Source organism: Medicago sativa, chromosome 3 (genome assembly GCF_051527215.1).
Source record: "Medicago sativa cultivar Bolivia chromosome 3, Bolivia_mono, whole genome shotgun sequence".
Classification (NCBI taxonomy): domain Eukaryota; kingdom Viridiplantae; phylum Streptophyta; class Magnoliopsida; order Fabales; family Fabaceae; genus Medicago; species Medicago sativa.
In genome coordinates this window covers 77,059,809-77,131,897 of record NC_140751.1, presented here as the reverse complement: position 1 = coordinate 77,131,897, position 72,089 = coordinate 77,059,809, and the positions used below count along the sequence as shown (strand labels likewise).

The window sequence follows — 72,089 nt, the reverse complement described above, 5'->3', positions numbered from 1 at the left end:
ATAAAAATTTATATTAAATTTATTATATTGTTGGTATCATTGAAAAAAAAAACTAAACATAGTTTATTATAATACTCACATACATTTGTACATATATTTTTAATCAAAATCAAAATTTCATAAAAAACAACATTCATAACTCAATAAAAAGAGTGGAAAGATAGACATGCAAGAAACATGAAAAGGAATTTTTTTTAATAGAAGAAACATAAAAATAGTTAAATTTGTGTGCTTTCCTTAATTTTCCCGCCAAATCAAACACACCGTATCACTCATTTTTAAATAAAGCGTTTTGGTTAGAAACACCTTAAACGTATGAGTATTGGTTAAGAAATAAAGACATTTGAGTCAAAAGAATAAAAATAAAAAAATAAATTTCCATTATAAATAAGAAGAAAAAAAGTTAATTTCCCAATTAAACAATTTACCTTCTTTGGTTCTTTTTATTGAAAAAATAAACAATAATTCATCAATATCAGTGAAAAATAAACAATACAAATTTCAATAAACAATGCCAAGAAAATCTTTAAAAAAAAATGCCAAGAAAAATCTAAAAAAAAAAAAAAATAATCCTCACATAAGGATGATATTTCTATATTCTTGATTATAGTTATTTTTTGTCATTAAATCACTTCAAGAACCAAGGATATGCATATCATGAAATGCATTAGCATTTTGACTCGATTCTCTGTCAAATCTATAGCATGGAATTGGTTCAGTAGTGATATTGGATAATGACTTTGACCGCAACAAAATTTTAACATGCTGGTGACAATGAGATCACTCCTTCCTTCACACTTTGTATATTTTTTATATATCTTAAATCAGGTTAAAACTGAGGATTTCTACCTCATAAGCAGATCCTAGTTTGAAAGTTAACACTTCAAAGGTTTGCAAATTATCATTCCTTTTGAACGCACCAACCTTTGATGTATGTCCCTCCTGTGATGAAATTTTTTATGCAACATTTGAAGCACAACTCCTAAAATACTCCTAAAATCTTTATCTAGAATGACCTCATCAATATTTATAAATTTACGTGTATTTACCTTATGTTTTTTCCTTCTATATCTTCACGATTATTTTACTTCTGAAATTTCGATTGAGGTGCATCATTCAATTGATTTCGTCTATTATGTCATTTGACCAACATACATGGACCAAAATATGAGTAATCTTTTTATTATTATTTTGAATGAGATATATGAAATTTTAATTAATATTCTACAGAATTTCAATAGTATTATTATACGAGGAATGCTAGCGACACTCACTTTTTAACACTCTTTCTGACATTCACTGATTTATTGGATGAAATCAATGTATGTCCCACCATTTTGTGAGAGTTCAATTTTCAAAGTGTAGAGCCACAATGATTTAAACCAATAAGAGGGTGAGTATTTGAAAGGGTGTTCAAAAGAGAATATTGTTAGCATTCATCTTATTATATATAACTCCGCGGGCAATGTCGGAAAAATCCGCTAGTAAGTTATTATAAGTTAGGTAAGCCTAAGTCACGTGTATTATACTAACTATATCAAACATATCATTCTATAAGGAAAATGTAAATGGAGTACTCTTGTCTTGAGTGATTTTAATTGATATGTGAATAACTTGCTCATTTTTTTAAAAGGAAGTCTAAAATTTAGCCATGTGTTATAACTAGCTTTGGTTCTCTACTTCTATAGCTTTGTGAATTGCTAAAATTGCAACGTGTCGAGACATAAAATTTAAGGAGGATGACACGAGGAAACCAAACTATGACTTTTGTTGTTTTGTTTATAGGAAACATGCATGATTCAGCATTCTTTTGAAATAAAATAAAAATATTGTATTAGTACTTATACTAAGTAGAACAAAACAATGCCAATGAGCCTAAGTTGGTAACAATCTTTTTTTATCATGGCAGCACGCAGATTTTTCTCCTTGGTTTGTCGTTCTCAATCTTTCCCTAGGCCTTCTCTTGGCTTTGCTTCTCTGCTTCATACATTAGGTGACAGAAAATTATCACTAATCACCTATGTTTAATCCATTATTAGAAAAAATTAACAAGCCTCATTAATGTTAACCTTTTTTTTATGAAGGAAGACACACTCAAAGGAGTAGAAACATAAGCAGGTTGAGCACTGCTGCTGAAGTTGATGAATTAATCACACCATCTGTGGAAATAAGATACACAAAGAATCTCATTAATGGGAAATTTGTGGATGCTGCATCAGGTTCATATGATTTAATAGTATACTAATACCTAGTGTAGTGTATAGTTGTGACAAGTTGTAAAATATAACGGGGTACAATTTATGATTGGTGAATAGGAAAAACTTTTCCTGCTTATGACCCAAGAACTGGGGAAGTGATTGCTCATGTTGCTGAAGGTGATCAAGAAGATATCAATCGTGCAGTATCTGCCGCTAGAAAGGCTTTTGATGAAGGACCATGGCCAAAGATGACCCCTTATGTATGAATTTCCTCTGCCTTCTAATTTTACCCTACTTCTACACTACACATTTATTTAACTATGGTTTAAAATTTTCGTAGTTACTAGAAATATCCTGTTTCCCAACAAATGGGAAAATAAATTGAGAGAAATATCTATTATTTGAAAGAGTTTAAGTTACATACCTCATTAATTGATATGACAACGTATCATTGGATACATGTGTAAACTGCAGTGTAAATAAATTAAACTCCATTTAGAATTCATAGAAGAATTTAATTCATTGTAGATAAAGATTTTTTTACACTGGCAATTGATCATTAATCATCACTCTCTTCATCGTCAATATTATTTATATTTATGTTGATGTGCTACGAGCCTATGACTGGTTTCTTTTGTTTGTTAATATATTTGAATATTAAAAAAATGGTTATAATTATATTGTACATTTAATTATATAATTTTTTTTATTAACGTATCCCAGCCGTATCGTATCTTGATTTTTGAAATTTTCCCGTATCGGCGTATCGGTGCAGTATCGTATCCGTATCATATCTCGTATCCGGGCTTCACAGATCATAACCATTAGATCATTAGTCATCTCTGACTTTAATAATAATTGCTTCTTAAGTCACAAATATGTAGTGATCATAACTAAGCTAACAAATCTTGACTAACGAGTGGATCCTCTCCGGTGGAGATCCCTCCTGTTTTCTCCGGTGCCTAACAATCCAGCTTTAGTAACACTCTCTCTCCCTTTTTATTATTACAAACACATCCTCTCACCTATTTAATGGAGGGCTTAGATTACACATGAGAGAAAAGAACCGGAGACAATCTCCTCCCTAAAATTAATACTAACCAACTTGTAAGTTATAACTACCTATAACAAACTCCAACTAATTCCAACAAATCTCTAACTATATCTAAAAGAAGCAAATATTTATACTAAATTTACTTACTATTATGGTCTTTTTAAACTGAAGTGATGTTACAGCTGAAACTGTGGTTTGTGACAAAAAAATGTAAACCATAACACATCCTTGACATATATTGAGTTTAATGACTTCTAAACCAATCTAGTAAGATACAATTGGATGTATGTGTAGAACTTTTTTCAACTATTAGTGCATAGTCATTAAACTCATATTTTAACCAACTAGATCGATGTCTCTTAAGTCTTGCTCCTGCAGGAAAGATCACGGATCCTATTGCGTGTTGCTGATTTGGTTGAGAAACACAGCGATGAACTTGCAGCACTGGAAACATGGAATAACGGCAAGCTTTATGAGCAAGCTGCAAACATTGAAGTACCTATGTTTGTACGTTTGCTCCGCTACTATGCTGGTGAGACAGAACAGTGAAACCAATAAGATGTTCATTTCTTTCTTCATTTATATACTACTGATTTTTGGTGATATTCGACCTCCTATTAATTCAGGTTGGGCAGATAAAATACATGGTCTCACAGTTCCAGCTGATGGGAATTATCATGTACAAGTATTGCATGAACCAATTGGAGTTGCAGGACAAATCATACCTTGGAACTTTCCTCTATTGTTGTTTGCTTGGAAAGTTGGTCCTGCATTAGCATGTGGTAATACTGTTGTAGTAAAGACTGCTGAACAAACACCTTTAACTGGTTTATTTGCAGCACAGCTATTTCAAGAGGTAGTCATAATTGAATGTATATAGCTCCAAATTGAAGAACACTAATTAAGATTCTGCATTGGATTGCACATTGTTGTCTATCTAAAATGCTTGTTTTGTGTCAGGCTGGTCTTCCACCAGGGGTTCTAAATGTTGTGTCTGGTTTTGGTCCAACTGCTGGTTCTGCTCTTGCCAGTCATATGGATGTTGACAAGGTTAACCCTTTAAACACATATGCATGTTCTATGCAGCACCGACACTTTAAATTGAAGACATGTCTGTGTCCATCCTGGTACTTGTGGCGGACACTGACACTATATCAACACATCATGTTGTTATATTCGGTTATTCCATTATCTCAAATTATTATTACTAGTGTGACGTGTCAGTTTTGCATTCGGTGTACGTGTCAATGTTTCATAGTGCAGGTTCTTTTTTAATACATCGTTAGTTAACTTGTTTAATTAGCCAGCCATCGAAGACGAAAACATAATTTTAGGTCTTTCGACTCATCAGCCTATTTCAATTCACTCCACTTAATTCCATCTTATATCACTAATCTTAACATACCCTTTATAGTATTTTTTTTCTGCTGATGGGCCTTGGGCTTTCTTAAGCTTAGATCGGCCCGTGTTGGTGAAAAGGTCTTTACTTTTTCCCTATACATATGATGGATATTATATATAGGAACAATCCCTTATGCAGCCAACTGTTATTAGGAGTTGATTTTAATTTTCAGCACATAATGTTTGAGAAAAAGTTAAACATGTTGATTAGTAATGTATAAATTCTATTGAAATTGCAGATAGCATTCACTGGATCAACTGACACAGGAAAAATAATATATCAATTGGCTGCAAAAAGCAACCTCAAGCCAGTGACATTAGAGCTTGGAGGAAAATCACCATTTATAGTGTGTGAGGATGCTGATGTTGACAAGGCTGTTGAACTTGCACATTTTGCTTTGTTCTTTAATCAGGTTGATTTTGATTTCAAATAATTCTCTAAGTTGCACATGTGCATAAGATATTTACAAGCTTATGAACAATTAGGGTCAATGTTGTTGTTCTGGGTCGCGTACTTATGTCCATGAACGAATATATGATGAGTTCTTGGAGAAAGCCAAGACCGCTGCTTTGAAACGTGTTGTTGGCGATCCATTCAAGAAAGGTGTCGAACAAGGTCCACAGGTAATTAATAATATGTCTAATAACCAGTGTTTTCGACATAAAACAGTTGAACCTTGGACCAGCCTTTATACCACGGTTTGGTTAGTTTGATGGTTTAATTCTAATTTTGCCTCGAGTTGTTTGACTGGTTTAAAGCAGTTGAACCGTAATTAAGAAATCTCGTCAAATTTGATATCCAAGAACAAAATAATATACTTTTAAGAATAACATGTTAGTATAATTAGTATTATGGTGTAGGCGGGATTGAATCTCTCCCTCCGTCTCTATAATATACGTTTACAAGCTATTGTGTGCGTGCTACTCAAACATGATATCCACATGATTGAACATGACTGATATCATGTGCTTGCCTGTTCTGAGAATCCCAGGTTGATTCACAACAATTTGAGAAAATCCTCAAATACATCAGGTCAGGTGTTGAAAGCAATGCTACTCTAGAATGTGGTGGTGACAGAATTAGCACAAAGGGCTTCTTTGTCCAACCAACAGTCTTCTCAAATGTTCAGGTGATCATGCCAACATTTCTTATACCCTCAAACACAAATAAATGGTGATTTAGTCTTTTGAATTTACAAAATAGTAAATCAGTCCCTTAATTTAAAGATCTTAATCTATTTCGTCTATATATTCACCTTGAATAATATTTTGTAGCATCTAGACAAGCATAAAATCTTTGAAATTGAGGTTCTAAATTTAGGAAAATGATTATGATGACTGAGATTGTTCAATTTTGTAAATTTGACGGACTAAATTTATCAACTATTTTATAATTTAGGAAAATGATTATGATGACTGAGATTGTTCAATTAAGGGACTAAATTGTTATTTTGTAAATTTGACGGACTAAATTTATCAACTATTTTATTTTGAAATGATATGTGACGCAAGTGATTAATCAGGATGACATGTCAATAGCTAAGGATGAGATCTTTGGCCCTGTTCAAACCATATTGAAATTCAAGTATGTATCCCTTTTCACATTTATAAGACTATAGTACTAGTATATTCACAAAAAAAAAAAGGACTAGTACTAGTACTAACAAATCTGTTTGAGCCCAAAAAGACAAATTAAATAATTGAGACTAATCTTATTTGATTTGATGAATCCAATAGGGACACTGATGAAGTCATAAGAAGGGCAAATAATACACGTTATGGTCTTGCTTCAGGAGTGTTCACAAATAATTTGGACACTGCAAATACGTTGATGAGAGGATTGAGGGCAGGAACAGTGTGGATTAATTGCTTTGATTTGTTTGATGCTGCAATTCCATTTGGTGGGTACAAGATGAGTGGGGTAGGAAGGGAGAAAGGTATATATAGTCTTCATAATTACTTGCAAGTTAAGGCTGTGGTTACACCTCTAAAGAATCCAGCATGGTTGTAAATATGAGTTAATTAAGTATATGGTTGGTTTTGATGTGATTGAGAATAAATAACGGGTGTGACATGTATACATGTAATGTGATGTCTACTTCAATAGAGGTAAGATAATGTTAGTTAATTAATAAGTAGGATGATATCATACATAAGATGCGGGTCGTGTTGGAACACATCCTCCACTGGATGTTGTGTTGGTGACTTGTAATTTGTTCAATAAACCTATCTTTTTCTCCACTTTGATTAAATAAATTTGGATTATGTTTGATTATGTTGTGATTAGAGCCGAAAAGCACTCGAATTTTTACTCGTTCTTGAATTCGATTCAATAAGAATTTGTTTAGCTTGAAATTTGTCTCGAGTTAAATATGAATTTTATTTTAACTCGAATTTGTTTCTTTTAAAGTTTATAAACAACTGAGTTCAATTTATTATGTTCTTCTTCTTGGCTTGAATCATATAATCATCATATAATCTGAAGTCATTTTTTTTTTTTTACAAAAATAAACGATATTCATTCATTCAAATTGATAGAGTACATCGATACAATACAAATTCAAATTTGCTAAAAACAAAAAGGATGAATCTGTGAACAAACTCACAACATCCATGTTAATAGAATAAAACGGCAAAGTATCTATGCCTACAAATATGACTAATATGACTATATTTATGTCCGCAGAATACTCATGTCTCTGGATCTGCAACGTTGACGCCGCCAAAGTCATTGTCATTGATCGGATCTGCACTTGCTCAAAGTTAATCTTTCAACCTGAATCAAATAAAACACCGCACTAAGATGGGAAATCAAAAACACACCGCACAAAGACGGGAAATCAAAACAAACAGAGTCGTTCAGAGATGACGAAATCACAAAAACAAACGAAAGAAAACAGAAAATATGTGAAATCACTTATTCAATTAGGATAGCAGGAAAAACAATTTGGAGGGGTGATTTTTGAGTCAAAATTGACCCTAAATCACCCCACTAAAAAGAAGAAGAAGAAGAAAGGGGTGACGGCTAGGGTTTGAGAAGGAGAGAAGAGAGAGGGTTTTTTAATTCATTTTTTTTTATTTTTAAAAAAATATCAAATTTTAGATCTTTGAATTTAAAAAATAAATACATAGTGAAATAAAATCAAAGATATTCCAAGCAAAATTTAGATGATGAACATAAATATAAATTTGTCATTTTATGCATAACTAGTTACAAACACCCCAAAACAAAAATATAAAACCACATATAAACAGTAATCTAGTAAGATTCACGAATGCAAAACCAAACAAATTTCACAACTGTTATTTTTTTTAAGGAAAATTTTACAACTGTTATTAAATTTGTCTTGATTTTGATGATTATTATTTACCATGCGTGTAATAAAATATAAGCAAAAGAATTCAAAAAATTATATTTCCTTTTGAACAAATTTGATGTAAATATACTCAACTTTTATACTTTTCTGACAAAACTCAACTTATTATATTGTTTTGCTTATATTTTGTTATAGAAGTATAATGATTATATTTTGACAAATAAATAATTTTTCTTTTTTTGCTGTCAATAAATAATTTTTCTTTAGAGGCATTGGACAGAAATGTGTGATTGACCGACATCAAGCACAGTGCTTTTTCATTTTGACAAAATAGTATTATTTAACCTTTAGTGCAGTTTGTGTCAAAAAAAACCTTTAGTACAGTCCTTTTTCTTTATTTATTTTTGTGAACTTAACCATAGTGCTTTTATACCGACATATCACTACAGTTTGATTAGTAAAGTAAATATTATCTAGTGATATATGTTAAGGTTTGAATTTCAGATTTTCTCATCTATTCATTTTAAGAATAAATTTCTGTCTTTGTTCAAAAAGAATAAATTTCTGTCTATTAAACTACCTCATAAAAAAAAAAATACCAAACCAATATACGGATTCCTACTACAGGCAAATTGAAAAATAATTTTCAAAATATTAATTTCCTCAAAATAAAATTCAAAATATTAATTATCTTTTTTAAACAGTTTAGTGGTTAGATATTCACCTTTTTAAGGTAAATAAGTGAAGAGATCGGAATTCGAACCGCGGCTCCTGCATATAATATGCAATATTCTTGAAACGGCATCTCACTTGTTTTTTCATTGCAATGTCTTTAGCTCTCTTTGGCAACACATCAGGTTGTGGATAGGCATATCAGGAGTAGATCCACATAATTGTAGGGATCATTTTTATCAATTTATACATTGTACAGGTTATTCAAAGGCACGAAGGTCCTTCCTTCAACTGATATGGCTTCTTTGTGTCTGGCTTGTGTGGAAAGAACGCAACAACAGGTTGTTTAATGATAGTGACACATCTATAGATCAGCTGTTAGAAAAAGCAAAATACCACTCATTATGGTGGCTAAAAGCTCATAATACTGTTTTTGTTCATGGCACTCAAATGTGGTGGTCGGATCCTTTATTTTGTTTGGGGATCGACTGATCCACTTGCTTGTATATATTTTGTTTGAACTGGTGTTTTCCGGGGTGGCTCCTTTAGTACATCTTGTACTAGGAGTGTTTCACCGCCGTTGTTAATATATCTCATTTTGATTTTTTCAAAAAAAAAAAAAAATATGCAATATTCTTAAAGATACATTAATACTTCAATCTCAAGTCCACAACATCATTTTTCTAAGGTATTGTCTACTTTATATCTAGTTCTTACATTATCTTTTATAAAAGGGGTATTGGTTGATACAAAAGTGTGATTTTTATGTACCGAAACAATATTGACGTTGTATGTTTATAAATTTTAATTTGAAAAAAAAAATGTTTATGGCAAATTTGTAACATAATGTCGGACTAAAATTGATAGTTAGCTTTGGAGTTTTCTTTAATTATAGTCTAAATTTAAATTTAAGAAGAAAAAAACTACTATTGTTACATGTAAATTTATCTGAAAAAAGTTTAATTCAAAATGATTAGTTACCGGAATTAATGTTAATTTTTTTTTTCAAATAAACACATTAAATATAGACAGCACTTTCAATCAGAAAACTTTGTAGTAGAAGCAAAACCACCTTATCCAAACATTACCATGAATCAATCTCAAATCATACATTTTTTAATGATAAAATCTCAAATCATATGGCAAAACATAATATTATAATTTGAAAAATTAATCCTGGTTCTTTTTTTACCTCAAAAATGGACTGATGTAACAGTAACATACCTCCCTCCCTTCTGTGTTGATTTAAAATCTCACAGCCGTGCCACTGTCATGGATTCAAATCCATTGAGTACTTCAGTTCCAAATCCAATGTCAATGGATTATTTATTTTATTCATTTATTTTAAAAAAGAAAAAAAATCAGAAAATTGCATAGGATTAAAATTCCTTTGACCATATCATCATCATATAATAATTGAATCATCATCATTCTCATTCTTCTGAACACACTTTTCTAATTCCCCTCTGCTCCAAATTCTTAAATGACTCCAACCCAACGCCGTCCCTTATCCTTCCCAGCAGTCCACCCCTGCAAATCCATCTCTCCTTCAACTCTCCTCACTTCCCTAATCACTCTTTCACAAAACATATGCAGTTTTCAACCAAATACCTTCCCTACTCAAAAGCCAAACGCCAGAGAAACAAAACGCCAAATCCAAATTCTTCTCATATTCTTCCAAGAGCTTCAATCACATAATTCTTTCATCCCGAAACCAATCATTCCTGTCTTCTTGGAACTTCACTTCACACTACAAAAAATTCACTTCTTATTCCAAGACTGTTCAATCCAAGGCGCAGGTCTCTGGTTGCTCGTCAAATACCAATTCGTCGCCACACAGTTTCATCTTCTCATCAGCTCCGTATCAAAATCTCTTGACGCGTTACCCCTCAACCTCATGGATGTATGCGATGAGGTTAAAGAGGTAATTCAATTACTAACCAAACAAGCTAGAAATATCCAGCTAGAATTTGATCATAATGATGAATACACAGCCAAATGCGTCAACTCAATTTTGAATCAATTCGAACAAGGAATTGAACCTGAGGTAGATTCCATCACACAAGTACTTGATTATCTTGGAATCAAAACTTGGTTCGATTGTAACAACGAAATCAAATTCCTCCAAGACGAAGAACGAGAGAAACATCAACATCTAGAGAAAGATGTTCATTTGTTGAGTGGTTTAATAGGTTTTCTGTGCTATTGTCGTGTGGTAATATTCGAAACACTGGATTTTCAACTGCTAAGCCATAACAAAACCGAAATCAGGTGCACAGCAGAGATGTTAAACTACATAACACCGGATGATTACCGTTGTCCAATTTCTCTGGAATTAATGACAGATCCTGTAACTGTTTCAACAGGACAAACATACAACAGAACCTCAATTCAAAAATGGTTTAAAGCAGGAAACATGACATGTCCGAAAACAGGAGAAAGACTCATTTCCACTGAGCTTTTTCCCAACACAGCACTTAAAACACTTATCCAACAATTCTGTTATGATAACAAAATTTCAATTTCAACATCCAAGCTCCACATCAGCAAAACCGTAGCCACCGTTAATCCTGGTAGTCCGGCTGCAGCACATGCGATACAATTCACGTCATGGTCATTAGCTCGGAGACTAGTTTTCGGAACAGAGGAACAGAAAAACAAAGCAGCTTATGAGATTCGTTTACTTGCAAAGTCAAATGTTTTCAACACGGCGTGTTTGGTTGAAATCGGAACTGTGCCACCGTTGATTGATCTTGTTCTAACTTCAACAACGCAAGAGAACGCAATTGCTGCTCTTTTGAAGCTTTCGAAGCATACTAATGGCCGCGAAGTTATCATGGAGAGTAGAGGTTTAAAACCTATTGTTACAGTTCTCAGAAAAGGATTTAGTTTAGAAGCCCGTCGAGTTGCAGCTGGTATAATATTTTACCTCACTTCGGTGAAAGAGTACAGAAAATTAATAGGCGAAAATTCAGAGGCAGTTTCTAGTTTAGTGAAATTGATAAAGGAAGGAACAATTCGAGGAAAAAAGAACGCGGTGCTTGCAATTTTCGGGTTGTTATTGCTTCATAAGAATCATTCTAAGGTGCTTAACTCTGGTGCTGTCCCGGCTATTGTTAAAGTCTTACGTTCTTTGGATAAAGGTTATGTTGTTAATGATTGTTTAGCGGTTTTGGTAGCATTGGCGGAGAATGTGGAAGGTGCTCGTGCTGTATTAGAATGCTCGGGTTTGTCTTTGGTTATCGGGATTTTGCAATCTGCAAATTCGCGTGCGGAGAAGGAGTACTGTGTTTCCATTTTGGTTTCACTATGTGTTCATGTTGGTGGCGAGGTTGTTAGTGTTTTGGCAAAGGATGCTTCGGTGATTATGCCTTCGCTTTATGCGATTCTTACTGATGGCACTCCTCAAGCGGAGAAGAAAGCGCGGAAACTTATTAATGTCTTGCAAGAATTTGATGAGAAGAGGACTTTAGGAATGGTAGGTTCTTCTGTTATGCAGCAAAGATTGCTTCAGTTGAATTAGTTAGTTAAAACCTTCTTCCTTTTTTCTCTGTGAATAAATATAGAATCATACATCCAATGTCTTAGGAGTAATTCTTAGTTTATCTTATATAGAGTAAAAATTACTATTGGATTAGCTCCATGTTTTATTATTCTACGAGCTAATTTCAATTTAATAGCTTTTACTGACTGAAATTTTGGAAGAGATACAAAATTAGTTGAAGAAATCGCACGTTTTCTGAATTAGAGCAATTATCTCTTGAGATTCCATTTGTTTGGCTTTGATGCTAATGTACTTTCTAAATTAAATTTCAAGCGACAAACAATTTCATGGGTGTTGGTTAGGGGTGGCAAAATGGATGGATTAAAAAATGTCTATTAATCTATTACAATCCACTATTTTTTTTTGTTAAAAAAAACCATCAAATACATCCATTAAGTATTATGTTATGTCCATCCAATCCATTATTAGATTTTATTGGTCGGATAATCCATTCGATCCATAAATCAAAGTGTATTATTTTGTTTGAAGAAGTGTACATTATTTATTAAAATGTTTTGTTAGTAAATTCAATCAAAAAAATTAGAGTATTACTTTTCCCACCCTATGCCTTTCCTCGCGCGCCCTATTTTTTTCCAAAATTACCCTCGGAGTTTTCCGGATTTTATAATCCAGAATGATGTTTTTCCAGAATTTTTTTGATTTTAAGCTTTCTATTGCTATGGAATTGGTTATGTACAAGCTACAGATTTTAAAAATAACGGTGCACTTAACATTTATGGAGAGAGGTATATTTTGCAATGTGCTGCAGATTTTAAATATAATATGAATGATATTACTGAGTTGTCTTTCTTAATTTCTTTCTTCCAAAGGCATCATCACTGAATGAAGTTTTCAAATACTTGTTAGGTCATGATTCTAATGCTTTGAAGTGAGTATTGAAACTTTACTTGTCTCATTCATCACAAGAGTTATGAATATGTCAACTTCATACTTTGAGCATTGTTATGTAGAGAAATAAGTACTCCAACACCGGGTTCCAAGGATTTATTCTTCCCAACAAAATATCCCAACCATTTTTTTATGCAATTCAAGGCTTGTTTCTGGAAAAAAGTATTGGTCATACTAGAGAAATCCTCCATATAATCACATTCCGGATTACAAAATCCGAATTGTTTAACGTATTCCGGATTATGTAATCCGGAAACATCATTTTTCACCCTATTTGTTGACTTTCAATGTGAGTTACGGATTTTTCCGGATTTTGTAATCCGGAAAGCTCAAAAAATAGGGCGCGTTACATGATTTTTTCGGATTACATAATCCGAAAACCCCCTAAACACCCTTTTTTCATGGTGCTGATGCAATCCGGATTCTATATTCCGGAATGCACCAGCACCAAATTTTTCATATGTAACAAATCTTCTAAAATTCTATGTGCATCTAAACTCTTAGAACCAGGACAAACTTTAAAAGTAAGAGTCCTTAACGATGTTGAATTTGCAAGTATGAACCGTATCAAACTCATTGCATGCTGAGAAATTCTACATGCTCTAACATGGATATTCACCATCTGCAGATTATTAAGGCAATCACTACTGCATTCTAACTCTTCTGAATGATCCTACACTTGTACGGTAGAAACATCGATGTAACTCTGAAGTGTAAAAATTAAATTGTCAAAATACAACAATAAGAAATAACCTAAGAAGCTTAGGTAATCATGTTTACATGTATAGTAAGTTCAACCAAACCAGGAGCACATTGGAGTGAACTAACAATATACGAAAGTTCTCCTCTATCATTTGCTCCATGATTTTTACACCCAAAATTCAAAATTCCATCATTTATACTTTTTTTCATGGTGCTAATGCAATCCGGATTCTATAATCCGGAATGCACAAGGGCATTTTTGGAAAATTTACAGGGCGCGGGAGAAGACCATAGGGTGGGAAAAGTAATACTCAAAAAATTATATAACCAAGCCCAATACTTCTTTTTTTAGCCCAATAATGTTTTTGACATAAGCCCAAATAATTTAATAATTTAGAAATATTAAATATTATTAATTAAATAATTTTAAATAATATGGTGGACAGTGGTGGTCAACTGGCTACCTCCGGCGTTGATCACGGTGGTTGTCCGGCGATCCAAGGGCAGCGTGTGGTTGTGGTCCGGTCAAAAATCCGGCGGTGGACGGTGGTCCAACGAAGGAGCTCCGGTGTTGACCGGCCAAGCTCCGACGTTAATTATCACCTATAATAATATATTATTTCAATATTAAAAAATTAAACTTTTTTTTGTTTTTTTTCTCTGTCATTTTTTTTATTAAATTAAATATTTTTTTATTTTATCAAATATATAATTATTTAAATAAAAAAGATTAATATTATTTGAAATTATCCATTTGACTTTTTAAAAAAAAAAAGATAATCCAATGGATTTTTAAAATATGGTAGATGGATCAAATTCATCCATAATGTTAAATTGATGGATCTAAACCAATCCATTAACAAATTATTTGTTTGATGGATGGATTTGATGAATTTTACGGTGAATGAATTGGATAGATATGAATTTAATGGATCATATTTTCATCTCTCGTGTTGGTTACTTGGTTCATTTTTTTTTTTTTTTTGAAGAGTGGTTACTTGGTTCATGTCAGGTGTTGGTTCATGTGGGTGTTGTTGTTGCATATTATAATGACTGAAATCTTCTCTTCACTACAACTACGACGTTGTTAAATTTTTTGGGCAACATAATTTATGTTGAAACAAATGAGTATGCTGGTGTGTGAATTAAAAAATTATAGACGTCACATTGGTGCCGAAAGTTTGGGGGTTTTTGCTTGCTAGAGAACTTATCATGGGTTATGCCTATATGCATTTGTATTTTGTACTGTGTTCTATTGCAAGCTTATTATTTCTTTTACTGGCTTTGCTTAATAAAATTTTGCCGTCTCAAAACAAAACAAAAAAAAAGACATAACATACAATACTAGTGTATAAATAGTGGACGTAAGATACTTGGGGTGTGCCTCAATGGGTACCCTCACGCAATCAACACTTCCACTACACACACGTGTGCCGACCCAATGTCACGCTTCTGCATGTATCAGCGTGCGTTCGACGAGCTTATGTATAGTTAAATACCTGTTTATTATACAATGTGATATCTGTTTACCTATATGTCCCGTGTTTGTGACGGATTTTATCCACGAGTACCCGAAAGCACGGTTTTTTTTTCCATCCCAATATATAAGGAAGAAAAAAACATGCATTTTTCTTTGGGGCTTGAGACAACCTTTTCTTCCGGGATACATGAGTTTGTGAAGAACATATTTTTTAAGGTTAGCTGTTCTTAATGCAAGAAAAATGAAAATTAAAAGAACACATGGGATGGGAGGGTATTCTTTACAAATTTTGATCATACTATTTTTTCTACAAATTTGTTATTTTTGAACAAACAAACGTTCAATCTCCCATTGCATTGTGAGAAAAAATTTAACACTAACAATATCATTAGCAAATCATTTTTTCTTATGTTTTTCAAGTACTTAAGCAATCATTTTTCTAATTCTATATCTACATCAATAGACAAGTTTTTTTTTTTTTTACTTTTGCTAAAAGACTCTTCAACAAACTCAATATTTTATATAAAATTGATTACAGTGAAAATAAAAATAAAAAACTATGATTACCATAATAGAAAGATAATAAGACAAATGAAAGAAAGAAAAAAACAAAAAAACAAAACGATTCGCAAAGAGATGCACAATGAGACTTTTTTAAAGTGATGAACCAACACATTAGACACAAAAAGATTAAGAGATATTAAACAGCCCAACAGTTACATGATTGAAATTTAGTTTTAATATTTTTACTTTCAATTCTTTCATATTATCGATATTCTTTTTTGTTATTTCGTTAAATAATTTTAACTTTCTATGTTACGATATTAAGGGTGTGTTTGGTAAAATTAAGCTATAAGCTAGCTTATAGCTGATAAGCTAACTGATAGCTGAAAAGCTAGCTTATAGTTGATGGTTGATAGCTGAAAGCTTATAGCTGAAAAGCTTGCTGATTTAAATTAAAGTGTTTGGTAAAATTAGTTTTTGAAGTTATTAATAAATATAAAATGACTTAAAAGTACATATATGTTTAATATATTATAAATTTAATTTATAAAAACTTTTAACTTTTTTTTTACCCATAAATATTTTAACTAAGAATTTATCTTAATAATTTTAATTTATTACAAAATATTTTTATGGAAAATTATTTCTTTTGATTTATATTGGTAAATATGTTCAAAGAAAAAAATAATGATGTATATCTATATTTTTTTATGGAATAAACAAATATTTAGATATGAATTTAATAGAAAAAAACCGTATAAAAAAATCAAATCTAGAACAATATTGAAACCAACAGGAACAAAAAAAAAAAATCAAATAGAAACCAAAGAAAGGCAAAGTGGCAAACCGTAAAAAATATTAAGCACTACGTGGGAAGTTACGTGGGTAGTTCTTTTAATAAAAAATAAAATTAAAGGTTAAAAATGGAATAAAATGTGAAAAGCTACCAGCTATAAGCTAAAAAGCTACTTGGATTAGCTTCTCAAAAAACGCTATAAGCTAGTGAGAAAAGTTTTTTACCAAACACATCTCATTCTATCAAAACAAGCTTATAAGCTACTCCAACAAGCTATAAGCTAGCTTTTTTATGTTACCAAACACAGCCTAAGTATCTCTCAAATTAGAGCCCTGATACTCCTTATAGATAATTTAATTTTTAACTTAATCTTAAATTGAGAATACAACTGTTAATTTAGAAATTTAAGTGTTTTTTTTTTACAAGAAGAAATTTAAGTGTTATGAACTTCAATTATTATAGAAATAATAAAAACATAATTAATATATCATAATTAACATATTCCGTCAAAGGTGTCCCTCTTGGTTTGGCGTCTCCTTCGCAACAGACTGTGTAGGAATTTTATTTAATTAATTTATTTTAAAGTTATGTATATTAATTATTCTTTGAATAGGTCATACACGTTTTTTTTTCCAATTCCTAATTTAATGGAAATAACCGTTTCATGCTTGACTAAATATCCTTTACTCTCCATTATTTCTATTACTTTCAGTTTCTATTGTCCACCTACACTAGAATGAATACATGTGTATATATTATATCTATATAATATAAATTTACGACCTGTTTCATTGCCCTTTATGGAAATGTTTTTCTTCTATTCTATTCTTGACAAATGTCACCGTATTTCATTGTTTTCAATTTCCTTCAACTAATGACATGTGGCACTCTAATGTTCTTCTATTCTCAAGCATTTGCTAGCAAGATTTTATTAATGGTATAATATGATATATGGATTTTATTAATGTTGTTCCATAATATTAATGGTATTCTCACGGTCCCATTTGATATAATATGATATAATATAATAATATAATTGGTCTAAAAAAATGACATCGCATATTATATAGATTTTATTAATGGTTAAAAAAAACGATTTTATTAATGAATTCTACTTTCATTGTTTTTCTCATAATATAATTGTTAAATCATAATAATCCCCGTGCCAAGTATAGTGACCGTGATCCACCATTTTTTTTAATGAATTCCGTTGAATTATTCAATATTTATTGTAGGAAGGAAAAAAAACGGATACTTTATTTTAGGACATAAAAAAAAATTGGAATTGGAGGTATGTAATTGGAATTAAAAATGTATCATTAAAGAATATCGAAAATATAATTTCAGTTGATTCTATTTAATGGTCTTGCTAAAATAAACGTTGAACCTTCCCTAAAAAAATAAAGTAAGCCTTAAACCAAAAAAAAAAAAATCGGAATTGCTTAATAGCTAAAAAAAATAATATTTCAAGACCTTTTCTCTAAAATCGCAAAAACCGTTAAACAGACTTCACCAATTTTTTTTAATGAATTTCGTTCAATTGTTCAATGTTCATTTTATGAAAGAAAAAAAAATCGGATACTTTATTTTAGGACGAAATTTTTTTGGAATTGGAGGTATTTAATTGGAATTAAAATCATAAATAGGTGATTGGCAAAAAATATCAAAAATATGATTTCAGTTGATTCTATTTAATGTACTTGCTAAAATAAACATTAAACCTTCCCTAAAAAAAATTAGCCTTAAACCAAAAAAAATAAAAATTTGAGATTCAATTTGAGAATAAATTTTAGAAATCAATCATTTCGAATTCAAAAAATACAAACTTTAATCAAATAATTTAATTTTTTTAATAAACAAATAATTTAAATTAAAATATTTGAATGCAGAGATTAAAATGAAACAAATAATGGAATAATTATTTAAATGTTAAAGAGATAAATAATTAATGTATGTCAAATAATAAAAATATGATTTGATAAGAGTGTAACTTTTTAAAATAATTTTAATTAGATTTGGTAATAACCATTAATTTTTTATATAATTTGAATCAAAATGTTCTTTTTTAAGATAATATACTTTTGTTTCTATTTTAAAATGTATATTGTATAGTAATAATACCGTATAATAGTGTTTATTCAGAACAAAACAAAAATAATGTTATACATTAATAATTTTTATTTTTGTAATAATAATAATAATCATGATGTTGGACAAATTATTTTTTTTACAAATGATGTGAAACAATTGGTTTGGTTGTAATTATGTCAAAGATATTTTATTCAAAGTGGCATTAAAACAATTAAACACAATTCGAACCCCAGCCACCACAAAAAAAAAAACACAATATGATTTTATTTTCCTTAATAATAAGGAAAAACCTTCCCCTCAAAAAAAAAAGGAAAGACCATATGTAAGAGATGCATGTAGAAGTCGACCGAAAAAATAGCAAATCGATGAAATAAAATTGATTAAAAAGGGCAGGAAAAAAATAGTAAGACTTATGTTAGAGAATATATGTAACCAAAAATTAAAAACGATCGCGTGTAATTACTCTCATGCCAAATTAGATCCATTTAGTTTACCAAATTACCCTCAGGAAATTACTATAAATTAGACCTATGGCTTCACCAATTTTCACATCACAAATCACAACCTTGCCTCCTTTTCTGTTTGTTTAGTTTTTTCCTTTGTTTTTTCGATGTTCATCTTTTTGTTTGTTTTATTATTTTTTTGATTCAATCGAGTATGATGCTCATTGAGTTCGTTGCCGATATATGTCGTTCACATAAAGAAATTTGAAGTATCAATGATCGAATCATGTGGTTGATTTTCTTAGAATTTTTTTTTGCTTAAATTTGTTGGATTTATTATTTATACCTTAACATAATGTTTGCATCGGGAACAAATTTATTATATTTAGTACTTTTAGATTAATTCAATTGTAGCAAACTCCATTTTTATCATAATTGTTCTATTGCCCTATTATATATTATTATTCGTACCTTAAATGTTTTTTTATATAGACTGCAAGAGTTGCTCAAAAAAAATATAGACTGTACTAATATCAAATATGATATAATCCCGTAAAATAGTGCAATTATTGAAGTGCATTAATGAGAGATGGCTGCAAATAAGTAATACTAAGTAGTAATATAAACCGGTAACAAAAAAAAGTACTCCGTCCCATTTTAAATGACATAATTTAAAAATATATATTGTTTACATAATATAATTTGATCATATTTTGGTACTAATATATAAAGACAAAATATAGTATATAAGATGTTGGATTCGTCTCGATTAATATTTTTAAAATATCAATTTTTCATAATTTTTTTAATAGATTATTAAAGATATTTACGGATGGAGTAATATAGACCGTTTCATTAAGCAAAAGCCTACAAAATATCTTCGTAATTTATTATCACCGAGTAAAACAAATAAAAGGCTTTAATGACATTTTTTATTTTGTTTTGACATATTAATGACGTTGTTATTACTACATTAAAATCAGTACACCTTCACTACCAAAAAGATCAGTACACCTTTCGTCTCATTTTTTTATGAAATTAAAGCAAGGATGTTAAATTTTACTTGACAACATGAGCTATGTTGTTTTCACAATTAACTAATATTAGTCAAATTATTTTCTACATTCATGAAAAAAAAAGTATACATTTGGTTTTTGAACACATTTACAATTTTTTACACATTTAAATAAAAAAATTAAATAGATATGTACATCATGAGTTTTTTTTTTAATAAAGATGTACCTCATGAGTATTTGTTTCCCCTAAAAAAATCATGAGTATTTTTTTTCTTTCTAATTTAATCGTACAAATTGTTGATAATTAATGTATCATTTAATTGTCAATTACTACATCCATGGAATTTTTTTTGTGATTGCTTCATACATGTTGGCTATAAATATTGTGTTTGAAGCTCACACTTTTTACACCATTTTAAGTTATAACTCACAATTTTCATATCACTACTATACAATGTGCTTTTTGGTTTCAACATTCTCACTCAATTTCGAGATTCATACTAAAATTTTGAAAATTTTCTCGAGATCATTCTTTTATTTTATTCATTTTTACTTCTTATTCTATTTTTTTTTCTTCTTAGATCTAATTCTTAAGACTGGATCAATTTCTAATATTTTTTCATAGGTACAACAATTAAACAAACTTCTCTCTGTTTTTCTTTGTCAATTATTCTTGATATGTGTGAACTTTGAAGAAATTGGATTAAACACTTTGATTAGAATGGATGTATTTTATTAGTTTTTTAAGCAATGATTTGTACAACTATTCATCTAATTAGTTTTAGAGATATAATCTGTTTTTGTAAATGATAGATATTTCACATTCCAAATAGTAATTTTTCTATAGATTAATGATTATGTTGTACTTTCAACTTTGATGTGCATCTACGAAAAAATGTTGTAAGAATTGTCATATGTTCATTATGAGTTTTTTCTTAATATTATAATATTGATAAGATCTTATTGTATATTATAGAAATTTGTTATTTGCTTCTTTGTAATTTGTTATTCAACGAAATTAATGAGCACCAAAATACAATTATAGATCTTCTTTTTAAGAGGCATGGAACATCGTGGTTCAAATCGTTCGCCTATGACTTTGTGTGGGACATGAATAGAGACAAACTTTCTAAATCTTTAGAAATGGTTTTAATGAATCAATAAAATTGGCTTGCAGTTTTGATTTTTAAATTTTGAACATTTTAGTAGTTTACATTATTGGTGATTTATTCAATTTTTTTGTTGAATTTTAGATTTTTTTAATGATTTTCAATTTTAGTTTTTTACTAATATTTGACTTTAAAATTGAAAATTGTTCCATCTATAATAGAAATTATCAAGATTGGTTTTTTTTTCCCATACCATTTTGTTTCATCCGATGGTAATAATCTTCATAGAAATGAAAAAAATAATATCATTAAAATAAAACAATATAAAATACTATCCTTCAACAAAAAAATGTTATTGAACCGTTTTTTTTGTCAAAAAGAAGTTATTGAACCGTTTTATGTTGATTTTTTTTTTTTTTATAAGTCAAGAGCAAAATGAGTTTTATGTTCAATTAAAATGGACTATCCATTTATGTCGAACTGTTTTATTCATAATGATATTGATAATCCATTTAGGATATATGGTACACGTTAAATGTCTATTTTTTCTCATGGCCGTGCTATCCATTTAGCAATTAAAATATACCCGTATAACTTTGCATTTTAAGTTAAATCACAATGAGCACAATTCCTTTAAAAAAAATTAAAGCACAATTATTGCATTATTGTTAACCACAACTTTTAAAGCTAATATTTTTTCCAAGGAAACGATTAATGAGTAAATATTTACTATTCAATAGACATTATTATTGATCAAAACTTTTAATGCGGTTGAAGTGTTACATATATTTTCAGACACTGTTAATATTTTAATTTTAATAAATAAAATAGAAGATGGTATATTTTTTTTTAAAAAAAAAAAACGAGATTAATTTATCATCGACAAAAAAACATAGACATTTGTTGTTTGTTATAAGAACCAAATAAACCTCACCCTTTTATATCCTAAACGGATTATCCTATGATTCAAAATATTCACCCTTCAAAGTATTTTTTATAATATAAATCCTAAATTAATCGATATATGTACCATTCTAGGTATATATTTTACATTAATATTTTTTTATTAGTTTAATTTTTTTCCAAGTACCAAAATTTATAAGGAACCATTGTTTTAATGGACATTTAATGTGGAAATATTCACCATTCAATAGGCATTACCATTGTCTTAGACCTTTAATGAGGAAATATTCACCATTCAATAGGCATTACCATTTTATCTGTTGAACAAGTATAAATAAAAATACTTTGATTTTTCTAAAATTCAAATCATTTTTAATCTAAGGTACATGGTTAAAATGATTTTGATATTTATTTTTAAATTTGCTAAGATTTTAAATATTATAGTTATATAATTTTTTTTCATATTAAAAGAAACATATGAAGGAAGACAAATATCTAAGAGAATCATAAGCAATTTAAATGATATTATCAAATTGTATTATTTTCAATAAATATTAATTTTAATGAATACTTTCCTTAACGAGTAATGATGTTTTTCAAATAAGGACATTCTCATTATTGTCAAATTTTAATAATTATAATTATAATAATAAATAAAAAATTCAATTTTTTATAACTATAATTATACATTAATAGATTAAATTATTAAGTATTATTAAAATAAAAAGGGAAAACCAGTCCATTTCATTTTATCACAAGTTGATATAATTTGTTGATTTCACTTTAATGTCCAAGATCTATCTTTTTACGACCAGACCAAACATTTACAAATGTATTACATTAATATATTATTTGTTGATTTTTAAAAAAAATTATGATATTTTATATCATTTTTATGAGTGTGTGTGTGTGTGTGTGTGTCCATGGGCGGATGCACCATATGGTTTGGTGTGACTATAATCACACCAAATTTTTTCTAAAAATACTTACATGTGAAAGATATCTACAAGATAACTATAGAATTGCAAGTTTAGAAAATTGGTCAAACCATTTGTGATTATATATACTTGGTGTTTTATACATGTTGTTGCATCCACGCCTATAGGTGTTCACAGGATGGATCGGTTTTCATTGTAGTCTATTACCCGATGCAATGAAGTTTCGTTAGGTTGGATCAATAAATAATTACATATAACTTTTTAAAAAAAATCTTAAAAATATATATAATTAAATGACATTCTATATTATAAAAACTTCAAGACTTGGACCAGATTCTAATGTTTAAATTTGAACACTTGAATATAATTTAAACACTTTGAATCTCTTCTTCAAAAAAAAAACACTTTGAATCTCTATGACATGGACCGCGTATTAATAGTGTGAACACTAGGTCAGTTCATAGAAGAAACGCGTTGTATAACTCAAGTACAATGTTAAATGAGCAAGGGTAGATACATCTTTGTGAACGAATGTGAGTAAAGAAGTTAGTTCATGAAAGCAGAACCTGTTTTAGAACATGGAATAAAGGCACCCTTACTTGAAAATGTATGAAAATAGTTGACGTTGTGACTATGAGGAAGATTAATTTTATGTGCCAACAAGAAATTAAAGGGGTGACTGAAAAGGTGAAAGAATTAGATAGTTCAAGACTTAAGCATTGGTACACTGGAAAAGTTGGATCAAGAAACGGTGTAGGCGTTATTGTGGATAAATAATGGAAAAAGGATATTGTAGATGTAAAGAGGATAGGAGATTGGATTGTAGCCCACAAATTTGTAGTTGAATAAGACATCTTTAAATATTGTTTGAAAGGATATAAGACAACTTTATTATTATTAGTGTTTATGAACCTTAGGTAGGGTTGGAAGAATATCCTAATATAAAATTTTGGAAGGATTTGAAAGACTTAATTCAAGACATACCACAAGAAGAAAATATTTTTCTAGAAGGGGATCTAAATGGGCATGTAAGGAGTGTTTGATAAGTTTTGAAGACGTGAATGAGGGTATAGCTTCGCGGAGATAAATGCATAGGGTAAATCCATCCTATATTTTTTGTTGTCTTTTAATCTTACTTTATGAAAACAAAAAGGAGTCTTATTACATACAAGAGTGAGATGTCATGTTTTTAGATAGATTTATTTCTTATTAGTAATTCTGTTAGAATGATTTGTTTGAACTTAAAGTTTTACCTACAGAGAGTTTGACTATCCAACATATATTATTGGTTATTGATGCAAGGGTTAAGAGAAGAGAGAAGAGGAGATACCACAATTGGGATACAAGGATCAAATCGTGGCACTTAAAGGATGAAAACACAAAGTGTTTTTCTACAAAATATTTTAAAGGAAGGTTGCGTCAAGCTACATAGAAGCGAAAATGATACGTGGAACAAGATGACGTATGAGATTAGAAAAGTAGCAAAAAAAAAACACCAAGAGAATTAATAGGTTTTGGAACTAACTAGGAGTAAAGAATCTTGGTGGCACTAACATGTTCAAATTACAGTGAGAATTAAAAGGGGATGTTTTAAAGTGTGGTATATGTGTTCAAGTACAAATATTTAGGAAAATTATAAGAGAGTTAAGAAAGGGTCTAAGAAGGCATTGAACGCAGTAAGAACACAAGCTTTTGATGGGTCATACCAAACCTTACACATCAATGAGAGAGAAAAGTTTATATATATATATATATTCTTGCTAAGGGGCAACTAAGAAAAAAAAACATATATGGATCAAGTGAAGTGTATTAAAAAGGAAGATGGTAAATTTATTGTTCAGGAAAGAGATATAAAAGGTAAATAGAAGTAATATTTTCAAAACTTATTTAATAAAGGTTGTGATATATATATATATATATATATATATATATATATATATATATATATATATATATATATATATACTCGAACATGATAGACACCAGAGAGGAGGATATAAACTATAATTACTATCATCAGATTCAAGAACACGAGGTAAAAGAAGTGTTGAAATGGATGAGACAATAAGGTAGTTGAGCTTGAAAATATATCTATTGAAGGGTAAATAAAGTCTTGGAGAAATTTCATCCTCAAACCTAAACCCGCCCCTACTGCCAGAAATTCATATCCATCAATTTTTATCAATCTAATCCATTTGAGGTAGGAAAACACCCAACACCATATTTGATATCAAATTGACCTCTTCGTAAGGTAATTAGTCAATTTCAAACTAGGTTAATGATTACAGTGACTAAAAGTTACAAAATATCTCAAAAGTATGGATAATATTTAGAGACTTGCATGTTACATATTAATATATTTCTACATTCGGTACGGGTTCAAAGTGTGTATCTATATCTTTAAAGACTTGCTAATCATAATAGGAACATGGGCTACGATAGACCTTATAGGAAAAACCATTTTCAAAAGGTGAATTTGACAATAGTAAATATTTATTTTTTTTAAATGTCAATGTAATATATTCTTGGGGTAAATATTATCATGTTGGAGAGATTCAAACAATTGTCCTTTTTCTGATGACAAATGTTAGTAATTAGTTGTTAGATTAATACTTACTCTTTCGTTTGAGTTTGACCCAGTACCTTCAACTCCTTATTCCTTAACTCAAATCATTTGAACTACTCAACCCCCGAAACAATTTATTAGTTAGGATAAAAGTTTTAGTTTAAAAAATATATATATAGTTGTAAACTACATATATATACTTTATATTTGTAAAAGTAAATATCATAATACAACTATATAATATTTTTTACAAAAACTACCAATATTACAAGTTATAGTTTTTGTCAAAAAACTTTATAATTTATATTAAAGTTATTTTAAATTTATATTGATTTATATATCAAATAACTTAAATACTCGCTAACTTTGTGTAAATTAGTTTTCAATTTAAAATAGTATTTTATAAAACATTAATAAATATGTTAATTCCTTGAGTAAAAAAAAAATAAGTACGTTAATTTCCCGTGCTTAGCATGGGTATCACACTAGCTTATCATTGAGAAACATCGATCAGGCCAATGGACTGTGTAATGGTATGAGGCTGACAGTTACACATCTAGGGAAGAGCACGATGGCTGCTACCGTAATAATAGGAAAAAGGGCAGGTACCAGGGTATTCATTCCCAGGAATGGATGAATCTTATTCCGAGTGATCCAGGACTACCCTTCAAATTCAGGCGCAGACAATTTCCATTGACACTTTGTTTTGCAATGACAATAAATAAAAGTCAGGGTCAATCTTTATCTCGAGTGGGAGTTTATCTTCCTAACCCGTGTTCACGGATGGACAACCCTATGTCGCTGTCTCTCGAGTTAATTCTAGAAAAGGTTTGAAGCTGCTCATCTTGGATGAAGATAATAATGTTTGCAAGGAGACCACAAATGTTGTGTATCGTGAAGTTTTTTCAAAAAGTATGATCATTGATTTTGTTTTAGAATTGTTGTTGCTATAATTTAGAAAATTAAAGTTGCGTATTGTTTGGAAGTCGTTTTTTTTAATTTTTTTGTAAGGCGTACTGGTCATTACAGGACATACAATTTCTATATAAGCAGATCCTCCTACCATTGACTTTTAATTGATGCACTTTTCAGGTATAACAATACGCGGAACATTTTTTTTTACATCGTTGTTACCCTAAAATACAATATTTACTAGACATGGCAACAAACCCCCGCCCCCGTCAGACCCGGCCCCAAATTTAACGGAGAAAATCCGATTTAACCGGATGCGGGTGCGGGTGTGGGGGAAATTTGAAGTTTTAGTACGGGGGCGGGGCCGGGTGCGGGGGATGCTTACACCCCGCCCCGCACCCGCTTTTTAAAATTTTGTTTATTAAATTTTATAATCTTATTTCCATAAGCACCAACCTATTTTAATATATTATTATTCTTTAGAAATATATTTATAGTAATTATTTTGCTCTTTTGAAATAAGTTTATTAGATAGAAAATTATTAATATAATTATTGTGTTTTTGTTGCTATGAAAAAATATGCATTTTTTAAATATTTTATAAAAAATAAAGTTTTCGCGGGTGGAGTGGGGGCGGGGCCGGGAGACCCGTCCCCATTGGGGGCGGGGTTGGGTGTTCAATTTTTACCCCCGATATGGTTTGGGGACGGGGCGGGGGCAGGGACGGGGATACTCAAACCCGCCTCCGATCCGCCCCGTTGCCATGTCTAATATTTACATTAGACCATTGGTTTTGTAAAAAATAAAAACAAATAAGAATCGGCGTTTCTGTAGCCCAAACTATATTTATACACACCCGTAAAAAATTTAACGGGTTTATTCACAGACTAGGTGTATACATCTGACACTAACTATTATATAAAAAAATACAAATTTTTTAGTTTTTATGATTAATAAAATACATTATGTCAACAAATAATAATATACAGTACGTTGGTGTATTTTTGCAAAAATATTACATATGCTAAGTTTAACAATTAGTACATCTTATACTACAAATAATTAGTATAAGTATAAATCCAAATACTTTAATCGTTATGTGCAATGTTTAGATATTTCAAAATATATACAAAATTAACAAAATTAAGATGATATTTTTTTCCATATCAAATTTGAATTATAACCACACTTATAACTTTAAGATAACATAATATAAAATCTATACATTTGATCAAAAAAGTTTTTTATTTCCCCGTGCTTGGCACGGGTCACTATACTAGTTATATATAAGTGGGTTTGCAGCACAATGAAAAGGGGAGAGAACGAGTGCATGTGAGAACAAACATATTAGTTGCTTTCTTCTCTTCTTTTCAATTTTGGTCTCTAATAACAAATAACAAATATATACTAAGTTCCCATGAGCATCCAAGAGTAGTTCCTGAGACTTGCTAATTCATGTGCGGTGCTAGCAAGATGTGACTGTTGTATCCTGGGGAGTATTAGCTATGAGACCTATCGCATCGGATAACCTATCCGAGGTGGCGAAATACTCTTAAGCCCAGTGCTTTGAGCACGCCTCAGTCAATAATCGATAAGTTTCTTGTTCTCTAATTTTATATTATTATGAGTCAATTTATTTGTGTAATATTTCTCTTTAATTTATTTGTTAATGATAATTCTATGTTCTAATTTTTCCAACAGACTGCCGACGAAAGATAATTTAGCACGACGTGGTGTTCTTAACGTTAATGATATCATGTGTGGAGCAGCTGGTTGTGACAGTTCCGAAACAACATCACATTTGTTTCTTTGATGCGATACTTTCTATGAGCTTTGGTCCAAAGTTTGGAACTGGTTAGGTATTTATTTCGTTACTCCTGTTGATCTTCGACAACATTTTTTGCAGTTTACTGTGATGGAGGGTATGCCTCGAGTTTCTCATTTATATTGGAGGACAATTTGGTTTGCTACAATTTGGGTAATTTGGAAGGAAAGGAACAACCGTATATTCCAAAATACGGTCTCTACTTCTGTTACTCTTATTGAACAAGTTAAACTAAATTCGTTTCTCTGGATTAAAGCAAAGCAGACATCCTTTTGTTTTAGCTATGCTGATTGGTGGCGACATCCGCTTTTATGTATGGGAATTTTGTTGTAATTTGTTTTCTGCTTTTTGTTGGCGGGTCGGCACTAACAACACTGTGACTTTGTAAATTTTGGCGGTGGTACTCCTTTGCACACCTTGTGCAGGATGTATCATCGTAGTTATATTGAAATCTCATTTTGATTTGTTCAAAAAAAAAATATCATAAATTAAAATAAAATAAATAAATTTAAATATTAGATAAGTTATATACGCAATTCATTATCTCTTATTCGCTTAAATATGACTATTGAAGTCATGCATATCAACAACCAAGGTATTCTCCAACTAAATTCATGATGCCGCCAATATATATCGTGAAACAATTCATCCTCCTTCATTATTCATGTATTAAATATGATTTTTGGAGTCATGAATATCAAATGAGAATTAATAAATATGACTATTGAAGTCATGCATATCAACAACCAAGGTATTCTCCAACTAAATTCATGATGCCGCCAATATATATCGTGAAACAATTCATCCTCCTTCATTATTCATGTACTAAATATGATTTTTGGAGTCATGAATATCAAATGAGAATTAATATTATATATGATAGAAATAAAAATGATTGTAAATTCTAACATCATTAAATTTATGTATCTAATATTTTTTTTAATATTCTAACATCGTTAAATTCTATCAAATAACTATTTTTTTTTGTAATGTTCCACTATTTTTGGGGCTTAAAAGATGAACATCATTGTACGAAAACAAAAATTCATTACAGTGCTAAAACATTTATCACTTTTTTTTGACAAAAAAAAAAGTTTATAACTTAAAAGTTGAAATTCATTTACCACTTTTATCTTAAAAGATGAACATCATAGTACCAAAACAAAAATTGATACCTTTAACAATATAAATTATATTAAAAAAAGTTTGTCCTCTAAATATTTATACATATTATATGTATTGCAAAAAAAAAAACATTATTGTCCCTTCAAGTATGGGGCTTTGGGCACTTGTCTACTCTAATGGTGCTTAGAGATGATTGTGAGGTGTTGCACATTTCAAACATTTAAAACATGTTTTGTTCTTTTAAAATTTTCAATACTCAATTTCTCATAAAACTAAAATAAACTAGAGGAGGGAGAAATTCAAAAGCTTAAACCATAGAGCCTAAATTTCAAAAATTTCAACTTCCAAGAATGGAAACATTTTTTATATAAGTAAGTAATGGTGATACTTCGATTAAACGCGCTTGAGTTTTACTAGTTTCTCTTGTTTTTAGTTTTTGTTGTTTGACCTTTTACCCCATTTATTCCATCCAAAAATGATTGAGTGTGTCTGTTTAATGTTCAGTTGTACTTTATGTAGTATTTTAACAATCTATATTTCACAAATACTCCCTCTGGTCACATTTATAAGCAAAACACTACTTTTTAGATTCATTAAATAACTAATGTATTTAGCCTATATTATATACCAAATACATCGGATATTCAATGAACCTAAAAAATAGTTTTTTGCTTATAAATATGACCGGAGGGAGTACTTTAAAATAGGTTCGAGCATTATTCAATTGTTCATAAATTTCATACTGTCGTATCATTTTTTTTATGAAAATTAAGAAAGTGTATGAGTACCCTATTACGTGATATTGGTGCATAAAATAAAATATGTTATCCTTAGGATTGTAAAATATGAAAAGTTTAATGGTTTTGCATAGCATGACTGCCATTTTTCATTTTTGGCTTCGTCGACTTGTAGGTTAACCAGTGTCAGTTGATGTAAAACCACCGTTTGACTTGTCCTTGTTAGATCTTAGTAACGACATATTGGGAAAGATTCGAGTGACAATCAATGTTTTGGGTGCGTCCCTCAACACAAAGGTGAATTTTCCAACTCATAACAAGGTCGTATAGCTCAGCTGGTAGATCGCTAATTCTTAACGTTGTGACTGCTTGTTAAAAAAAACTATTTATAAATGATTTTATACTAGCATAACAGCAAGTGGTGAATCAATAGTTTATGGAGTAACATCCAATTTACAACGTGACCTTGCAAAAGATTGATGTATACTTTTGAGGTCAATAATTTTATGTTTAAACTTAAAAAGTGTATCATGACTATTTATTTATAGTAAAATAAGTTTATTTATGTTGTTTGTTTCACAGTGATAAATTCTCTAAAATAGTTTGTTTGATTAATGGATCATTAAGTGTGACTTAATCATGAGACAATGTCAATGATAATGACATTACTGTTAAAATATTCACAGTCAAGTTTTACTATAAAACGGGATAACGTTAATGCATAGAGTATATTTAATAGACCGATGGTAATACTACACTAATTATGGATATGAGAATTCAAGTCTTAACATAAGTATAAATATTATGAGTAATATTTATATCAGGCCGACCTGAACCATGATGATACTAGATAGTGTGATATGCAAGTGCCTAAGATATTCTCAAAGTAATAGTGATGCATCACACCCTTCTATCTGAAACCACTGTGATCCATAAAAATAAAGTTGGGTGCATTGTTGTCAATCAAACGTTGTCATTAACAAGATAAATATAAATTCAATTTATAAACACTTTCCAAATCATATTGAGGGACCCGAGTGACTTAGATGAAATTTGTTCCTCGTATATGTAGGAACAATGACAATGGACCCAATATTGAACTGAACAAGGGTGATACGGTCTATATATAAAGTTCAATATAAGCATAGGGAAAATTGATAGTTACACACATGATCTTTATAACATAAAGGTTTGGTCTAACCTCATGGCATTCTCGTCATTTAGATAGAATTGATGTATTGCTAGATATCACTTGATATGTATGCGTTAAATATATGATTTAATATTATTGTCAAGGTTACAAGAACCTACAAGATCATGCACATAAGAACATATAAATGAGAGTTAAATAAATAAGTATGACTTATTTATTATTTGATACTATGATCTTATGATGCACTAGCGTGAAGTAGAGAAACGCAGTACACTTTAAGGTATGATGCATTTAAGTGAAAAATGGTACACCATAAAGTACAATATGTATAAGTGAGATTGTGAAATACCTTAAGATACGATGAATACAAGTGGTTCTATAAATTATGTTATTTTGTTGGCTTAAATGCACTTTTGGCTCCCTATGTTTGCCACCGTAGCAATTTTGGCCCCCTAACAAAAACAATGCAATTTTGACCCCCTAATTTTCTCAACTATGCTTGGAAGCCGCCACGTGTCCCAAAAAAGGGGTCATAATCGCAACTTTTTTGCAAAGATAAGGGGCCAAAAGAGCATATTTCCCTAAACATAGCAAAAATAGGGGGTCAAAATTGCATTTTTTTTTTGTTAGGGGACCAAAATTGCTACAACGACAAACATAGGCGGCCAAAAGTGCATTTAAGCCTATTTTGTTTCTATTTTCTTTTTCTCTCTTTTTATTTTATGTTAGTTTATCTTTAATTATTAAACTCAAGAATTTGGTGTAGTGATAGAAAGAGAGACAATTGATAGGACTCAAAGTTGAGCTTTGTTAATGCTCTTAGAGTTAGGTAAATGTAAATTGTTTTGTAAACGATTTTAAAATCTGTCTTGGACTTGGACATTATCTCCTCACCATAAATTTTTCCCATTAAAAAAAAAAACCTTAGTTGTCAATAAATTTCCCTTTATCTTTTCTTAATTTTTTTGTTGGGTCCTGTTAATCGGTGCCCACGGGCACTGGTTAAGCATAACGTAAAAGGGAATTATTACCATAAAAGGAAACTGCTTTTGACTTTATTATAAATTAATTATACAATTTCAATGCATTAACTACTATATAATTTCCTTTTTCATATCCTTAACCAGTGTCCCGGAGGCACCGGTTAGCATTTCCTTTTTTTTTTTTTTTATATACTAACCCTTCAATTTCTATAGAAAATAAACTTTGATAATTTAAAGTTCTATGAAAAGATAAGCAAAATCTAACCAAAACTTATTTCACCCATAAGTTGAACTCACTAAACAATATAAAGTCCAATTACTTACTTAAAAAGTATTTTATTTGATCTTGTGTAAAAAAAAAGTATTTTATTTGATCATCCACTACAAAAAAATACAATAATCATAGGTTTAAAAATAAAACAGCAAAAGAAAGCCAAAAAACGACGACGTTTAAATGTTCCAAGTTTTTCACGCTCTTCAGAGTACAAATACGAAACCTTTCTTACTTCCTTTACAAGCACACAAGATTCTTCTAATCTCATCGATAGCGAAACCTAACCACTCCAAGGTTTATCGTTCATTCAATTCAACCAATACCGGGTAATTACTTTGCTCCTTCATTGCAATCATTTGTTCTACGAAGTTTTTGAATGTTTAATTTGATTTAAACCCTATTCCCCTTTATCAAAATTAGGGTTTTTCTTTTTCCGAATTTGTGAAATTTATGCGCTGTTGGGTTCGAATTAACTGCAGATTCAGATTTATCCATGGCGACTGAAGCAAAGGCTGTGACCGAGGATGTCAAGATCGATCTATTCGAAGACGATGATGAGTTCGAAGAGTTTGAAATCAATGAAGGTATGAATCAGTAATCCCGTTTCTTCCCTGATGCAATTATCTTTGCTTCTGTTTTAGGTTTACATTTAGTTAAGTGCTCCTAAGAAATTTTCAGTGATGTTATCATCAAATGATTTATAAGTTATATTCATTAGTTTGCTTCCGTGGAAGAAACGAATTAGGATTTCATCGCGTATTGTTGCACATTTGAGCTAGACTTTGTGTGTTTGGCATTCAATTAATTACGGGAGGTTATGAAAATTTAACCTATCTAGTATATAAGTGCTGTTTGGATTTGAGTAACATGAACATTTGTTAGACTGTTTGGGAGAACTTATGGAAACAACTTATAACTTATATGAAAATAGTTTGAATTTATTTTATGCTTTGTTATAAAAATTGCTTATACATAAGCACTTATTTGGTAAGCGCTTGTGCTATAAGCACTTAATTAATTAAGCTGTATGTCCAACCATAACCCAATCATGTAATTTGAAACTTATTTGATACTTCACCTCACCACTTTATTTCGTGTATGAAATAATATGATATTTAAATATACATATCTACTATTAAATCATATATACTTGCAAATGTCTAAACTTTTATATACATTATTGTCCTGATTATATAAATGATGCAGCATTTAGATTTGCTAGATTCACGTTGTACACAGCGTTAATGAAGATGTAAGTTTGCTAATTTTTTGTGCGTGTGTCTCACAGTGCATGCAAACTGTAATTTTATGCCACTACTCTCTTCTCATGGGTGTTAATCCTATTTCTCATTATGCATGAACACTTCTAGGGCGAAAATTATAGGACTTATTTAATTGCTTGAATCTCATTTAGTTTGATTGGCATTTGTATGTTAATTGGCTTCACTGCCTATCCAACTTTTCTTGACGACTTGAAATTAGGAGGTTTTGGATTTCTGCCATTGCACTCACAATCTAATGTTGCTAACTATTTCTTTTTGCGCTTCTTTGTTTTACAACTTGCAGAGTGGGATGACATGGAGGAAGGGAAAGAAGTAACTCAACAATGGGAGGATGATTGGGATGATGATGATGTTAGCGATGATTTCTCTGTTCAGCTGAGAAGGGAGTTGGAGAAGACTACTGATAAGAATTAAACCACCTGCTGGCTATTTTTGTTTGATATGACATGTGTAATGAGTTACAACTTAGGTATCTGAGACTTTGAGCTCGGTGTGTTTTCTTATCTACAAAGAAACTAAACTATGCCTTGTTATGAAGGAAATGTTACTAAAACAGCACACAAGGACATAGTTCATGTGTTCATTCTTAAAAACAGCCGTGTAGAAGTTATTGAGTACTTGTTTTTTACCTGAGTTCTGTGATTCTATATGATTAGTTGGCATCTAGCTTTATGTTTGGCACACAATCTCAATTTTATTCTGTTTCATTTATATTTGGTATTGGGTTGGATTTGCTTTTTCTATGAAGAGTGTGTTGGCATATAATTGTTATATTATTGATGCTTAAGCTTTTAACCTTTGGAGTTTTGAGTTGAGATCTTTTTATAAGCTTTCATATTTAGCTGTCGGAGCTTTGAGTTGAGCTATTAACCTCTAGCCAAAACATACCTTTTTTTTAAGCTGTAGAAAATTAGCATGCAACTTCTGACTGTTATCTAGTCACGTGAGAAGGCTCTTCATTACTTTGTTGATAAATGTCACCAAGCTTACTCAGGTCTTAACTATAGGCATTGATATTCTATAGCTTTATTGGTTTCAGCTTGAAAAAAGGAAGGTGAGATTTTGAGAAATAATCTCCTAATATTATAGACTTCTAACTAATATCTCCATACTGGATGTGACTTTCCTCAATTTCCAATTGATGCTAGATGTCAGGATAGTTTTTTTTAAGTTGTCAATGAATTTCTGTGTTTTGGTTACCCTTCAGATCTTTAAAGACTGTTCTCATCATATCACTAGTCTCTGAAGCTGTCAATGGATTTCTGTGTTTCTTAACGAAATTAGGCTTGTGTTATCCTCAACGGAGAGGTTGCATACCACACTTATAGTTGATAAGTAGAATATGGTCAATAGCAGATTGTTATTAATCAGAGAGTCTTAAGGAGTTCGTTTGATCAAATGCCACTCTCGTATCATAAGATTTCATTGAAAGTCGATCATTTCTCTTTCTCTGCCTATTGTTTTGACTATGTCATGGTTACATGCTAGTTACTTCTCTGCTTATTGTTTTAACTTCTTGACTACGTCATGGTTACGTGTTAGTTGAAATTTTTGAGCGAACATGCACGTGTTACGTAGATAGTAATCTATCTGCCTATTTGCATAATCTTAATTTCCTGAGATATAGATGGTAATCTATCTTGCCTATAGGCATTAGCAGACTCAATTTTCTTTAAACATCACTATTGTTAGCATGTTCTTGTCAAAAAATTCCATGGTATGTTTTATTAGAAGTTAAAATTTGAATCTCAGCCCTCTTTCTCAACCTCTGAATTTCACAGTTCAACCATTCAGGTTTTACCTTATCTACTATATTGACAATTCTTACACATAATCCATTTCATTTTGCTTTCACTCACGTTTTTTTTTTCTGTCCGAAATACCTCTCTTTTTTACATAACTCTCCTCGACCATGGGGTCGTGGGAGAATCATTATGCCATACATATATATGAAAAAGTTGCTAATAGCACCTGATATATGCCGTTAAATATGACAAGAACATTGCTATTTATCTAGAGTTTTTTTTATTTTTTTTATCAAGAATAGATCAAGAAAAGGTTTATGCCAATTAAATTTCATGCTGGCCGGAAATCAACGGAAGTAATGGGGTGTAATTAAGGAAAGGTGTGGAGCGACTTCACAGTCGAAAAGTTTTCGTGAGATCTATTTTCGTTGTATCTAGCAATTCCCATACGATAAACATACAACGGTGGTCTATCAACTAATAGAAGGGATATCGAGAAGTATTAGGATATGTATGCGTGCCAAGTAAAAACCACAACAAAGTGCACAAGATACAGTCACATAGCCACAAACAAGCAAATAGTACACTTGTGTCCATTCACTAGGACGAAAAGACAACGAAACAGTTACTATATTTGTAGTGGTTCATAATGTTTCAGCTGAAAACCTGTCCACAACACCCAACAATTTGAATGGATAAGCATTTCATAGAAACCAACCACAAAGATGTTTGACCCTTTCTACAATTGGCATGAAATTAAATTGATCCTAGCACTGCAATTAGTATTGTAATTCAAAAAATCAAAACTTATATGTGTATGTGTGAAGATATCATTACTTAAGTAATAGAAATATATTCTGATTATCCTGTCAATATAACTCAGATGGTAAAATGTTGCACGAACATTTGATATGTTGGGGGTGAGAGTTTGAACCCGCAATTTTCCACTTCTCAGCATTTAGTGATGTGTGTTTCTCCGCTAGACTCTTTGGAAAGAAAAAAAGAGAAATATTTACTGATCTTACCAAAGGTAATAGAAAAACCCCAAAAAATTACACCTGGAGCTCAAATCCAGCTAATTTTTCAATTCAACATGATAGAACTTTTTGAATTGCCTTGATCTTTATGGCATTTCAATTTGTACAATATCAGAATCAGCACTTCCTTCCCTCATAATTACACGTGAATGAACCCATGTTCTACAAATTGGACAAAAGGGTGTCTTGAGAATCCACAAATCTATACACTGAACATGAAAGCTGTGGCTGCAATTAGGCAACAACCTACAAGCATCACCAACCTTAAAACTCTCCAAACAAACAGCACAATCCACAAGGTTGTTGTTTCCTTTCTCTGGTTGTTCCACATAATCAAAACAAGGAAGGTTCTTCAAGTCACCAATATTGTCACCACCAAACATTCCTTTTGCAGTGCTCCTAGTACTGCTACTCTGGACTTGCATGTCTTCATTATTACTATCCCTTCTAAAAGCCCTTCCAACTATGCAGAAATGAATAGACACCAAAATAGCAATCCCAACAAATAAGATTATCAAAGAAATTACAATCTCCATCACCATAACTTGGCCTAATTTTATATCAGCTGGTAAAAAAAACCAAGTCAAGCTTCAAACATGCAATTTGTTTTTATGATACAATTTGTTTGCTTCAAACATATATGTGTTTAATTATGATACAATTTGTTTGTTTGTTCCTCAATGACAAAAGGACAATATAGAGGCTCAATCACAGATTGTAGCTACGGCAAGCTACCTGGCTGCATTCATTGTCACTTATTTATGTTTAATTATTATTTTTAATTAGAAAATGACCCAGAAAGCTGAAAGCTTGTTTTTATGATTGAGTTGTTACACCAGATATATTATTTTGTTGCTATAATTTTGAATATATAAAATTTAATTTAATTTTGTCTTCAATTTACACACTAAAATTAAAATAATAGTTTTCTTTTTCTGTTGAGAAATTGATTAGCACTAACTGTTTATAGATCCAATTTCAGCTAGTGTTCAAGTCAACTAAAGTCCAAAACAAAACTGAAAAATATATAATAATAGCAATAATAGCAAGGACAAATATAGAGAACTAATATTTCCTCAAAAAAATATACATAAAGAAAACTAAGCTAGTATAATTTAATTAGGACATTACATGTGTTCATAGGGGAGCCAGGGTGACATGGTGGGACGTAGTATATAACAATTTGGTTTGGTACACAGCCTTATGGCCTTAATCATAAGTAGCATTTGGCACTAACCTTATACAGTTATACTAATACTCATTTCAATTCTTATTTTATCAGCAACTAAAATTAAATATTCTACCTATTAAAATAATCAATTTTAATATGGATAAATTTGCTGGAATTAAAACAAAACAACAAGAACGAAAAGCAAAAGTGTGGCATACTTGTATGGATTTTTATTTTTGCAGAAACTAAAAACTAAAATGATGTATTTTCAGGAACCAAAAACATTTAAACCTAAACTATATATTATTAACAGTAAACCTTGACTAATGAAAAGAAGAAAAAAACAACATATGTTGATGTCAAATCTGGGGCTATATATGTTTTGTTTTACATTGCAGTATTAGCTTTTTTTGGGTGTCATGATTTTCACTATGTGGAATACATTCAGAATTCACAAAACTTAGCTACAATTGAATAACTAAGATGCTGTTAAGTATTGTAGATGCTATCACATCTAATAAAGTAGACACTTATTACTATTGTATCCTTGATATCCATTTATATTTGCTGAACTCAACATAACACAATTGGTTTCCACGTTTCACTTTTTGTCTTTGAAGAACTTCAAAAGAAGAAATCCTGTTATTCAACCACAGTGAATCTAGGTTTGTTTGCAAAATGCAATTGTATTATACTAATTTTGCATGTACTTGTTTCTTTTTCGTATATTATTTGATTAATATGCAATCAAAAAAGAATGCTAAGAAGCAAAAACTCTATCCTATTTTCATTGCATCCTCTATACTCATTCAAAGTAAACCATTGCTCCACCACCTTCTTTTGAAAAGAAAAAAAAAAAAACTGCAAGTTTTGAAGCAAACAACACACTGAGACAGAAAGTAGAAGTAAGAGAGTACCTAGCAAATAAGTTTACAGCAGTATCATGAAGATCTTACAAGGTTACAAGGCCAGTCCAGCAAGAGGTAACTAAGAAAATGGATATACATAAGAATTGACATTTTCCCTCTACTGTATAGTTCTCTCATCTTGTTTGTTTTTGTACCAAAGATACAAATATTGATTCCTTAATGGTTTATTTGACTGTGAATCAAGGCCCTCGGCGCTTACCGAAGCAGAGACAACCTTGCTGCTGATCAAAAGGGATCATACCTCCACCTTTGGATGTGTCAATAGCCTCCAGCATGGCAACTACCTCATCCATTTCAGGTCTCTTATCAGGATTCGCATCCCAGCATTTCTTCATTACATTTGCCACGGAACTTGGACAACATCGTGGTATTTCTGGTCTTACATTCTAAAAATTCAATACAAACTAATATATCAATATGGATTCATTTTAGATACAATTGAAACTAATCTATGGAAGAAGATATACCTGGCGAACAACGGCTGAAGTAATCTCAGAGAAACTTAGGTCAGGATAGGGCATGTCACAACAATATATTTCCCATAAGCATATGCCAAAACTATATACATCACATTTCCTGTTATAGGGGTTGCCATTTAGAACCTGTAAACCATCATTCACCCATTTGTCAAATAAGTTAAAAGTCAATTGCTTAGACTTTCTTTTTGATCAAATGGAAGCTTTTTTGTGACCTTTTTCTTTTCATATTGGTACAAAATATTGTGGTAAAGGTTTCAAGGTAAACTGGCCACAAACCTCAGGAGCCATGTAGCCAAGTGTACCAGTCTCCCCGGTCATGTCATTAGGATTCGACGCTTCAATACGTGCAACCCCGAAATCAGCAATTTTAACGGTGCGAGACTTATCCAACAGCATGTTCTCTGTCTTTACATCTCTATGGACAATCTTCTGAGAGTGAAGATAATTCAGTCTGCATATCCAAGTGAATTCTATTTGAGCAATCGAAACATATTACGAGTCGGTCTTTGTTCTCGACAAGTACTAAATCTCTATTACATGGAGGAAAAAAATCAGAATAAAAATACGAATACCCTCTTGCCATATCAAGTGCCAGCTGGATGACAACCTTAAATGCTAACTTCCTCCTCCTATTTTTGATCAAGAATGATTTCAGTGCACCTCCAGGAAGATACTCAACAACCACACAGCAGACATTGTTTGGCATGCTAATTAGACCACTGTCAGTTTGTATCTGTAATTCAGATGATCCCATTGTTGCCCCTATAAACTAAACACGTAGAAAGGAAATCAACAGGAGTCTCGCATTAAGTAGATAAAAGTGTTCAGTGTGTTACTTAAAACTGAAAGCAAGTTGTCATAGTCGACTAGTGAATAACCGTTTCCTGAAAACAAAACTATCACTCGATAATGCAAGTTTTGTATGATCTCACACTTTTGATATGCAATATTGTAATCTACAAGAACAATTGACAACAGAAACAAGAGAGTTGAAGCTAATGAAAGGAAATGTACCTTAGTTACATTAGGATGATTAAGTTTATGCCAAACAATGACTTCTTGCGTGAATGCAGACCTGAGTCCAGCAATTTCAGCTTCTGTCCGGTAACCTTCTTCACCCCAATCCAGCATTTTAACTAGACATTAAGTAAATAAGCCCAAAAAAGTTAAGTGTTATTGTTACATTATATGCACAGTAAAGTGCATTGTAGATTTATAGAATCCTCACAAAATTAAAATCGATCAGCGAAATTGTTTCTTTCATCGGTCTTGGTCTGTGATTCTCTGTCCATATAAATTTTTGTCCCCTTCCACAACCAATCTAACAATAACATGCTACTTGTATTCAGTAACCACACAAGAGCCTATTTGAATTGACTTATTTGAGCATATCTACTAACGTAAACACTTGGAGCCTCTCTTAGAGAGCTTATGGAAACAAGTTGTGACGTGTCCAAAAGCTATTTTCACCTAATTTCAATAATCTCTCTAGGATAACTTATACAAAAACACTTACATAATAAATGCTTATGCTATAAGAGTCTAATTAAGCTGATTAGCCCAACCAGGGCAAACAACACCAACTTGGATAACACATTTTCAGATGCCAAAACATTCCAATCTTCTAATGAGAAGCAGAGGGCACAGTAATTTCCAAAACAGCCCATCATCAAATCATTGTAAAAGTCGATTCTTTTTAAAGAAAATAAAAATACACAGCTCTCTCAATGAATTGAACTGAGAAAAATTTGAAGTAACTATTTGGATAAAATCAACAACGAATTATGATAATTAGATGGATTGACTCAATGATTCTTAAGTGAACCAACAAGATAACATCAACGGGTTAGTTCGAGTTAACCACTAATTTAGTCTTTGACTTTGTAGGACACTCTTAAACACGTCCTCAAATTATGAATATAAGATCTCTGACTCTATTAAACCATTAAGTTGATCCCTACATTTAACCGGTTACTCAATTAGGTCCTGTATTTTAACAACTTATTATCAATCTGGTCTCTGTACTATTTAACCACTTAGCGTCAATTCCTAGTATACTCTCAAAATGATTAATACAAGTAAATTTTGACAGAGTAATAAAACTTTTTAAAATATTCATAATATCATGAAACTATTGTAGAGCGTCTTACAAAGTAGGGGACGAATTTGGCGGTTTAGACGGTTTGAAGAGTGAGTGTAAAAAAATAGAAACATGAAACAAATAAAAAAATGAAATTTTGAAAAGAAACTTATGGAAGTTACCAGCAACATCTTGGCCATCATAGAAACCACGGTGAACAGTACCAAAAGTGCCACGAGCTAAGACACTCTTGATGATGAGGTTAGAGGGGTCAATTTCCCACTCTTCTCTTTGCTCCATGTTATTACCACCAGTAGTAGCAATAGAGTTTGAATGATCATGAGAAGAATCATCATTTACCTTGTTGAAGTGTTTCTCAAGTTGTTCATCTATGGTCTTTAGATCAATTTGATCAGCTCTCACAAACCCATCATTCTTTTCCATCATTTTTCCACACCCTATCTTCTCAGAATGTGATTATTGGTGCAGCTGCAGCATAAATAGAATAGAATAGAGGGGACATTGATTGAGGTAAAATGTAGTATTATGGTAGATAGAGAGAGTGTTTGAGTTGTCGTTTGATGATGTTAAGTTAATGTTCATGTTTCCCTCCCTCCGTAAAATCATCGTTGGGGTCTCCCCAATAATCCAAGTTAGCACGTGGAATTGTCTGTGCAAAACATTTTATGTTTTGAAATTGAAAATAAATAGAAAAATATGAAAAAAAATTGAAAAAAAAAAAATGTTGCTCTCGTTGAGAGTTGAACTCAAGACCTCCCGCTTACTAAACGGGTGCTCTAACCAACTGAGCTACGAGAGCTTGTTGTTAACAGTTGGTATTTAATATATAATATAATTACAAACCTAGTATTAAAAAATGTTTCATGTCATTACGTGCGCACCTGAGCATGGCTTAATAACGCTCTTATTGGCAATTCGGAGATAATAGGCTTAAATATTACATTGGTCCCTGCAAATATGACCCGGTTGAGTTTTGGTTCTTGTAAAATAAAAATTTAGAAATCAGTCCCTGCAAAATTTTCTGTCTTTTAAAAAAGTCCCTGCGCCCCCTGAAGCTGCATGGTGGCACTCCGATGCTGACGTGGCACATGCTGACTGTGCATAATTGCCACGTGGCATCTGACGTGGCATATAAATTAATTAAAAAATGTAAAAATCTGAAAAATTAATTTAAAATCCGAAAAAAATCTGAAAAAATCCGAAAATTATAAAAAAAAAATTAAAATAGAAAAAATCTAAAAAAAAATTCGAAAAATTTAAAATAGAAAAAAATGGAAATCAATAGAAAAATTAATTTTTTACAAATTAAAAAAAATTAGAATTTTTGTTTGAAAATTATAAAAACAAATTCAAAATTAAAATATTTATTTTTTATTTTTTCAGAAATTAATTTTCGTAAATTAAAAAAATTATTTATTTAAATTTAAAAAATCTGAAAATAAATTTAAAAATCATAAAAAATTTACGTAAAAAATCTGAAAATTATAAAAAAAATTCGAAAAATCTAAAAATAAATTTCAAAATCATAAAAAATTTCTGAAAAAATCTGAAAATTATAAAAAAATTCCGAAAAATCTGAAAATAAATTTAAAAATCAGAAAAAATTTATTGCAAAACGAAAAATATTTTTAATTTAAAAAAATAAATGAAAAATTATTTTTTTCAAATATTTGGAAAATATATTTTATTTTTCGATTTTTGTAATCCTGAATTTTTTTCCAGATTTTGGAAAATGTATTTTAAATTTTTTTAAAAAATAAATTAATAGTTTTAAATTTTGAAAGAAAAATCTGAAGATAAATTTCCTATTTTTTTTAAATTTTTTTAAAAAAATCTAATTTCTTGTTCTTTTATGAAAATTCTAATTTTTTTTTTGATAAGCCAAGAGTCCAACGACATAAAAAAGGAATAGAAGACAGTCCAATAGAGTTGTAGTCCAATCGGGTGATACAAAAAAATCAAACAACACTGGTGGATTCTAATTTTAAAAAAAAAATATTTTTTTTCAGAAATATCAGAATATATAATATTCAAAAAAAATATTTGTTTTAAAAACAATTTTCAGAATTTTTAAAATATTTTTTTAAAATTTAATATTCGAAAATTTTTATTTTCAGATTTTTTCAGAAATTTTTTATGATTTTTAAATTTATTTTCAGATTTTTTGGAAATTTTTTATAATTTTCAGATTTTTTCCAGAAATTTTTTATGATTTTTTAATTTATTTTTAGATTTTTCGAATTTTTTTTATAATTTTCAAATTTTAAATTAATTTTTCCGATTTTTTATAATTTTCAGATTTTTTTTCAGATTTTTTACATTTTTAAATTAATTTATATGCCACGTCAGATGCCACGTGGCCAATTATGCACAGTCAGCATGTGCCACGTCAGCATCGGAGTGCCACCATGCAGCTTCAGTGGACCCAGGGGTATTTTTAAAAGACAGAAAATTTTGCAGGGACTGATTTCTGAATTTTTATTTTACAAGGACCAAAACTCAACCGGACCATATTTGCAGGGACCAATGCAATATTTAAGCTCAGATAATAACATTCAACATTTTTCTTCTGGTTTGGGCTCTTGGCTTATTCCTCTTCAATTTGTCTATTCTTTCTTTCATATTATATGTTTTTATGTATCTTATTGAAGATATAATTAGCTAGTCTTTAGGAGTGTTAGTTAGTTAGTAGTTAGTGAATAAGGTATTGTCATTTAATGATTAACTAATTAATGTGTTGTCCCTGCATCCTTTGGATAAAACATGAATATGGTTATGATTTGTATTATGTATGTATTTCGAAACATAATTAAATTACCAACTGATGTAAATTTGAAATGAGAATGTTAGTTTTGTATAAATGTTTTGGGAACTAATATAACAAAATGATAATCAAAAGAAAGTTGGAAATCATTTACAACATGCTATTAAATAATGTCAAATACTTTCTCATTAGTTGTAAGGGTAAACCTAGTTTACATAGACAATTAATGTACATCCCCTCTTCTCTTATCTATTTGTGGTCATCTCTAATTAGCATATACTACTAACAGTTCATATCCAACATTATTGTTCAAAGAACAAAGTTTCAATCTTGAACAAGAAAATGTATTCATTTCGAACAAAGAAAGGGAGTCAAGGGTTACTTTATGATTTGCACAATCATGAACTAATTTTTCTCAAGACATGTAGTTTTTTTTATTGCCAAGACATGTAGTTTTTAACGAAAATGTTTTTCCTATTCATATTCATCTTCTGACAACCCTGTTTATAATATTCTTCTTCCCATTGCATCTAATTTTTCTCAATTAATATTATAGTCTCCACATGTTCAAATTGTTCCTCCTATTGTTAAAACTTCTATTGAACTTACTACTTCTAATGTTAGTATTTCTAGTAACCGTTCTCTTCACATCCATATGTCGAGAATTCATGCATCTACTAGAATTTTTTACATGGGGAACTATCATTTCAACATTGTTCATTTGCATAATTTTGCCACACCTGACAATTCAATTAATAATATCCTTATTCCTTACATCATTTTATGTCCTATGCTAATATTTCTCCTATTCATAACATTTGTTATGTCTCTTTCCTTTCTCCTGAACCATGCATGTACCTATAAGCAAGCTATCTAACATGATTATTTGGAACAAGCTAAGGATGATGAAATTTTGGCTCTTCCGCACAATACTTGAATATTAACTGATTTACCTCCTAATGAAGGTGTAATATATAGGCTTGAAATGGTATGTAAAACTAAAACATTAGGCTTGTGGTAATATAGAAAGGCACAAGGCAAGGCTATAATCGACAAGAAAAAGTAGACTACTTTAAAACTTTGTCCCCTGTTATTATTAAAATGGTCATTTTCCGCTTAGTTTTGGCTCTAGCTGCAGTAAAACAATAATATTTGCGTCAATTAAATGCAAATAATGTTTTTATGCATTGCGGATCTTGTAGAATTCTCCCAAGACTTAAACCCTCTCGACCTAATCGTGTTTGCAAATTAAATAAGTGTATATGCAGTTTGAAACAAACTAGTTGTGATTGAAATCCAAAATTAACTTGAGCCCTCACTTCCTTGGGGAATATTAAGTCTATTTCTGATTATTATTGGTTTGCTGAACATTTTTACCATCATCTCAAAATTCTTTTGATTTACGTAGATGATATAGTGATATTGGTCTTAAAGTGATAAGTTCAAATTGGATTAGACGCAATAAGTAAGTCACGCATGGCTGCATTGTAGCCATCCGATATGAATCAACGGGCATGTTCGATTAAGATGGGTTGCCGTATTTGACATATCCACTGTTATACTAAAAACAGGCTAAAATTGAAACATAAAAAGATATGTGCGTGAGAGAGAATAGTTGAATCGACCTATGTATCACAATTGGATTGCACAAGAAGAGTCCTTAAAGAGTGTGGCCCGTTAAAGAGAGATGGTGGGTCCTTTGTTAGCCTCATTTTCCCCAACCCCTGTCATACCACCAAGAGTAGAGTAGCCTGCAGTCTACACCCCACTCACATATCATAAGACATGTGGAATGGATCATGGCTTTGAACCTTCGATGGTGTCTGTTTCTTTGGTTGCACTTAAAGCTGCTGCAACGTTTGCATGTAGAGTAGTGTATTTTTTTATGTTCTCACTTTAAAGTACGCTACGCACAATCACTCCACCCAGCACATACATACCAAGGCGTGCAGTAACAATCACCACTCTCCCATCCCATCACATCACTTAAACCTTGAGATGCTTCTCTGTTCTCCAACGCATTCCATAATGTCTTGCCTCCATTGGGTAACCTCTCTTTTACAAACATTCCTTACAGATTCCCTTCTCCACTACTTTCTCACCTGAATAATGCTTGCTAGTTGCTATCTTCCCTTCTTTCAATTTTTTATATTAAAAAGGAGCATGTCTAATTTAACACAATCATTTAGATTCTTCAACCGCAAAAGAAATTTAGTAATAATAATAATAATATTATAAAACTATGAGCCATATTATCATGAGTCACGCTTACTCAAAGATTCATACCACTCTAGAACACGACACAAAGATAGAATCACAAATAGAATTCCAAAGCTCAAAGACAAAAACAAAACAAAAAAAATACAACGTGGTAACACATGACAATGTGAAATTTTGTATTCTTAACTAACTGAAAAAACCGAATGAAATATTTCCTTCCTCAACTAGAAGTGGTCCACGTCATATCATTCTCAAAAATCCAATGACACACCTCAATTTTTCCAGGTCCCGACCCTAACGCCAAAAAAGCACCATGTTTAGGACCCCACGATGACGTATCAATGTGACAGATGGCAACACCATGATTAATCTTTGACTTAGAGTCCACGTCAAGAATATCAGCTTCATAAACTCTCACTTTAGGGACAGAGTGACAATAATAGAGTAAATAAGGGTACAAACTCTGATGACATGAAACTGATTTAATCACTTTTCCACCGTCCATTGCTTCGACTTTTCCAATCATCACCGTCCTTTTTGACCCGTTCACATTTTCAGTTGTTTTCACCACCACGTTGGGACCTAATATAGAAACGGAAAAGTCAATCATACCCTCAGCTGATCCAACGCACCGTTTTGTTTCTCCCACACTAGGTTCCCTCTCGCATTCTTTAAGCGCGTTAACTATCACGCGCTCTGTCGCTGAACCATCCCGCGCGTGAAACGCTTCTTTTATCTCACTCAACCTCGAGGATGAAAATGGTAATTTCGATGATAGAGATAAGGGTAAAAACGACCTTGCAGGCATTTTATCTCTAATATCTGGCATAATAATCACATTTCCTTCTTTTAACATCGACTCTCTGAAAAATTTACCTGGTTCTACAAATCTATTTACGATTTTGCCACTGATTGTGCTGAAATTGTTATACGCTGAAAACGACGCGCCGTTTTTGTTGTATACCTTAAACGCGCGTCCCAATCCATAAGATTTGAATCCAAACGCGGTTTTACCCGTAGCTCCTTTTCCATATTCAGTGAAAGTGTCGTTTCCTTCGTTAAACGATTGTCCATAATTCGTAAACGACGCAGCACCGGCTTTCGATTTTGCACCATAGCTTTGAAACGTATCATCACCGACGTTAGCGCGGTTCCGGTAACTAACAAAAGTATCGGAACCGGAAACTGAACCGGTGCCGTAAGCTTTGAAACTACTCTTTGGATTATTACCGTTGAAACTGTACGCTTTGAAAGAATCGTTTGCACCTCCTGTTCCTAATTCACCGTAACCGGTGAATGTTGATTGAAGAATGTTGGAAGTAACTGCATAATTGATGAAATCGCTGTTACCGCTACGAACACGTTTTCCGTAGCTGTTGAATGATTGATATCCAGAATTTGTATCGTTACCGTAGCTTGAGAATGATAATTTGTGATTGTTAGCGGCGGAGTCGTAGGTGGTGAAACCGAGGTTGGGTACATTTACGAGTTTATCGTAGCTTTTGAAGTCTCCGATGCCGGAATTTGAACCGGAACCGTAGTTTGTGAAGTTTGTGTTAGCTACATTGCCGTTTTCTGCGTAGCTGTTGAATTCTCCACCGCGACGAGTTGAGCCTGAGCTGTATTTTTTGAACGAGTCGTTGTTTGTGTTTAAACCGTTGGAGTAGTTTTTGAATGAGTCAACTCCGCCGAGTCGAGCCGAGCCATAGTTTGAGAATTTTTTGTTTGAGTAGACGGCGAAGTTTGAGTCTGATTTGTTGGTTTTTGTGGATTGGTAAAGTGTGTTTGGGTGGTCGAAGGAGCAGAATAAGTATGGTGTGGAGCAGAGGGTATTATGGAGAATTGATGAGAAGGGTTTTTGTTTGAAGAGGTTTATGAGGTTTGCGTAGTGTTGTGGTGTAAGAGGAGAAGCTTTAGATAGAAGAAATTGAGGGATTGGAAGTTTGTTGGAGATTTTTGTGTTCCAATGGCGAATGAGTGAGGCTTTAGGAGTGAAAGGGTTTGTCTTTTGTTTGGAATAGGAGTATTCTTGGGTTTTGCCAATGGTTGCTATAGAAACCTGCATTCATTCATATACAAAATTAGTAAGAAATATTTAAGGACAATTACATGTAGGACAATAACAACTTAGTTAAGGAAAGGAACCATGCAATGCAATTTGATTAATCAAGTATGAAAATGAGAGTATATGGATTTTGTGGTTTTTCTTACATGGAAAAAAGAAAGCGACAAGAACAGGAAGGTGAAGTAAATTTTCATTTTGAGATGTTGAGTTTAGTGTGTTGAGTCTCACAATGGAGTGAGAGTGATATATAAGAAAAAGCACATAGGACATTGGGGGCCGGGGACAACAAATTTATGGTCTCCCCAGACATTGTTTACTTTTTTCTCTGCACAAGCAATGCATCCATGGACCATGATTAGCAAAGTTAGAACTTTTTAATTTATTTATATTTTTTTACTCTTTTTTGTGTTTTATATATGCAAATGCAAATATGGATATATTTATATTTTTATATTTACATGAGTTTGAACTTTGAAAGGAGGGTAAGAGTTGTTTATAAACTAGGCTAAAATATGGTATTGGTCCCTGCAAAATGGGCCAGTTTTGGTTTTAGTCCCTGCAAATTTTTTTTATAGTTTTTGGTCCCTGCAAAAATAGGTCAGTTTTGGTTTTAGTCCCTGCAATTTTTTTTATAGTTTTTGGTCCCTGCAAAAAATTTTGTTTTTGGAAATAGTCCCTGACCCCAGTTATATGATGATTTGTCACTTTTATAAATTAAAAAATAATTATTGTATCTGTTTTATTATTATTTTTTAATTAAAAAATAATTATTGTTATATAAATTATAAAAAATAATATTCTTTTTATTAAGTAAACACATATGCTACATATGCACAAAAGTGACAAATCATCACATAATTGGGGTCAGGGACTATTTCCAAAAACAAAAATTTTTGCAGGGACCAAAAACTATAAAAAAAAATTTGCAGGGACTAAAACCAAAACTGGCATATTTTTGCAAAGACCAAAAACTATAAAAAAAATTTTGCATGGACTAAAACCAAAACTGGCCTATTTTTGCAGGGACCAAAAACTATAAAAAAAATTGCAGGGACTAAAACCAAAACTGACCCATTTTGCAGGACCAATACCATATTTTAGCCTATAAACTATCTTAGACCTTCATTTCTTAGACCGTCATTTCTTATGAAAAACGCCAATGTTTCAAATTCAAGTGATGCTTTCATCCCAAATATAAAAAATAAACCCAAATATGAATTGTGGTTGCTGCCATATGAATTGATGAGGTTGTTGTGGCGTAAATTAATTTTACTTTTGTCTTTAAAATATAAAAAATAATTCTACGTACAATATTGTAATTCTTAGATAATTTTATTTATAGTTTTGTATAGTCGTTGATTTTTATTCATTTTAACTTACTATTCCAAAAAAAAAAAATTACTATTTTCCCCCACCCACCAAATATTTTCCCCCATCCACCAAATTTTCCAATTGCCCCGGTGGTTCCCTCCACCACTCACCAAATTTTCCACATAAATTTTTTAGCTAAACTATTAATGATGAACTGCTGAGATTGTTGGGCTGTTGTAATTTGGAACAGGTTATTAGCTAAATTTTTAGCCAGATGTAAACAACTGTAATAATTGAGATCGTTGGCCTGTATCGATGTTGTCTAATGTGGTGTTGATGCTAGAGATGGCAAAAAAATCCGCACCGTGGATATCCGCAGATAAAATAAACGGATATTTTAATTACCCGCTACTCCCTCTGATCACATTTATAAGCAAAAAATGACTTTTTAAGTACATTGAATAATTAATGTATTCGGTCACATTTATGGGTTAGATACATTAATTATTGGATGTACCTAAAAAGTTGTTTTTTGCTTATAAATGTGACCGGAGGGAGTAATTAATGGACACGGATTTGGATTTAATGGTATCTGCACCCGTGGATATCCATACCCGCTATTAAAGCGAGTAAATTACATGAATAACTTAATAACTTCCAAATTCCTAAGCAAAAACCCTCAGTATTGTGAGTGTTATTGGTTATTACGCTCCTTTTGAAAGAAGTGAAAGTAGTTGGGATTGTTGAAGCAAGAAGCTTTGTTTTTGTTGAATATAATTAGGGTTACTTAAGCTTTTGTTAAATCAAAAAACTTTATTTTTATTAAAAGTAAGAGACTTTATTTTATTTATATTCTTGTTAAGTTAATGGTCTTTGTTGTTATTGTAATGTATGTATATTATATTTTTGCTAAAAAGAAAATAAAATGCATGTGAAGAACCTTTGTTTATAAATCCGCGGATACCTCAAAATCCGCGGATTACCCGCTAAACGGATATCCGCACGAATATGGATAGAGTACGGATTTCATATTTATCCAACAGAGCGGATGCGGATATCACACTATCCGCATCCATGGATATCCATTTACATCCCTAGTTGATGCGGTTCTATTAAGGTCGATGTGATTTCACTTTACACCACAATTTGGAACCGTGATTGTCTGTTTTGAGGTCTTGGAAAGTTTTTACGATTTCATCATTTGTAAAATCAAAAATGTGTCTCACTCTGTAGAGGATTGCATGCATATAAATTATTATTTTATTTTCAAACAACGTTAAGCATTTTGGCTATTGATTAATTATATGTGGATGGGATGCTGATAAACTTTAAAAATCAACATGTTGCACATTAGAGTGAAATATAGAAAGACCATTGCCTCGGTTTTTGTTAAGGAAAATGCAGTAGGTAAGTGTGGGAGTGATGCTCGCTAGTTGGACATCAATTAGTGGTCCACAAATGCTTGTAATAAGCAATAACAAATTGAACCACATCGAGTTTGTAAATTAATAATCAAATGGACGCTGAAAATGAAATCAGAAGACTAACATTTTTTTTTTGGGAGAAAAGACTAACATTGTTCAATGGTTTTGATGCTGTAAGATTAATTTATAAATTAGGCAATTGGATTTGATGCTGTAAAATTAATTTATAAATTAGGCAATTGGATTTGATGCTGTAAAATTAATTTATAAATTAGGCGATTCCAGTTGTTAAACTCTTACACTTGGATAGATGCTTCCTTCCCTTTTTGACTTTAGCTATACACTAATCGAGAAGTGTGCTTCTTTCTTGCACTCAATTGGTCTAACTAAGTGCGTTTTGGATTAGATGCTTCCCTTTTGGATTTGAGAAAAGATATTTTGACAACTATTTTTTGACAATTTTTGGACAACTTTCTCTCTCATACTTACATGATATTGTTATCCTCTCTATTCCTTTTTCTCTCTCCATTGTTTTCGACCAATAAGAAGTCAGAAAAACAAGGTTGTCAACAAAGTTGTCACCAAATAGATGTCAAAATATCATTACTCTTTGGATTTTTCGTGTAAAAATTACAAAAGATGTCGGTACCAAATTAGAGAAAAGATATTTCTATTTTCTGATGATTTTAGATAATTTTCTCTCTTATATTTATATAGTGTTTATATCTTCTTTCTTCATTTTCTTTTCTCTATTGTTTTTTACCTTTAAAAGAAAAAAAAGAAAGTTGTTGCAAAAATTAACATCAAATAATTGTATAAATATCATTACTACAAAAGAAACACACAAAAGACATTTGTGAAAAAAAAAGTTTCAAGATTCAAAATCACATCAACTGCAATTACGAAAACACTTTTATTTGTCGAGACTTAAATACATAATAAAAAGTGTCCATTAAAGAGCAAGACTTGTATAGTCGCAAGCACATAATTTAAATTTAAGACGATAAAAAGTAGGCTAAATTATTTATTCTCTTAACTAATTTCTTAATTTTATTTTGGTTGCATGACAAACATTCCTTGCATTTTGGTTCTTGAACTATGCTTCCTTCCTCCAACTATGTTTCCATCGTTTTGGTCTTTGGTGAGATTTTTTTTTTTTTAACTTTGTGACAAATCTTAATGGTGTTTGAATGTGTGACATGCTTAATCTCATCAATAAATAGATAAATAGTTTATGCACAAATTCTCACCAGCTAGGTAATTAGAAAAGAGAGATTGTGATTGAATAAGCTCTCTCTCTACATACATACATACATACATACATATATATATATATATATATATATATATATATATATATATATATATATATATATATATATATATATATATAGGGTTATGATAGAAGACACCTTTTATGAAGGTGTCTTTTATCAAGTTACTCTATGAGCATTTGCGAAAAGACACCAACTTACTTTTATGAAGGTGTCTTTTAGCAAAGTTATAACTAAAAAGAGAAAATCACACCTTAAGGTGTGACTTGTTAAAAGACACCACCAAAGGGCGTTGACTTGATATGCCCTCTCTCTATATATATATATGTATATATATACCCGCCCCTCATCTTTAGAACTTTCATAAGCAAGCTTGCATTCGGACTTGGTGTTGACAACAAAGTTTTGAGCTTTACGATAGATTTTCTTTAGGCTAAAGTGCAACTTTGGCCCCCTATCTTTCAAAAAGTTGCGATTTTGGCCCCCTAAGTTTGAAAACTACAATTTTGGTCTCCTATGTTTTAGCCCCTTTGCATATTTGGTCCTTTTGGTCAATTTTGACCAAGTCAACGCATACGTGGCATGCCACGTGTGTAATTAATTAATTTAAAAAATAAAAAATCGAAAAAATCAATTTTTAAATTAAATAAATGAAAAAAATAATAAAAAAATATAAAAAAATTCTGGAAAAATGAAAAATAATTAAAAAATTCTGGAAAAATAAAAAATAATGAAAAAAATAAAAAAATATAAAAAATTTCCAGATTTTAAATTAAATAAATGAAAATAAAATCCAGAAAATCAATTTTTAAATTATATAAATGAAAAAAATAATAATAAAAAATTATAAAATAATGAAAAAATTCAAAAAAAAAATAATGTCAAATTTTCCAGATATTTTAAAAAACGAAAAAAATAATGAAAAAATATTACAAAAAAATGAAATAAATTCTGGAAAAATGAAAAATAATGAAAAAATAAAAAAAAATTAAAAAACGAAAAAATATTACAAAAAAATGAAATAAATTCTTGAAAAATAAAAATATTAATAAAAATGATTAAAAAAACGAAAAAATTTTCACAAAAATTCATGGAAAATTCCAAGAATCACTTATTCGAAAAAGTAATGTCATGGAAACATTCATTTCCCTAAAAAAGAAATATGTACCAAATTTGTGGCCAAGTTGTATTCTCGTCGGTGTTTTTGTGTATACTTTTTTCGCTTCCTTGCGACTTTAGAATGTCAAATTTTCAACATTAGAAAATTCTGTAAAAGATTTTGGAAAAAATTTGAAAAAAATTTTTCGAAAAAAATATTCGAAAAAAAGAATTTCAAATTTGCCAGATTTTTTAAAAAAATTTCCGTATTTTTTCATTATTTTTTAATTATTTATTATTATTTTTTTCATTTATTTAATTTAAAATCTGGAAAATTTTTAAATTTTTTTTATTTTTTCATTATTTTTCATTTTTCCAGAATTTTTTAGTATTTTTTTATTATTTTTCATTTTTCCAGATTTTTTTAATATTTTTTTTATTATTTTTTTCATTTATTTTATTTAAAAATTGATTTTTTCGATTTTTTATTTTTTTAATTAATTAATTACACATGTGGCATGCCACGTATGCGTTGACTTGGTCAAAATTGACCAAAAGGACCTAATATGCAAAGGGGCTAAAACATAGGGGACCAAAATTGTAGTTTTCAAACTTAGGGGGCCAAAATCGCAACTTTTTGAAAGATAGGGGGCCAAAGTTGCACTTTAGCCTTTCTTTTAATAGGAAGAACTAACTAGATGCAAATCATATAGGCAAACATATATAAACAAAAACAAAAATCAACAGTTGTTCACTAATAATTAATCATGGCATGTACACTAAACTAAAAAAAAGGAGTACAAAACAAATCAAATAAATACAAAAGAGATGAAGAGAAAAGACTCCAATAAGTTGCCAGGTGATCCACCTGAATCAATACTGGCCACCAAATGAAGATGCAAGATGTTGGTCTCTCTCTCTCTCTCTCTCTCTCTCTCTCTCTCTCTCTCTCTCTCTCTCTCTCTCTCTCTCTCTCTCTCTCTCTCTCTCTCACACACACACACACACAAACACAGAGTATGTTGCCACTTCTCCAGGTTGTTGGTTATCTTGTGCTCCAACCCAGTCCTCTGCATGTGTTGGTGATACTTGAGGAGTCCCTTTTGCATTTGAAACCCCACAAATATCGAGACGGTTTTCACCATCTACCGCATTTGGTATTTGACATTTGCCAACGCTCGTTGCTAATCAAAATAAGGCATGTGCACCAGGAGAGCGTTGTCGATATCTATGAGAGATTTTGTCATCCACACAGTGAAATGGTTGAATTGTTAAGGTGTTGCTTATATAATAACAATTTTGATCTGGTTACAATACTTCACATGTTATGTTTTGATTATAACAAATCAAAGGATCGTCGTATATTTGATGTTATGATAATAGTTGAACGATTTTTCTACTAATTGCGTATCAAGTGGTGCAGGATTCAAGTGTCCCGGTGAATCTAAAACAAGATAGTTGAACAAAAGTTTAATGGAAGATTCAAGGAAGCAATAACATTATAAGAAAATAAGAGTATAAACACATAGCAAGTGATTTCCAAGATCAAGATGGGTTGATCTAGCTATACAACAAATTTTCTTATCAATGTAACGTCAACAAGGAGCTAAATGCATCATTTGTGCCTGAGAATCCCTCAAATCACAAGAACATAAGGTAATCAGGTTTTTAAACGGGACGATCATATGAATGACCTAGCTGTAATAATGTCAGGGGTCAAACATCAACATCAAGCCTCAACAACCCTCTGGATGATCCTCAACAAAAGAATTCAAGACAATCATATGGATACAAGTGAATATCAAATATCAAAGCTCTAAGTGTTCATCCTCTGATAGTTCTTCAAAAGTACAAAAAAGTGATTATCTAAAATTCCATTTATCAAAAAGAGATCACATTAGACGAATCACACATCTCCATTCCAAATATGTTTGGTCATGTGGTTCATGCACAAAGTTAAGACAAATATATCATATGAGCCTCCAGAATACGACTCCAAAGTTTGTTGTGCCTCTTTATGCTCTTCCTTGCCTCATGCACCTCACACTATGCGCCTCATCTAACAGGCAGTGGCTGAAACTCTGTTTCCCCAACACGAAGAATCCATTTGTCAATTTCTGAAATATTGAAAAATTCACAAAGAAATCAACAATTGTGCAACTAAGAATCTGAAAACATGAAACACTATTTGATATTCTAAAATCCGAACATAACTAGACTAGTAAAAAAAGAAAACATACACAATTAAAAACGCAAGATTTTAGCAAATGTGTAAATAACCTTTTGTCTAATAGTTGGAAACTTCGTAAATGTGATTTATCCGAACAAGTTTTGATGAAAATGATAAAATGTAGTTGCTTTCAAATTTTGAACTTTTTGAGTGTGTTTTTTTTTTTTTGGATGTTTTTAGGTGTTTTTTAGATTTTGGAAGTGAAATGCAAAAGTGAGGAAAGTGAAATCCGTATATGATATGATCAAATTCTAGAATCCTAACACAAAAAACACGTCTCAAATTCTAAAATCTGGACAAGGTCATTTTAGGAAATTTAAGGGGCACGAGAGATGTGTGGGGGTGGCAAAAGAATTTCACGAATTCTGATTCCAAGCCCAGTCCACTTCCTTTTGGTTACAAAAACTGCAACCCTAAAACAACAAAACAGCCGTTCCTCACCAAGACCATTATTACTCACCTCGCTCATCAAACTCCCATCCTCCGGTGCTGCATTCCGCCGCCGATACCAGTTTCCGGCAGCTCTCCTTTGCTTCAAACCTCAACTGTTAACTGCGAAATTGAACTGTAAGTTTGCAACAGCGAGTTTTTCTTATTCAAACCATGTTTTTTGATTAAGACTTCTGACTTTATTAGTAATTAAGAATATTTCATGAAAATTTTAAGTCAATTGTTTAATTTTTCATCAACTATCGTCTATATAGTTTTAAGTTCAAACAGCTTTTTCATGAATATTATGTATGTAATATGTCTATATAGTATTAAGTTAGAACAATTATTTCATGAATTTTAAGTCATTTGTTTAGGTTTTTAGCTTCCTATTTCATGAATATTATTTATGTAACTTGTCCAAAAAAAAAAAAATGAAGCACATATGTATTTTGTCTGACACGACACCGACACCAACACATACGGTTACACTGAATTATGTCATTTTCTCTAATTATTATTGGTGTCGACATGTCTGTGTCGAAGTCTGTGCATAATAGAATCCCACTTAGTGGGATAAGGCTTGGTTGTTGTTGTACTTGTTGTTGTATGTACTTAATAAAATAGTGGTCACGAGGGATGACCGCTATACTGGTATTAGGGTCCGGGTTACTTGTTTAAGTTTTATTCTTTTGTTTTATTTGCAGATATTCTTCTTGCAATCTCAATCATGACTTTATTGGAACTCATTAAAAATGCTGCTGTCAATTCCAAATCACTAGATTTACATTCGGATTATCCGGTTGTTCTCAATCCAGATCCTATTTTGCCTAATTTGAAATCTGAACTTGAAGATGAATCTTCATCATACTCGATTAAACCTCTTAGTGGATGGAAAATTTCACAAACTGACACCGAAATCATTGAGATCAACAAAAAGTTTGTTGAAGAGCTTACAACAAAGGTCAAGGGAACCAAGAATTTGAAAAAGGACAAGTTTATCGGTTGTTTGGTTTCCTATCTTGAAAACATCAGGGAGAAAGTTGGGGTTTCGGTTGAGATTGGTGATTCATCTGGTAGTGGTCATTGCAAGATTTTGATTAACAAACTTGGATCTTTCGTGGGTAAAGATGTTGCTGGTTTGGTTTTGGATGGGTGTGTTTCTTTGGAGATATGGGAATTGGTTGAAGCTTTGATTGTTAATGGTCTTATTGTGAATTCGTGTTATGCAAACTTGGTTGCTAAGTTAGTGGAAAAAAAGAGGTCTGATTTGATTTGTTTGTGTTGCAAGCATGCTTTTGATCTTGGTTCGTCAGAAATATTCACCATTTTGAGGTATTTTCTTTCTCCGTCCAAGGATGCTTATAACTCCATGGCATCTGTAAAGAAGGAGTGGGAGGATCAAGCAACGTTGGCCATTGAGAAAGCAAGTGATAGCAACCTCAAGAAGAAGAATTCACTTGTTGCAAAGGAGGCTTCCATTTTGTTTATGATGGCATATGATGGTTTCTCTGCACCTGAACTTTGTTTGCATTATTTGATTGCATCACCAAACATTAACAATGCGATGTTATCCCCTGCGTTCAATAAGCTGAATGGCAAAGAGTTGTTGAATTTGATTCGCTATTTAGCAAAGTGGGTGAAGAAATATGAGAGATTTCCTCAAGCTGGTCCATGTCCAAAAGCATCGTTGGTTTTAGGTTTGAAGGCTTGTGACTGGATTCCTAAACTTGAAGATGTTGTAAAATGTCTTGGTGTTGTGCTTGATGAGAATTTTTCTTCATTGGTGTTACATCCACAGTTTCATGAAGAGCTGAGATCAATTGAAGGACTGGTCAGTTCTTTAACAGCTGAAGCCAAAACTTGTTACATGATGACTGTTGTCACCGACAAACTAAAGATTGATGTAAGTCCCTTTCGAAGTTTTGTTATTGGTTTCGATGTACGTAGTGTTTATGTTAATTATGTACTTCTGGATGGATTAACGATAATGACCTAACTCATGTCTAACTGTATCTTCTTATTGCACACTTCTTCCAGATCTAATTATCCAGAAACTATATGGATTAAGTGGATAAAATTGTGACTCAATTACAGTGCAAACTATTTCACTCTTGTGGGTGAAATTAATTGACTGGGTATTTGTAACCTACAACTGTACTTATTAAGGCTTACGGCCTTCCCTGAGCCTTGTAAAAAGATAGCTTCCCCCGTAAAAATCTAGAGGCCTGGCTTTATACAGTAACATGTTTTAGGATTTAATCTATTTAATAATTACCTTTGTTCTATATTCTCAAATAAGGATCTACTATACGTATATATCACTCAACTTCCTTAAATCCAAATGGTGCTTTAGCCCGTGCACTGTTGATTTGATTCAATTTCTACTGGCACGGACCACAAGCAATGGTTCTCACCTTACAATCCAACAATTTTCTGTTAAACCTCATGGACCACAAGCAATGGTTCTCACCTTACAATCCAACAATTTTCTGTTAAACCTCAACTTGTTTTTACGTATCCTCTCACCCTGTGAGTTTACGCTTTAACGGGCTAATGCTATTTAGTGTTATATATGCAGGGGACTAAATGATCTGAACATTCACTCGGTGTATGACTAATTATTTCATGTCTGAAGACTGCAAATTAAAGGAAGAGGAAATATCTACCATTGAGGTGGTGAAAATATATTGATTTATGAGCTCGAACTAATTTTTGTGTTGTGGTGAGTAAGCTCGCTAGTTCTTTAAACCTTTTAGTCTGGAAGTTTATCGTGTGCTTCAATGGACCCTGACAGGCAAACTTGCCATTTACATATGTTGGTGATGGCAGAGTTCAATCATGTGTAATAGAAAAACAAATTTTGATGTTCTGGTAGTGGTTAGAACCTGAGCAGAGCAGGCTTACAGGCTGAACTGCATATGTAACCTTTCCTGTTGCAATTTTGTTCACTATGGAGAAACTATATTCATCCCTTGTTTTTGTTAGTTTGTCTTTTGGTAGCTTAAATTTTGGTTGTTTTTTACTTAGGATTGTGTTTCTGTGATGCCTTTGGGGCATATAAGGCAAAGGAAAGTTATTTGAACAACATAAAAGTTGTCCGACACCGTATTTTTATACGGTTGTCATTTTGATAGTAATTTATTCTCTCTTTTAATCAAACTATCACTTGTTTTTGACATATTTTTATTTGTTCCATAAGCTGTCAACTTTTGGTTGTTCAAATATCATTCCTATATAAGGCATGGATTAATGATGACAACTTTTGTTATATGTTGGGACTTTGATTGGTATTTCAAGTAAAACAGATAAAGGGTTGGGAAATTGGAACTGAATATTTTGTTTATTTTTAAAACTCATGATGCATGATGTAAGAACAAGAACAAAAACTAGAACTTGTGGCTTTAAACAATAGGATGTTTAATGAGGTTACTTTGTTCAAGTATTTTTGGGTTTTTCTTGCTGATTGTAATTTCTCATTTCTTTAGTTGGTTGTTTGATTATGACTTAACTATATGATTTTAGAATGAATTTATTGATAATACGATGTCAGAGAAGCCAGTTTTTGAAACTAGTTTTTGAAATGAAATAGATGTTTCCCTTTTCTCTACTTTCAGCGTTATACAATTGTTGATATCGAATTTTGCTCTATGTTCAAGCATAATAAGTCTTGCTCTTTTAATTTGGTCAATATCAGCTTCAGAGATGTTTTGAACATCACGGTTTCTATAGCTTTTGGGATGTGGTTGGTTGATGCTAGGAAGACACTCTATTATTCTCTGTTTTTTTTTTTAACAACACTCTATTATTCTCTTAACATATAAATCCCAACACTTATTTTACATTGTGGATGCTAGGAGTGTGATTCTTGCACTCATGTTAAATCTAGCTGCCAAGTGACATCCCAAAATTTTCATATGAAAATGATATTCAAATACACTTATTATTATCTGTACTAATATAACGCTGACAATATTTCTAGAGGCTCTGTTGCTAGAGTGACAACCATAGACTCGTGAAAGAAGTGGCCGTTTCCGAGAATTTGGTGGCCTGGGGTGATCCTACAGATTGAATTAAAATTTCTAAAGTGATATTGATGGAAGAGTTTAGGGTTATGGAGGGTTAGTAATTAACTTCTTTTATAAAATCAAAATAAATTATAAATTGGTCGCTAAAGAGCTAAGCATGTTACTAACAATCACACCTCTCATTTGAATTTAAGTAATTTTTTTAGAGCCTACTGAACTGCAATTTTTTTTGTTGGGGCCCAAATTTCATACTTATTTTTTTAGGCCTAGGATGGTCGCCCTCCTTACCCTGCCTCAGATACGGCCCTGAAAAGAACAGGATCAAATGTAGTAGTTTTTGCGATCATTCATAGTCTATCATTTTCGCAAATGTTTTTGGGAAAATTGCGGTCATAATCTTCAATAATTGAAGTATTTCCACGTGTGTTTTAAGGGATATAAACTCTCGAAATAGAAAGTCATTTCGTCCATCCATTTTTGTGGCGTAAAAACACTAGCAAGTTTCCTAGTCAACATTTTCAGATAATGACAATGGACTGGAGACTAGGTTAAAGAATAAGCTGTCACCTTTACTATATTTTGGGTTTCAGTAAAAAGACAAATATGAGGTCGAAACAATGGAGAGCTTGTAGTTGTGAGAATGCTTTGTTTTTTTCATAGGTATTATCCCACGCTTAATAATTTAGCACATGGACTATCAAAATCAAGAATTAGTATTCCTCCAGCAGGTATCAACATTGATAACGAAGGAGATTGACTAGTGCTAACAGTGCACTGCTTCACAATACTAAAAGCTTAAAAAAAATCACCTCTTTGAAATATTTAACGCACACAACAACAAAACTACATATTGAAAGTGCAATAGACAGTACTTATCCCCTTGTAAAAAAACAGAAGAAGACAATAGTTTTTTTTTTTTTTTTTGAAAGAAGAAGAAGACAATAGTTACCCACCATGTTTATATCATGTCTTAACGATAAGTAAAATAAATCATATTCAAATTTGAGCACTTCCATTCCACGAGGTAATATATCTCTTTCAAACTTAACAAGAGGTTCTCAAATTGGGTTTAACCTTAAAATTTAGTAGTGTTAAATCTCTTGATGAAAAGTTTTGTCACTCATTACAGGTGATATCAAGAATGATAAATTTATAAATTACTACAATTTATTTTTGACTTTTTTTATTGAATAAATTTGTTTCTAACATGGTATTATAGCCTAGGCTTAATTAGTGACACATAAACAATGAAACAAAAGGTAATTGAAATAAGCTTAATTTTATATTTAGTTTCTCACGATTATTTTAAATTTTACTACGAACCCCTACTTTTTTTAATTTTAATTTGATCTCTTATGTTAGTGATATTATGATTAGCTGACCACTTCTTTTAAATCATGACTAAAACCATGTTAGTGATATTATGATTAGTTGACCCCTACTTTGTCAAAAAAAAAACTAAAACCATGTTTGAAATGATGGAAGAGAACAAAGCGGGATAAAATATAATGAAATGAATTATAACAAAGAATATATTGTTTGGATATTTCATAACATAATGAATAATGTATTCATCTATTGTTTGAAAAGTAGACAATTGAACAAGTTATTATTTTTTATTCCATTTTTACCCTTATTTAAAAATATTTTTATGATGTAAAGATGTATCTTTACTAAATTTTTATCTCCTTAGACAATTCAACCACCAAAAAGTAAAACAAAGCTCAAATAACACCTTAATTAAATTTTGTAGCTCCCTGAAAATAATCCAGCTTCATCCCTGTGAGCTTAACTTAATTGGTAGGGATATTGCATATTATATACATGGGTCGGGGTTCGAACCTCAGACACTCCACTTCTTCACAATTTAATTGTGTGAACTCTAGTCACTACACTACTTGACAAAAAAAAATTCAGCTTCGATAAATACAAAAAATTCTTATGTTATATATATAGAATAGTAGCATATTATGAAATTTCAGACACTATCTATCATAAGTCATAACCTTGTTAAGTGGCGAGTATGTTCATTACCAGATTCAGAGGTTGCAAAAGCTTTAGCTATGCGAAAGGGTTTGGAATTTGCAAAAGACATGTCTTTTCTGGATCTTATAGCAGAATCAGATGCTTCTAATGTGGTTTTAGCGTTGAATGTTCACCAACAATTTCCCAACTATGTTGGCTCTATTATTCGAGATTGTATTAGTTTTAAGGGTAGTTTTCGTAGTTTAAATTTTTTGCATGTTAGGCGTGAAGCCAACCAAGCTGCTCATTATTTAGCTAAATATGCTCTTAAAAATTTAGATTGCATACGGGTCGAAGAAACTCCACCTTGTATTTCTGCAGTCTTGGCATTTAATTTATTGTCAGACTTTCGTTAATGAAATTGTTTTCAACGTAAAAAAAAACCTTGTTAAGTACATTTTTACCAAAGTACCCTATGGTTTAACTTCTCAAACACATTTCATCAATACAAATGTACTTACATCAAAGTACTTCTTGACATAGTTTCTCAAACATATTTCATCAATGCAAATGTACTCAACTTTGACTTAGTTTTTTTTTTTGAGAGAAAAAGAATTCCTAGTTAAATTAATCAAATTATTTACTACACTATAGCCCGTTTGTTTAAGATTTTTTTTTAAAAAAAATCTATTTTTTTTTTCATTTTTAAGTTTTTTTTTCATTTTTAAGTGTTTGTTTAAGATTTTTAAAAAAAATCATTTTATCAAAAAAATCTATTTTGACCATAAAATGAAAAGCTATTAGATTAATTTTTTCAAAATCTACTTATTTTCAAAAACAAAGAGGTAATACATGCAGGGGCGGATCTCTTTGGGGGCAGGCAGGTGTCATGGCATCCCTCAGAGTTTCCTTATATACTATATTAGGTGTATGGGGGTGCTGTGAGTTGCTCTAGGTCGTCGGTTTAACACCTACGCGTCTCCTTTTTATTTAAATTTTTACATATTTTAACTTCTACTTTTGCATATTGCATTTTAAAAATGTTTAAAAATGTTTTTAATGTTTTTGAGGGGATTCGAACTACATATTTTTACATATTTTAACTTCTACTTTTGCATATTGCATTTTAAAAATGTTTAAAAATGTTTTTAATGTTTTTGAGGGGATTCGAACTACATCCACTTGCTCCTTTTAATGTTTTTTTTTTGAGGGGATTCGAACTACTTTAATGTTTTTTTTTTGAGGGGATTCGAACTACATCCACTTGCTCCTTTAAGGAGCATTCTATACCACTTGGCCAGTTATTAACTATTGATATTACTTGAAACCATTTAATATATATTCCATAAAAGTTTAGCACCCCCAACAAATTAACTCAAGATCCGCCACTGATTATACATGTACACCCTCTTATCACTGTTACATCATACATGCAAAACTTTGCATTTAAATGCATTCAATTAATGATGCATATAGTCTTTATTATAAAGCGCATGCATCATTTAATAAATGAATTTAAAATACAAAATTTTGCTTATAATAGTGATCAGAAGGTATACAAGTTAAAACTCATTTTTTTGAAAAATGAATTTTTATGGATAATAAACAAATAAAAATAACTTCAGATTTTTTTTTAAATCTCTAAAAAAAAAAAATCTCGAAATTGTTTTAACACAAAATCTATTCACAAATCATCATACTGTTTTTGCATTTCCTAAAAAAAAAAAAAAAAAAAAAACCGAATCCATCTGTGTCTGTGTAATTTGCTGAATTTTGTTTGATTTATTTATCGCCGTGCGCGTGGCCAACAGAAAACTTATCCCAAAACACAACAGCACAACAACACAGCAACCTTTTTGTCTCAATCTTCTTCAAACTTCAATTCCATTCCATCTTAATCTTTATCTTCTCCAAAACGTTGTTAGAAACAACAACCCAAACATGGTGATGGCTTCATTGGGTGTGTCCCAAGCCATCTTCTTCTCCAACACAACCACAACCCCTTCACGTTTCAATCTTCACCCTAATAAACCACCCACCTTTTCTTTTCAAAACAACCCTTCAATCTCAGTCTTTTCAAGAAGGAACCGCACCCCCCACTTTCTACGATGCACCTCCAATTCCACCAATGAAACATCGTCTCTTAACTGGGATTGGAATCGTTGGTGTCGCCATTTCGATGATATTGAACAGGCTGAAAGCTTTGCATCTCTTCTCAAGGTACCTTTCTTCTTTTTTATTTTTAATTCTTATTTAAAGCTTTCATTTTTATTTTTAATTATTAATTATATGCTTTTCTTTTGGCAAATTTTGGAACATTAAAAGTGCCCCTTTTTGCTCAGAAATCTTGCAACATAGACTAGTCTTTATTTTTTAATTTATTTTTCTAATAGGGTGTAGTGACTTTTTATGTAGATTGTTTAGAGTCAGACTAAACCTTCATTCAATTCAGTCTTTAAACCAAGTGATTGAGCTCAAGTGTTAACGAGCTCCACTTAAGGACGAATCTTTTGGATGAACCCAAGTTCGATTCCTCGGTGGAAGTGGTATTATTCCTGGCTAGACTTTACTTACCCTTCCGACCAAGGTCCGGATTACTAGGCCCCTCTCCCCTAGGAACCGGAGGGTTAACAATAAAACACTATCATTCTATGGTATATTTGGTTCTTGAACTATAGAAATATAATAGGTAGTATATAAACAATTCATCGGCAGTTTCTCAAGTTCTTTAAGAATAGGAGTAATTTGATCGATTGAAAATAGTTTAGGACTAGTTTTGTAGACTGAAAATAGTTGAGGACTACTTATATAATATTTTTCTAGTTTAGAGACCAAATAAGAGAGAGTGATAATTTAGGGACCAAATTGAAGGTATAATCTTACAGTTATATTACTTATATGATTGCTACTATGTGTCATTCAGTTTCAACTTGAAGATGCTATTGAGAAGGAAGAGTTTCAAGAAGCAGCAAAGCTAAAAAGGGCTATAGTTGAAGCGACATCCAAGGATAGTGTTGCTGAAATTATGTCTCAGTTGAAGGTCAGAGCAGATTTTGTCTTGGTTGTTTTGCTGTCTCTTGATTTTCCTACTTATGGCTTGTTTATCGTAATAATCTCTTATGTTGCAGAATGCCATAGACGATGAGCGCTACCATGATGCTTCAAAATTATGCAGATACACTGGAAGTGGACTGGTACGTTTCTTTGTTACTACTCTGTGCTTGCAGTATTCAAAATCATGCATTTTTGTTGCAATTTTTTATTCACACACACAAACTAGTACTCCCTATGTTTCAAAATGAGTGTCGCTTTAGCCAAAAAAAATTGTTTCAAAATGAATGTCACTTTCGGTTTTCAATGCAATAATAACTTTTTCTTTTCAATTGTACCCTTCAATTAATACTATGTTACACTACTTCCAAAGTATTATTTTTTCTTTAATGAAAAACAAACCAATAGTTAATTAGGATAATTTGGTAAAATTGTCATGACATTTGACTACTTTATTTCATTCCTTAATCTGTGTGCAATTGGCTAAAGCGACACTCATTTTGAAACGGAGGGAGTATGTCTCTAGTAAGAATTATTGGTTATTGTGAGAAATGAAGACATTTGATTATAATCATTACATTGAAATTTGAAATGAATGGTTCAAATTATATTTTTAATTACATATCTCACTTGATCTTCTCTCCCACTGAAATTAAGATCCCGTGAGATTTGTAATAAGTGATGTAAATGTAATATTAACTATTAATTTTATATCTTTTTGTTGTAGTTAAATGTAATTATTTTTCACTAATCACAATAACAAAAAGTTCACACCCACACACAATTGGTTGGGAAAATCCCACGATAATAATAGATGATGTGTACTAGATTGTGAATAATGCAGTTTCCGGGGAATATAACAGATGACCTCATCTTTCAAATGGATTTGTAATATAAACCAAGTGTTGTCATGATTTATTAGTATTAATTACGGTACTAATGGCCTCAAGCCATCTTTTTGTGAATTGTGAATCACGTTCCTTTGACGCCCAACAACTGTTTTTTACCTTTTTATGCAGGTGGGTTGGTGGGTAGGGTACTCAAAAAATTCAGAGGACCCTTTTGGTAGAATAATACGTATTAGTCCTGGTATGGGCAGGTTCGTTGGCAAGAGTTACAGTCCAAGGTATAATCTTTCTAGTTTCCTTTTTTCCTTCAAGTGATTGGGGAGCCAATACTTATTTCTGTATACTACAGACAGTTGCTCACGGCATCTACTGGGACACCATTATTTGAAATTTATGTGGTGAAAAATGCTGACGACACATATCATATGCAGGTAATATTCAAATTATCCAGCCAAATGATGCTTGTTGTTTGTAACTTAATGATACACTAGGGTGAAACAAAGTCTTAGTTAAAATGTTTGTTTGTGGATCGTGTATGATTTTGAATTATTTCAACCTAAAAGAAGAAACTTGTTCATAGATTATGATTTGAACATAAATGAATTATGGAATTGGAATATCATTTTTGCGAAAGAATGCAAGCTTTTGATTGATGTTTAGGTTTTTTCGGTTAGCATGACATTTTGAGAGTCTCTTACCTTTGATATTTTCCTTTTCTGAATAATTACCTTTAGTAGTTTACGTAATGCTTATGATGTCTATTTGACAACACACTTAATAGGTAGTGTATTTGCGACGAGCCAAAGGAAATTCAATGAGTAACCTTCCCCCATCTTTACTTGCTAAAAGGCCATCGAAACCAGAGGTTGAGAATTTGTCTTCAGTTGAGGTGCAAGAACCTGAAGACAAGGTTGAGGAGAGAAACGATGAGAAAAACAGCAATGTTGAGGCGGCAACTGAGGATGGCATTAAAAGTGTCATAAATTTTCTTAAAGAAAAAATTCCAGGGTTGAAAGTCAAAGTTATGAACATTAATGTTGAAGAGGAAGCAAGAGAGGGTAGCGATTCTATTAAACAAATCATGGAGGAAGATGGTAATAAAACTGATGGGGAAGATGATAATCTGGATGAACCTGATGAGGTCACTCTAGAATCTGACGGTAATGCCTCGGATGAAGAAAAGGATTTAGATATGAAGCTCTTTATTGGCGGAATTGTACACAACAATGAAGATAATTCTTCTAAGGATGAATTTATACGTCTTCCAGCGGAAATAAAGAACATGGAAAGGGAATCTTTCCTCTTACATATACCTAGGAGAAATCTCGATAATGACAGGAAAGAAGATAAAGTTCGCAATATCAAAGTGGCAGCACTGGCAGCACAAGGAATCTCAGAGCTTATGCCTTCTGATGTTGCTAAGGCCTTTTGGGGTTCTGATAAAGTCTCTTCTAAGGTGAGATTGAGATATTTAATTTTTTTTGACAAAATATTTAATTAGTATTTAAAATTATAATGTTTTTATTTCTTTTATTAAGTCAAATACTTGTCAGATTTAAGAATACCAGTTACGATCATGATAATAATACTAACGTTTTTAGTTATGAAAAAATCGCGTTGACTTGTTTTTTGAATTTGTTGATGATTATAGTCTATTAGTATATTATAAACACTAGAGGTGTGGTGTATGTTGTTGCACATCAAGAGAGGTCTGATGTAATTTATTCAATTCTTTTGACTTTTAATATACTACGTATATTAGAGAAGAAAGTGGCAATGAATGTAAAATGTGCAATGAAAGTACAAGTTTAACTTCATTTTAATTTATTGTGTAGTTTTATTCTTTTCCTTACCAATGACAAATGCTTTCACACAAAATGATTTTCATTTCTCCAAAATCTGGGGGTGTCAAGTAAGTGGCAACCGTTGAAACTTGAAAGTAAGAATTATTGAGAGCATTCTCAGATGACAAAATAAAATATTAGCTAACGATCTGTTCATCAGTGATCACAACATCAGCCCCATCAATTTTTAGTTGGCTATGTACATATCCATATGGTCATAATCTACATTGACATTAATGTTGATTATTGTAATCTAATTAACATAAAAATAGTTGAATATGTATTCCAACATAACATAAAAATAGTTGAATATGTATTCCAACATAAATGCTTAGATTTAACAGTAACATAATGTCATATTCTTGAGGTCTGTGCGGTGCATATTTATCTTAAATTGCTTGGGATATGTAGTTTCCGTCTGGCCCAATGCGTGGTATTCAGCTGTCCTCAAAAATACTGCTTTTTCTTGTCAATGAACTGACTAATGGCCTCACTTGACTTAGGTATCCAAAAGCATGCGTGAAATTGTCAAACTTGCTATCAGCCAAGCACAGAAAAAAAGTAGATTATCCGAAGATACATATTTTAACCGGATTGCAAGTCCCAGAGGGGATTTTGATCCTTTCGACGGTGAGTTGGCTTATCCTTGTGTTGATTATATCATTTAAAATTTGGGCAGAGCAGAGCTTATAGAATGGATTTTTCTGGTTAAAATGCAGGACTCTATGTTGGTGCATTTGGACCTTATGGCATCGAAATAGTCCAATTGAGACGAAAATTTGGACATTGGAATGATGTGGACAGTGAAAACAGCACTTCAGATATCGAGTTTTTTGAATATGTAGAGGCAGTAAAATTGACTGGGGATCTTAATGTTCCTGCAGGCCAGGTGGTTTATGCCTTTTCAATCTCTCGAGCATCGTTTTCCTTTTTGTATTTATATACTTTTATTGCTTTTATATGTGAGCATGACAGGAAAGCAAATTTTTTTTTTATGGTGTATAGGTGACATTCCGTGCTAAAATTGGTAAAGTCAACCGCAACGCCAACCGTGGACTGTATCCTGATGAATTGGGAGTGGTAAATACATATTCACATGGTTTTATGCTCATTTTCAATTTCCCTTGCATCATCATGCTGGACCTGTTTTCAAACAATCTGTTATGATATAACATCGCATCTTGCATATAGTATTGCATATAGATATAAGTTAGTAAAAAAACCACACATATTTGTCAAAAAAAAAAAAAAACCGCACATAAATTTCTTACCATTAGAAAAATATTTTGGGAAGGTTTCACGAATTATTGTCTAGTGGTGTTTTGGGAAGGTTTCCAATATAGTTATTAATCAATAATTATTAATAAATATTTGTTAATTGGTATAATAGGTAGAAAAGATCCGTTTCATTCATGTGCCAGGTCAAAAATAAAAAAGAGTTTTTTTGGGAAGGTTTTCAATACAATTAACTAATAATAAATTGGTTTAATGGGCTAAGAAACAAATCGTTTCATGTGACAGCAAAAAAAAAAACGCGTTTTTTTTGGGTTTCTGAAGTTTTTCGAAGCCGGGTCGCGGATCCGACCCGTAAACCCGGAATTTCAAGAAGACAATCAGAAACGGCCGAAACGCACGATTCCACCTTTTCCATGGGTTTTCGCGGCGATTCCGGCCGCGCTCACCAATTTCCGATTCCATACCCAATCAAGCACGCAGATGGCACTCAAGACCGTAGACTCTTGCGTTTTTACGAGTCAGATCGCGATTTTGTCTACCATGAATCATGCCTCTTTGATCAAATAGTGTGAAGTTCAATTCTTACCACCTCATTCTTCTTTTGAAAAGTTAAATATTAGCACATGTCAGGCGGACTTATGCGCATGTTACCAATTTAATGCTGAAGTCATTCATGTCTTCACCTCATTCCTCTTTCGAATAGTAATTATTCTTTTCCATCAATTTCCTCATAGTTGAAATGTTGGTTGCTGATATTTTAAAATGTATTTTATTGAGGCACATATTTTACTGATTTACATCTTTGGTTCTTTGCCCAAGTTTTCTTGAGTTTTCATTTTGGTCGCACAGATTGTTTTGAAAACATGAAATTAATCTTAAATTCTGCCCTCGTATACAAACAGAATGCAAGTTATAAAGGCCAAGGGAGAATAGCAGACTTTGGTTTTCGAAATCCAAAATGGGTTGATGGGGAATTGCTTCAACTTAATGGCAAGGTAAATTAGTGGTCTGATGCGTTAAAAAATTTGTCAATACCCAAGCATATTTTTGGTCTCACTGTCAATCAACAGACTATTTTTTTGTAGAGTTTATGTTGACATTAATGTTCTTCTGTGTTTAGGGCATGGGACCACACATGAAAGGAGCAGATCTTGGTTTCCTTTATGCTGTGCCCGAGCAAAGTTTTCTTGTGCTATTCAACCGATTGAAACTACCTGAGTAAGCTACAAAACCCTTCAAATTTCTTTCTTCCCTGACGTTGGTGGGTTGGAGTATGAAGGATTCTGACAATAGTGATGAGAATATGTTACCTTTTCTTGATTGAGCGATAGTTTTACTCGACACGCAGGCACTTGTAATTTTTCTAGCCTCACGATTCCTTTATAATTTCGTTTTGTTGCTTCTTTACCCAAATCTCTATGTTATCATATGTATATATAAATTTTGCTTACTGACAAAATAGTGTGCCAGGAGCTATAGAAAGACCTTAGGGATCCTTTATGTGCATTATGGTTATGGCTGTGTGCCTTCTTGTTTGTGGGAAGTCCCAGGTATTCTGCCTGCATCAAAGGAAGCCGCTAGTAATTAAAGTTTTATTTTTTATAGGCAAATGTTAGTCTGTTAGTAGGCATGTTAGTTTTCGTGGTTTGAACTCGGGAACCTTCTTAAAACTCTTCTGGTGTCCCTCAATGCACCAACCGAGCTATCTACGCGAGACTAGTAGTTACTAAAGTTGATAATAAAGAGTTGCATATCTGTGGTAATTTCTTCAGTTTTTGTAAATTATTTAGTCTTAAAAGAAAGGAAATAATAAGTTATATGCTTAATGTTGTTAAATCACTTGAGTTGGCCTGGTGGTGTTGGCTTAAGACCTTGGAGTTTGCTCATCTCAAGATCTTATGTTCGATTGTCCCCGATGTCAATTTGGGTTTGGCTAGTTTGGTTTCTAAAAAAAGAAAGAAAGAATGTGGTTAAAGTATTGGCAGCTCAAAAAGTTCCTCAACATCGATCCCTATATATAAATATTTATAGTAATACTTTTGGTGATGTGTAGAGAGATAAAAAGGTGTCTTGTGAGAAAATAAGAGCTCAATTATTTAGCATGTTGCTCCATGTAGATGTATATTTTATATGAATGAATTGCATTATTACGCGCAGGATGAACCTTTGTGGTAGACAAGTTAAAGTCTAAAGCACTTTGTATCTTTATTACATTAAAGGTAAACCCACTCTCAAAAGTAACCAGATATTCATCCATTCAAAAGAATGCTTAGGTAATTGGACCCACTTGAATTTTCTTCGTTTATTTACAAGATTCTAACAACTTAAAATTGAATCATTTGAGAAAATACGATATTATTACTAGTTGTGTAGTTTAAATTCATTCACGTTTTTTATCAAACAACTTGTGTTTATGAGAAAATAAGAGTTCTTAACTTCTTTTTATGGATCTTACTTCCCATCAATTTAAAGAACTTCAATATTTTTTTCCCTTAAATCACAACTCTTAAAGAAAAACTAAAATGTGTCTTACAAGTCACTACTATTTTACATTTTATGTTGTTCCAAACACAATAATGGGTGCTTTGAAAGATCAACCATACCAGTGAGTAAATCCACCAACAAATCCTAAAGTTGGTTTGGTGAATATCGTTATCTGGCTCTCACTGTACACAACGAGATGAAGATTAATGTCGATGCAACAACATAAAAGAATTGTGACATTGATAAATGTTTTGGTCAAAAATCAAATATTTGTTTTGAATTGATAGGAATGATTTTTTTTTTTTTTTAGGAAATTGATAGGAATGATTAATAACTAGTTTTTATAGTTGTGACATACATACTTGGATTAAATCAAATCTGAACACAATAACCTTATAGCATATTTTTAGGACTTAAGTTC

The 72,089-nt window shown here is 31.6% G+C and overlaps 7 protein-coding genes, 1 non-coding gene and 1 pseudogene across 9 annotated transcripts; 5 read left to right on the top strand and 4 right to left on the bottom strand.

Annotated features, from left to right (window-relative positions):
* The first annotated feature begins 1,868 nt into the window (after positions 1-1,868).
* Positions 1,869-6,925, top strand: LOC146940386 (benzaldehyde dehydrogenase, mitochondrial-like). The gene is made up of 11 exons (XM_085754084.1): positions 1,869-1,993; positions 2,085-2,219; positions 2,316-2,458; positions 3,631-3,784; positions 3,879-4,108; positions 4,213-4,302; positions 4,893-5,066; positions 5,140-5,277; positions 5,646-5,783; positions 6,177-6,238; positions 6,391-6,925. The coding sequence occupies exons 1-11, from the start codon at positions 1,903-1,905 to the stop codon at positions 6,662-6,664; spliced, it is 1,629 nt and encodes a 542-aa protein (XP_085610210.1). The 5' UTR covers positions 1,869-1,902; the 3' UTR covers positions 6,665-6,925.
* A 2,367-nt stretch (positions 6,926-9,292) lies between these two features.
* LOC146940385 (U-box domain-containing protein 18 pseudogene) lies at positions 9,293-12,395 on the top strand (annotated as a pseudogene). The gene has a single exon (XR_015031987.1). The product of XR_015031987.1 is annotated as a U-box domain-containing protein 18 pseudogene (transcript).
* A 20,498-nt stretch (positions 12,396-32,893) lies between these two features.
* LOC146940384 (protein DELETION OF SUV3 SUPPRESSOR 1(I)-like) lies at positions 32,894-34,621 on the top strand. Its single transcript, XM_085754094.1, has 3 exons — positions 32,894-32,978; positions 33,132-33,236; positions 34,219-34,621. The coding sequence occupies exons 2-3, from the start codon at positions 33,146-33,148 to the stop codon at positions 34,347-34,349; spliced, it is 222 nt and encodes a 73-aa protein (XP_085610220.1). The 5' UTR covers positions 32,894-32,978; positions 33,132-33,145; the 3' UTR covers positions 34,350-34,621.
* A 2,182-nt stretch (positions 34,622-36,803) lies between these two features.
* LOC146940383 (RING-H2 finger protein ATL39-like) lies at positions 36,804-37,253 on the bottom strand. The gene has a single exon (XM_085749874.1). The coding sequence runs from the start codon at positions 37,251-37,253 to the stop codon at positions 36,804-36,806; it is 450 nt and encodes a 149-aa protein (XP_085606000.1).
* A 1,535-nt stretch (positions 37,254-38,788) lies between these two features.
* On the bottom strand, positions 38,789-41,849 carry LOC146940382 (serine/threonine-protein kinase 52-like). The gene is made up of 6 exons (XM_085754093.1): positions 41,559-41,849; positions 40,311-40,432; positions 39,869-40,065; positions 39,573-39,747; positions 39,285-39,419; positions 38,789-39,203 (listed from the first exon to the last, which is right to left on the bottom strand). The coding sequence occupies exons 1-6, from the start codon at positions 41,821-41,823 to the stop codon at positions 38,997-38,999; spliced, it is 1,101 nt and encodes a 366-aa protein (XP_085610219.1). The 5' UTR covers positions 41,824-41,849; the 3' UTR covers positions 38,789-38,996.
* Positions 41,850-42,122: 273 nt separating this feature from the next.
* On the bottom strand, positions 42,123-42,196 carry TRNAT-AGU (transfer RNA threonine (anticodon AGU)). The gene has a single exon. It is a non-coding gene; the product is annotated as a tRNA-Thr (tRNA).
* Positions 42,197-46,371: 4,175 nt separating this feature from the next.
* Positions 46,372-48,665, bottom strand: LOC146940380 (uncharacterized). The gene is made up of 2 exons (XM_085754083.1): positions 48,593-48,665; positions 46,372-48,440 (listed from the first exon to the last, which is right to left on the bottom strand). The coding sequence occupies exons 1-2, from the start codon at positions 48,638-48,640 to the stop codon at positions 46,602-46,604; spliced, it is 1,887 nt and encodes a 628-aa protein (XP_085610209.1). The 5' UTR covers positions 48,641-48,665; the 3' UTR covers positions 46,372-46,601.
* A 7,546-nt stretch (positions 48,666-56,211) lies between these two features.
* Positions 56,212-59,199, top strand: LOC146940379 (uncharacterized). Its single transcript, XM_085754092.1, has 3 exons — positions 56,212-56,350; positions 56,920-58,118; positions 58,794-59,199. The coding sequence occupies exons 2-3, from the start codon at positions 56,943-56,945 to the stop codon at positions 58,803-58,805; spliced, it is 1,188 nt and encodes a 395-aa protein (XP_085610218.1). The 5' UTR covers positions 56,212-56,350; positions 56,920-56,942; the 3' UTR covers positions 58,806-59,199.
* A 4,824-nt stretch (positions 59,200-64,023) lies between these two features.
* Positions 64,024-70,947, top strand: EX2 (UvrB/UvrC domain protein (DUF3506)). Its single transcript, XM_085754081.1, has 11 exons — positions 64,024-64,425; positions 65,129-65,245; positions 65,334-65,399; positions 66,276-66,382; positions 66,454-66,535; positions 66,886-67,560; positions 68,452-68,578; positions 68,668-68,837; positions 68,954-69,028; positions 70,087-70,179; positions 70,305-70,947. The coding sequence occupies exons 1-11, from the start codon at positions 64,147-64,149 to the stop codon at positions 70,404-70,406; spliced, it is 1,893 nt and encodes a 630-aa protein (XP_085610207.1). The 5' UTR covers positions 64,024-64,146; the 3' UTR covers positions 70,407-70,947.
* The last annotated feature ends 1,142 nt before the right edge of the window (positions 70,948-72,089 follow it).

Bases quoted from the DNA above. Each gene is read 5' to 3' on its own strand.
- LOC146940384 (XM_085754094.1), top strand. From the start codon at position 33,146: ATGGCGACTGAAGCAAAGGCTGTGACCGAGGATGTCAAGATCGATCTA. The intron at 33,237-34,218 runs GTATGAATCAGT...TACAACTTGCAG, and splicing joins AGAGTTTGAAATCAATGAAG to AGTGGGATGACATGGAGGAA.
- LOC146940386 (XM_085754084.1), top strand. From the start codon at position 1,903: ATGGCAGCACGCAGATTTTTCTCCTTGGTTTGTCGTTCTCAATCTTTC. The intron at 1,994-2,084 runs GTGACAGAAAAT...TTTTTTATGAAG, and splicing joins TTCTCTGCTTCATACATTAG to GAAGACACACTCAAAGGAGT. The intron at 4,109-4,212 runs GTAGTCATAATT...GTTTTGTGTCAG, and splicing joins CAGCACAGCTATTTCAAGAG to GCTGGTCTTCCACCAGGGGT.
- LOC146940382 (XM_085754093.1), bottom strand. From the start codon at position 41,823: ATGATGGAAAAGAATGATGGGTTTGTGAGAGCTGATCAAATTGATCTA. The intron at 40,433-41,558 runs GTAACTTCCATA...CTTAATGTCTAG, and splicing joins TGATGGCCAAGATGTTGCTG to TTAAAATGCTGGATTGGGGT. The intron at 39,204-39,284 runs GTATATCTTCTT...TTGAATTTTTAG, and splicing joins CTTCAGCCGTTGTTCGCCAG to AATGTAAGACCAGAAATACC.
- LOC146940383 (XM_085749874.1), bottom strand. From the start codon at position 37,253: ATGGAGATTGTAATTTCTTTGATAATCTTATTTGTTGGGATTGCTATT.
- EX2 (XM_085754081.1), top strand. From the start codon at position 64,147: ATGGTGATGGCTTCATTGGGTGTGTCCCAAGCCATCTTCTTCTCCAAC. The intron at 66,383-66,453 runs GTATAATCTTTC...TGTATACTACAG, and splicing joins GGCAAGAGTTACAGTCCAAG to ACAGTTGCTCACGGCATCTA. The intron at 67,561-68,451 runs GTGAGATTGAGA...CACTTGACTTAG, and splicing joins CTGATAAAGTCTCTTCTAAG to GTATCCAAAAGCATGCGTGA.
- LOC146940380 (XM_085754083.1), bottom strand. From the start codon at position 48,640: ATGAAAATTTACTTCACCTTCCTGTTCTTGTCGCTTTCTTTTTTCCAT. The intron at 48,441-48,592 runs GTAAGAAAAACC...GAATGAATGCAG, and splicing joins TGTCGCTTTCTTTTTTCCAT to GTTTCTATAGCAACCATTGG.
- LOC146940379 (XM_085754092.1), top strand. From the start codon at position 56,943: ATGACTTTATTGGAACTCATTAAAAATGCTGCTGTCAATTCCAAATCA.